The sequence below is a fragment of the Camellia sinensis genome, chromosome 7, assembly GCF_055761805.1.
Source record: "Camellia sinensis isolate YWXY chromosome 7, ASM5576180v1, whole genome shotgun sequence".
In the NCBI taxonomy this organism is placed as follows: Eukaryota; Viridiplantae; Streptophyta; class Magnoliopsida; order Ericales; family Theaceae; genus Camellia; species Camellia sinensis.
In genome coordinates, this window is record NC_138967.1 from 165,710,302 (window position 1) to 165,782,390 (window position 72,089).

The following is a 72,089-nucleotide window of genomic DNA, read 5'->3' on the forward strand; positions in this document are numbered from 1 at the left end:
GGGTATTGATGTTGCATTTCCTCCTCTCTTTCCCATGTTGCGTCGATTCCGTAATGTTCTTGCCACTCAACTTTTACCATTGGAATCTCACAGGTTCGTAATTGTTTTACTTGTCGGTCCAAAATGCGAATTGGTTTTTCCTCATAAATCAACTTGTCGTTCAACTCAATTTGATGGTAGTCAATAACATGTGACGGATCCGGAAGGTACCCACGAAGCATAGAGACATGAAACACGTTATGCACTTGACTCATATGTGGTGGAAGGGCAACTCGGTAAGCTACCGGACCCACTTTTTCCAGAATTTGAAAAGGACCGACATACCGGGGTGTCAACTTACCTTTCTTTCCGAATCTTGGGTGCCCCTTCATCGGAGTGACTTTCACGAAAACATAGCTATCCTCGTCAAATTCCAAATCTCTCCGTCGGTTATCAGCATAGCTTTTCTGCCTACTTTGAGCAATTTTCAATCTCTCCTGAATAACGTGGACTTTTTCAGTAGTCAACTGAACAATTTCAGGCCCTAATAAGGATTTATCCCCAACTTCAGCCCAGCACACGGGAGAACGGCATGGTCTTCCATACAAAGCTTCATAAGGTGCCATGTCTATGCTCGAATGGTAACTATTATTATACGCAAATTCTATCAACGGGAGATGGGTTTCCCAACTGTCTTGAAAATCTAGTACACACATTCGGAGCATATCCTCAAGAGTCTGTATCGTCCTCTCGGATTGACCGTCGGTCTGAGGATGGAAAGCTGTGCTGAATTTTAATTCTGTACCCATTGCTTCCTGTAAACTTTGCCAGAATCTAGAAACAAACTTAGGATCTCTGTCTGACACAATCGAGACCGGAACACCATGAAGCCTCACAATTTCATTTACATAAATCTCTGCTAATTTATCTGCGTTATACTGAGTTTTTACTGGCAGAAAGTGGGCGGACTTAGTTAATCGGTCCACAATGACCCAAATTGAATTCATACCTCGAGGAGTCCGTGGTAACCCCATAACAAAATCCATAGTCAAATGTTCCCATTTCCATTCTGGGATGGGAAGAGGTTGCAATAATCCGGCAGGTCTTTGATGCTCCGCTTTTACTTGTTGGCATTGCAAGCACTTAGAAACAAACTCCGCAATCTCCTTCTTCATACATGGCCACCAAAAATTCTGCTTTAAATCTCGGTACATTTTAGTACTCCCTGGATGCATTGAGAACCTTAAGGTATGTGCGTCCTCCATCAATTTTTGTTTAAGACTCATCACATTGGGAACGCATAGTCGGTTTTGAAATTTGAGCACTGAATCTACCACCCCGAATCCCGGTTTTGGTTTTGTTTCGAACTCATCATGTATCTTCCTCAAAGTTTCATCTTCCATTTGGTGCACTTTAATCTCTTCCAATAAGGTTGGTTGTGCTACTATCGCTGCTATTAGGGCTTTTTGACCATGTAACACAAGGTTCAATTCTTCCTTATCCAATTCAATTACTAAGTCCTTTTGTCCTGTAACCATACTCGCCATATCTGCTGAAATCCCCATATTTTTCCGACTGAGCGCATCTACAACTGTGTTGGCTTTACCAGGATGCTAATGAATCTGCAGGTCATAATCTTTCAAAAGTTCCAACCACCGTCGTTGCCGCATATTTAATTCTTTCTGAGTGAAAAGGTATTTGAGACTTTTATGATCAGTGTATACCGCACAGGTGCTACCGTACAAATAATGTCTCCATATCTTTAAAGCAAAGACTACTGCTGCTAATTCCAGATCATGTGTGGGATAATTCTGCTCATGGAGTTTCAGCTGTCTAGATGCATAAGCGATGACTCTTCCGTTCTGCATAAGTACGCAACCAAGCCCTTTGTGTGAAGCGTCACTGTAGATCACAAATCCTTCTGTACCGGATGGTAAGGCCAAAACTGGTGCTGTTGTCAACCTTGTCTTCAATTCCTGGAAAGCAGATTCTTGTTCCTCTGACCATTCAAATGCAACTCCTTTTCGTATTAGTTGTGTAAGTGGCACAGCAATTTTAGAAAAATCTTGAACAAATCTCCTGTAATAACCAGCTAACCCCATAAAACTACGCACCTCAGTCACATTAGTGGGAGTTGGCCAATTTACGACTGCCTCAATCTTGTGTGGATCCACAGAAACTCCTTCCTTTGTGATGATATGCCCTAGAAATGCCACCTCTAGTAGCCAGAATTCACATTTCTTCAGCTTTGCGTATAATTTCTTTTCCCGGAGGATTTGAAGGATCAAACGGAGGTGATTCTCGTGAGCATCTGCATTCTTCGAATAGATGAGAATATCGTCAATAAAGACCACTACAAAGTCATCCAAATAGGGCTTGAAAACACGGTTCATCAAATCCATGAAAGCTGCTGGTGCGTTAGTAACTCCGAATGGCATAACCAAAAATTCATAATGACCGTACCGGGTTCAAAAAGCTGTCTTCTCAATATCATCAGCCTTGACCTTTAATTGATGGTACCCAGATCGCAGATCAATCTTGGAAAAGACTTGTGCCCCCTGCAGCTGGTCAAATAGGTCATCAATCCTTGGTAATGGATACTTATTCTTGATTGTAACTTTATTAAGTTCTCTATAGTCAATACAAAGCCGGAGTGTTCCATCCTTCTTCTTTACAAACAGAACCGGTGCACCCCACGGAGACACACTCGGACGAACGAACCCCTTGTCCAATAAATCTTGCAACTGCACTTTCAATTCCTTCATCTCAACTGGCGACATTCTATACGGAGTCCTTGATATGGGTTGAGTTCCCGGTGCTACTTCAATGGTAAACTCAATTTCACGGTCTATCAACTGCCCTGGTAATTCTTCAGGAAAGACGTCCGGAAATTCACACACAATCGGGATCATGTCAACAGTTCCATTCACCACTTGCCCCTCCAAAACACTGCATAAATACCCCTAACCCCCTTTTTGAATTAATTTACATGCCTTTGCTGCCGAGATCAAATAAGGTGGAGAAATTACGCCATGCCCCTGTAAGGTAGACTCTAATTGTCCCGGAGGATGGAAACTGACTCGTTTAGTTAGACAATATATAGTTGCACCATATTTACCCAACCAATCCATTCCCAGAATAATATCAAAATAAGTCATGTCAAGAGGTAACAGGTTGGCATATACCCGGACATCCCCAAGCTCGAGTTCGCAACCACAATAAACAGAAGTACAAAGCACAGAATCTCCCATAGGTGAGGATACACATAACATATAAGACAGTGTTTCTTCAGTTTTGTCTAAGTTTTGTGCAAATAATTTTGACACAAAGGAATGAGTAGAGCCAGAGTCAAATAAGATAGAAGCAGAATGACCGTGAACCATAAATGTACCTGACACCACTGTTGCTGCATTCTGCACATCTCCTGGAACCAATGCAAACACCCTGCCTTGTCTCGCTATGTCTTTATTGTTGTTAGGTTTGACCGGCACCTTGGTATTAGTGGTTGGTGTCGACCCTGCTGAGCTAGTAGCAGTCCTGTTACCATTTCGTTGATTTCTCTGAGGGCAATCCTTTATCAAATGACCTGTTTTTCCGCACTGATAACAGGCTCCAGACTTCCATTGGCATATCCCATGGTGCCTCTTTCCACATTCCAAACAAACAGAAATTGTACCCTGATTAGGGGCAGAAGTATTCGAAGTCCCTGAGTTTTGTTTCTTGTTTGGTGGAGTAGCCACTCCCTTTGACCATTGATTATTTTGCCTCTTTCCTTTCCATTCAGCAATCCGGTTCTGAGCAGCAAGATTTCCCTCAGCTATAACAGCCCTCTCCAGCACATCTACGTAGGTAGGCAACTTTAACATATTGACTCGATCCAAGATGGCACCCCGCAAGCCCCCTTCAAATTTTCGTGCCTTTTTATAATCCGTGTCCACCATATGCGGTGCATACCGGGCTAACTCTGCAAATTGGGCCTCATACTCAGCAACAGTCTTGTTCCCTTGTCTGAGAGTTTCGAATTCTGTCACCTTTTTGTCCCGCATACTTTGGGGGAAATATTTATCATAAAACAGCCCCAAAAATCTATCCCATGTTAACTCTGGATGGATTGTCCTCGTAAGCATCCACCACCTCCGTGCCTCGTCTTCAAGAGTGAAGGCCGCTAATTGTACCTTTTGAGCTTCGGTGCAGGGAAAGACTTCAAATAACTTCTCTATGCCCAATACCCAGGCCTCAGCTTTTATCGGTTCTATCCCTCCTTTGAAGGTTGGCGGTTTCATCTTTTTAAACTCCTTAGTGAGGGTGATAGTTCGGTCTTCAGCATGAAAATCTTGCACTACAGGTGGGGGTACTGGTGGTGGTGGCGGCTGTTGGGGAGGCTGTTGCTGTTGTTGCCGTAAGGTCTCTGCCATTTCCATAAGCATTCTTTCCATCCTATCCAGTCGTGCTGAGGTGGCATCTTCCACATCTTCTGTCCTGGTTCTCACCATGATCTACACAACAATTAATTCAATACTATAGGCATAATGCGACATGGTTAGTATTATCAGAGTACACTTAATGTTGCCATCGAACTTGTCTTATATGTTTAGGATGTCATGCATGAGGCCTAAATCCTTTCTAGACACCCTAAAGCTCAATGGATCCGTGTGTGAGATAGCAACTCGTGCTCTGATACCACTGTCACGCCCTACACCTGCCCCTAAAGGTTTGGGCATGACCTAAGCAAGACCTGTCATAAAAAAAACTGGTGTACACACCGCACGGGGCCTTATCGGAAGCATAAAATATTAATATAACAAAAATACAAGCATACTCCATTGAGCTATTTCTAATATGCCAGGATCTCATGCATTACATACATCAACAAAAGCGGATAAAGTTTAAAACTATATCCTTGGATATCGTGTATAACATATACATTTACAGTCCTAGCCCGATAATTGGGCATAACAAAAGGAATATAAAAGTTAAGTACAACATCCATAGGTGGCTCTCAAAAGCAGACCCATATCTTAGCAGCTTCACAAAAATAAATGGCCTGGTATGGTGCCTAAACATGTAAAGGTTGACAAAAGGGACAGCGTCAAAGTTAGGACTGACCCCCCTGATTGATAACCTACAGAAACAGACATAATAGAGAGTGAGCCGAGCCCAATGAGTAGTAATACATAATGAAAGACGTCTGACTTGAAGCTTAAATACATCAATACATAAAAAGATGTAGCATGCACATGATTTGTCTGATTCTGCATTTAGCTCATAATGGCCCTAGGCCTATTCCCGTGACATAAGCTTGTGGCTATAAGCCCTTGAAACATGATGGCACGAAGCCCTTGAACATATGGCACGAGGCCCTTGAACATATGGCACAAGGCCCTTGTATTACACTTGAAACTTGTGGCACATGGCCCTTGAAAATGTACTTGAAACTTGTGGCACACGGCCCTTGAAAATGTACTTGAAACTTGTGGCACACGGCCCTTGAAAATGGCATATAGCCCTTGTAAATGCTTTTCTTTACGTATAACATTAACATATCTTAAACATGCATAAGAGCATTACATGCTTGAGACATTAACATGATTGCATAACATAACATAAGTACTACTACTCACAGTGTTAAGATGGCGTGTTGCTTCCTTCTGGAATGTGCCCTGCACACAAGTAATACATTAGTCTCTCTTTTTTATAAAGCATTTCCTGAGTCTTACACCTTGCATGCTTACAACCACTTTAAAATCATCTGTAAAACATTCTAAAAATACCAGAGAAACAAGCACTCAAAGCTAAACAAACATTTAATTTTTCCTGAAAATGAGTCCTCCGCTCGAGCGTAACTTTGGCCGCTCGAGCGGACTGTAAATTGCACAAAACTGCTGAGAGGTGGTTTTTCCCGCTCGAGCGGGCTTTCCTACGCTCGAGCGGACCAAGCGAATTTTCTGAAATTCTGGACCTTCATTCGAGTCCCAACCAGGTATTCATTCCATTTTCTGAAATTCTGAAATTCTGAAAGAAGAAAAATTTTGCTAAAGGACAATCGAGTTCCTATCCACAACATTAGGGGCAAATTCAAACCCAATTGGATGGACTCCTACATCATTAGCGAACAATAGCCATTCTCCTAGATTCAGGTGGCTTCGAGATCTCAAAATCGATCAACATGGACAAGTTAAACATTTCCATCCTTGAGAGGCTTGTTGGGTCGAAAACCCAGAAGGGCGACCCAGGCAAAAGTTAGAGGAAGAAAGAAAAATGAAGAAAAAGAAAAAAAGAAAGACAAAAAAGAAAAATAATGAAATGAAAAGAAAAATAGCTCGTGAGATTGAAAACCTGGAAGAGCGAGCTTGGCAAAAGTTAGAGCGTAAAAAGAGAGTGTTAATACCCGAGTGCACCTTAACCCGGAACTATGTACGGCCTGATTCCCATCTATGGGATACGTAGGCAACTTTATCTTGAAGTACAGTCCCAACTATTTTCAGCTTGCTGGTCTCATCCATGTTGATTAGCTTATCCTTGTTCAAACTCGGCTATCTTATCCATGTGCAAATTGGCTCGTCTTTGTTCAAATTCAGTTGTCCTATTCTGTTGGAAGATACAGCTATAAGAGAATTCAAGTTTAGATCTAAGGTTGTGCATCTCCGGAGTTAATTTCTCATTGGTCGGGTAGTGGCCATTTGCAAATAGTTTTGAGGATTTTTAATGAAGTTGACTAATTTTCTCGAAAATTATTCTATTTTTCCAAAACTGGACCATATCTTGGACCCAAAAAAGGGAAAAATTTCAGTGCGCACAACCTGACTTGCATGATTTCAAATCAGGAAGTCAAATATGCATGTTAATCTAACTCTTATATTGGTCAAAATTGTTTTAGTAGAAAGCCAAAACAAAAAAATGATCAAAATGATGAACTAGGGGCACAGTTGAGTCAGGTTTTCTGTCTTTTCCCCATTATCAATGCACTCGCCAGAAAGGGCACAACTAAAGCTAACAACAGAGGGCTGAAAGCTCTCTCATCGTCCAAGCAATGAGGTGTCAAGCCAAGTGCGAAGCACGAAATGAAATGGAGCAGGATATTCCACTCCCTCATCAGGACAAGTCTGATCACATCCAAACTGGCCAAGCTGTAGACATCTCATTTTTGACCGACCTTAAGACTCAGACGTCACCGATTGAGCGCTTGGTGATGTTGCATAATGTGCTCGTTCAGAAGTTTCAGAGTTGCGGCCGTGAGCCCTGCTTCCGGACTTCCGAACCCTCTTTTATACCTTGCCTCGGTTTGCGAACCAGACTCGGTTTTCTCTGTTTCTTTTCCTGAGGGAAGGGAGAGGTCCCGTAGACCATCTCTCAATGTCCGTAGGCTACATTTGGTGGCCGTAGGCCATTTTTCCCATTTCGGAGTCCAGTTTCCGGTTTTCGGAGCCGTCAGGCTGTGTGCCTCGGTTCGGGACCGCTTAACCATCTCCTATTGCTCCGGTTTTTGGCATACTTCCTATTTTCTCCCTTTTGAGGGACACTGGGGTCTGAGAAACCCACTTCGTGGCCGAACGCCACTTTCGGTGCTTAACAGCCCATTTTCGGGACCCCAAACTGCGTGTTTTGGCCCCGGAACTTTCATTTTGCAACGGTTTTCGTTCATTTTTGGCAGGTACCTCTGTTTTATCACCGGGGAGGTCACTGAAGGGTGGGAGGCCAGCAATTGTTGCAGCAACCAGTTATACATCCTCCGACGCCCTCCGGCGCCCGTTTTTCGCACTTCCGGGCTAATGTTGAATACCTTGGACCCATTTTCTCCAACTTTGGACCACATATTTGTGATGTACACACTTGGGAGGCCCCTAAAAGTTGGTGGCCGGCCATTAATGCTTCTTGACCCTTTTGACCCCCTCCTTCCGGGCTAATGTTGAACCCCTTGGACCCATTTTCTCGAACTTTGAACCACATATTTGTGATGTACACACTTGGGAGGACCCTAAAAGTTGGTGGCCGGCCAGTAATTCTACTTGACCCTTTTGACCCCCTCTTTCCGAGCTAATGTTGAACCCCTTGGACCCACTTTTTTGGACTTTTAACCACATGGTTGTGTTGTACACACTTAGGAGAACACCATCAGTTGGTGGCCGGCCAGAAAATCTGATTGAACCTTTTGACCCCTAGCCGGCCGGCTAGGGGGTGTGGCCGGCCGGCCACCTGGAGCAAAAGTAATAGGCCGGCCGTGTTCCTTGCACTGTGCACTTTACAGCTGTGGGGCAATATCCCCCAGAAAAGATATTTATCCGGGGGATATTTTGTGGGGGAAAGTTACTCTCCTTTTCCCCCACCTTTACACCCCTTCTTTGGCCTATATAGCAAGCAAGATATATCCTTTGTTGGAGTTAGAAAACTTCATCTTCAAGCATCCATACACAACTCCATTTTTATCCTTCTCATTTCCTTGAAAAACCCTAAGTCCCTAAGCACCATTTCTTCTACACCACCAAGCTCTACCACCACCACCTCATTTCCAGCAACAAGGAAAGCTTCTCAAAGGCAAAAGTAGCTGCAAATTGATCCAAGAAGCAACCAAAGCCTTAGTCTTCAAGGGTAAGTAGCACTTATTCTCTTTTGACCCTTTTCCTTGATTCATTTGTAAGCCTCACTTGCTTTTTGTTTCAAGCTCCGGCCCTAACTGAGAAGGGCCCTCTTTTGAGCTCATCTTCACTTTTCATTAAGGGCTCAACCCTGTTTGAGCCCTCCATGATACACTTGCTTCATTGATCCTCTTATATGTCATGATTTTGCATGCTATTTTTAGCCCGTGAGTAATCTGTTTTTGAGCATGTTGTAAACTTATATTAGGCTCATTTTGAGCCCCTCTTCAACATTGAAGAAGGGCTCAACACCATTTGGGACTTCCATGTTGTACTTACCTTTATACTCCTCTTTTGGTCCCCATCTTTGCATGCAATGGCAGCCTACCATGCTTTTGTTTTTGGCCATTTTATAGTTCTGAAAAAGTGCTTATTTTGGTCCATACTTCATGTTTCATTTGGGTCCTTTCATGGTTTGGGGTCTCCATATGCCACTTCATGTTATATCTCTCTTTTATTCCCCATTCTTGCATGTTTAGTTAGCCTACCATGCTTTTGTTTTTGGCCATTTTACAGTTCTGGAAATAGTCTTATTTTGGCCCATTCTACATGTTTTATTAAGGGTCTTTGGCTGTTTGGTGATTATTTTGTATACTTCATGTTATAGCCATTTTTGAGCCTCATTTTGCATGGCATTTTTAGCATGTTTGTATATTGATTCGAAGCTTTCCATATACTGTAAATATTCATATTTTTGGTCCCTCTTCAGTGTTGTAGAAGGAAGTTTTTCAGTTTGGGTTTTGCTTATATCACTTGCTTCATTACCCCTCTTTTGGCCCCTATTCTTGCATGCCATTTTTGCCATACCTATGCTTGCTGTTTGGCCATGTTTATAACTGTGAAAGTGCCTTTTTTGGGACTGTATAGCTTTTGTCTTTGCATTGCATGTCCATGTTGTGCATGTTTGGCATAGCTATAGGCCATTTCGGGTGCCTAAATTCACATTTCGGGACAATTCCATGCATTTCATGTCATTTCGCCTCATTTCGGGACTGTTTTCCCCCATATTTTAGTGCTGAAATTCCATTAGAATGATTGCTATCCATTTCATGTCATTTCATCACATTTTATCATCGCCTCGGTTTGCGTGCCCGTGTGCACGCATTTCGAGGCACTTCATTTTTATCCGCCGGCATCCGATGTGAGTGTGGCTGAGGCTCACTCATGTTGGTATAAGCCCATTTGTCATTTCCATGTCATTTCATCACATTTTATCATCGCCTCGGTTTGCGTGCCCGTGTGCACGCATTTCGAGGCACTTCATTTTTATCCGCCAGCATCCGATGTGAGTGTGGCTGAGGCTCACTCATGTTGGTATAAGCCCATTTATCATTTTCATGTCATTTCATCACATTTTATCATCGCCTCGGTTTGCGTGCCCGTGTGCACGCATTTCGAGGCACTTTATTTTTATCCGCCGGCATCCTGTGTGAGTGTGGCTGAGGCTCACTCATGTTGGTATAAGCCCATTTGTCAAGTCCATCATTTCATTGCATTTTATCATCGCCTCGGTTTGCGTGCCCGTATGCACGCATTTCGAGGCACTTCATTTTTATCCGCCGGCATCCTGTGTGAGTGTGGCTGAGGCTCACTCATGTTGGTATAAGTCCATATCATGTTTTCATGTCATTACATTGCATTCTGTCATCGCCTCGGTTTGCGTGCCCGTGTGCACGCATTTCGAGGCACTTCATTTTCGTCCACCGGCATCCTGTGTGAGTGTGGCTGAGGCTCACTCATGTTGGTATAAGCCCATTTGTCATTTCCATGTCATTTCATCACATTTTATCATCGTCTCGGTTTGCGTGCCCGTGTGCACGCATTTCGAGGCACTTCATTTTTATCCGCCGGCATCCTGTGTGAGTGTGGCTGAGGCTCACTCATGTTGGTATAAGTCCATATCATGTTTTCATGTCATTACATTGTATTCTGTCATCGCCTCGGTTTGCGTGCCCGTGTGCACGCATTTCGAGGCATCTCATTTTCATCGTATTCTGTCATTGCCTCGGTTTGCGTGCCCGTGTGCATGCATTTCGAGGCATATCATTTTCACAGCATAGTGCATACTAGGTTGTATCTTACATTGCATTCTGTCATTTTCTCGGTTTGCGTGCCCGCGTGCACACATTTCGAGGCATATCATTTTCATAGCATTGTGTATGTTAGGATTGTATCTTAGTTGCATTTCATGCATATCATGCATATTGCATCGTGTCCGGAATAGGAGTTAGCCCGGGCACGGGGAAACGAGGTACATTTCGTACTCCGAGTGACGGAATGTGTCTCAATTTCCCAGTCACCGACACTCCGGATTATCCATGATGGAGTTAGGTTTTAGTTGTAATTTCATGTGCATTCATCCTATATTGAGTTATGCATTTCGACTCATCGGCCATCATGCCTCGGTATGCATGATTGGTGGCACGAGGGTCGAGACATGCATATATTTGTGCAAATACATTGCTATGCCCCTTTCCTGCTCTCTGTTGCAGCAAAACGAAGAATCAGCAACCTTTTGGGGCTTGGCACGCATTTCAAGAACAGGTGTAAACAGAGGCTAATTGGGACATTCCGGTGGATTTCCGCGCAAGACAACCCGGACATGCATCATCCATCAGAAGCAAGGCAGTCCCTGGCTTGCACGCCAGCTTTATTTGCTTTCTTAGTTAATTCATTAATTAATTAGAATTTTGTAATATTTTGGACTGTAATATTCTTTCATTCGGGACTGTAATATTTGGACTGTATATTTATTTGGACCCTCTGCGCGAGGGCACAACTGTAATAAGCGTGCGTGAGTGTGATGTATGTTTTCCAACCCCACGTCTTTCTCCCTTTTATTTATCCACTTATGATGGTTAGATTAGGGCATATTTCAATTAGCATACAGTATGACGGCATATTTGCATCATTCATCTGTATTGCATGCACCAGGCTCGGCGCATCATACTAAACTGCATTGTATTTTCAATTCCAAAGTTGAATACATGATAGTTGTAGCATTTCATATACCATCTTAGAATAGCCGAGCCTGCTATAATTGCATTTTTGCATGTGTTGCATTAGGCGTTTCTGTATACTTAGGATCATGCATGATTTCTAACGTAGTTTCTATTTTGGCTTGGAGTACTCGGTAAGCTTTATGCTTTAGCATCCTTGCATGCGTGTGAGTGACTGCCATGAATAGCATGCTTACCATGAGGCTATGTGCTTATATGATATAACTGTCTGAATGCCTGTGGGTGAAGGTTGGGTTATCTGAATTGGAATAAATCATCAAATGTTTCAGGCCTACCTGCGGGTAGCAAACTATTTTCAAAAACAAACATGAAATGTTTCGTCCCAATTCAGGCGACCCGGTCTATATTTGTATGCTGCGCGCATCACATAGTAACCTAGGCTAATAACCGGAATAAGGACTCATAATGTTTTCAAAAATTGATATCATGGTTAGTAGAGGCCGGTCTATGACTGGGCGAGCGGGGGTGCTCACGAAGTGACCTTCCCCAATCGTACCCAAGTTCCCGAGCCGAAGCAGCTTTGGTGATGACGGACGCGTGGCCTTTTGGCACCGAGTCAGGGTTTCCTAAATTTCCCAAAATAAAATATTTAGGTGGCGACTCTGTATCTGGCAAAGCAGTCCATGTTTGGCACTTCTTTCAAAAATCAGTTTTCTCAAAACGATTTGCCGGATTTGGACTCTTTGGTTCAGACTTAGAACCGTGACAATTTTAAGAGTCCTGAGCTGTAGTGACCCCAAATATGAACGGAACGGGACTCACCCTCCCGGGGCGTTCCGGGGACGTCTACACAAGCGCATCGTCAACCGATGTCAAGAAGAAGAATCTAGTAGAATACTAGGGGCAAGAGCCCACAACTTCCTGCGTATCCATCAACCACCCAGGGGTGAGATAAAAAAATAAGAGAGATTAAATAATAGAGAGATGTGTGCTGAGAGAAAAAGTGCGAAAAGGATTTTTCAGAGAAAAAGAGATTGAGTGCCAAAGTGATGTGCGAATCACAAATGAGAAAGGCTAGGAAACATTACCTGGAGAAGCAGTAGGCTCCTCGTGAACTGAGAGGTCTCCCGCCGATGGAAAGTAAATTTCCAGTGTTGTGTTTGTCATTTTGTTTGTTTTGATTCTTGTTTTAAGTCGTTTCAAATGTTAATAGATGTGTTTAGGTTGTTTTACCTTTGTTTTATCTTTGTTGAGTCATGTGTTCAGTCGTAGGCTCAATACCCGGTTAACAACTCATTTCTCAATTTCAATTTTAAATCGTTTTGCGCTTAGAGTGCTGTGTCATTCTCCACATTTGTGCAAAACAAGATTCTTTCTTTTATAAACTGCAGGATTTAACCCAGGTTGTGAGGCCCCTGAAAAATGTATTCTCTTTAAAAACCCTAATGTTGAATTATTTTCTTAAAGCCCCTCGGATACTTGAATTAATTCGAATCTTGTCGGTTAGCATTATTGTTTTATTTTTATCGAAACAGGAATTTCCCTAGCCAGATTAGGTTCCCTAACCTAATTTAATTCTACCTAAGTTACATGTATTTAACTCCAAGCCCTCACTTTTCTTTAAAATTCAAAACTTACCCAAAACTAGTACTTGTAGCTTGTATCTTGAAGTACCATCAATCTTGTAAGATATATATATATATACACACCTTGAGGGTTGTGCCTAGGACCAAAATAAATAAAATAATAACTCCATCACACTCCCCAAGGCTAGCCACCCTAGGAAGAAGAGAGAGGAGCCAATTTTCAAGAACTATGATTATGAAATTCTAGAAAAACACAACCTAGTACCCTAGACCTAGGAAGCTAACTCCATAACTAGTTCCATTTTAACTAAATATGGCCTAATCCTTGAGTAAGCCTCCCACACCATCCCTATTCCATTTAAAATTCCAAACAAATCCCAACTTTTTCGTCCATTTCCAACTAGTGGGCTTTTAGGACATTTTACATCAAAATTTGCCTATATATACCAACCTCCCCTAGCTTGGCAAAGCACAAACACCACACCCACACACACACATTCAGCTAGAGAGAGGGATGAGAGCAAGAAAGAGAAGTCTAGAAGAAGAAGAGGAAGAAAGAAGAGAGCTTTCTTGTACAAAGCTTAGTAGGTAAGCCACAAACACAACCTTCTCTTTCATTTTCCCTTTTTTTTCAATACATGTTTCAAAGGGTTCTAAATAATGTTTTCAGATCTGTTATCAATGAGTTCTTATGTTAAAAATGATAAGGGTTGTGTATTGATTCCATCTCTCTTGTATTTTCTCCATTTTGGCACAAAACCATCTTTTTTTATACCAATCTCTCAACTTTCCAAGGGCACTCTTTCAAGAAAATTTTTTGAGTTAAATATATGTTAGTTAGCATGTTTTCTTCACCAAAGAAATGAAAACTTTCCCTTGGTGGAACCCTTTCCTCATAAAACTTCATGTTTTGGGCATAGTACCTTAAAATCTATTTTTGCAGCCCACTTCCAGAAATTCTAGAAAAATGTATAAAATTATTCTGGACCTCAATTTCATGTCAAAATCTTCCTTGAGGAGTTAGATTTCAACTAAAATTGGTTTCATCAAAAAACATTAAGCGATTTGCACGAAAATAAAATTTTCGTAACGGTCGACGGATCTGGATAGAATCTAGACAGCGCTGGAATATTTTCTAAATAACTTAAAATCTGAAAAAGCAATCCCATTTCCGAAAAATGTTCTAGAAACTAGATCAAATTTCCTACGAACCATAGGAAGGCCAAGTCCAGTAAAGGATCTAAAATAGACCTTTCATTTTAATCTTTTTGCGACGCTAAATCTGGAAATTTTATTATGTGTGGATGTTTTATACCCTTGAGTTCATGAGATTGCTTATTGGCTTATGATCATATCTTGGCATCATATTATATGTATTGTGGTTATGTTATTTACCTTTCTCATCTTAAGAATGCATGCTTATATGGATATTGTTGACTTATAAGTTGGACTAACCTTGTTGTAAAATATTTAATTCAACGGGAAACCTAATGGGGGAGGGTATTGGGTTTTCGAGCACTTGGATAATAAAAAGATGAGAAATGTGATATATGGATCATGGGATGCGTTCCCTATTTGAAAGTTAAAGTCTTGCGCAAGTGGTTTTCGGAACCCTTGAACGGAGCGGTTGTATTCAGACCCTAGGTGGTTTGGTGTAAGAAGGGATTTCGCGCAAGGCCCTATTTTACCGTCTCTTTTGAGGCCCTGCGGTTGGCGCTACACGGTACATAACCGTTGGTAGGCATCCGAGGTTAGGTCTGCAACAAAGCAGCAAAGGAGGGGGCATACCGAATAATCTGCGTCCGATTCTTGTGGTTGAGAGGATGAAATCTCTTTGGGGGATTTCTAGATGCTAGCAATCTAACTCAACCCTTTATTTATTTATTTGAGTATCATGCTTTATTACTTGAGGTTATATTTGTGATTGTGTATTGGACTGGGAAAAAATGGTGGGGTGTGTGTGTGTTTACTGGGCATTCAAAGCTCACGGCATATCATGCTAGGTGACGAAGGAACTTATAGCGGGAGACAACGAGCCGGAAACCTTCGAAGACTTTTGGCTATCTTAGGAAGGCTAGAAATTTCCTTTTGCTATTTTGTAAGACTCGTGTGAAGATTTAAGCTTCTTTTGGGATGTAATGTAATAGAACAAGCTTTTGAAATTACGGATATTCGTGGTTGTTATGTACTTATACTTTAATATTTACATGTATAAACGTTATCGTTGCTTATGAGACCTTGTGTCAATACCTTTTAAGATTTGTCAAAAGGGTAGTGCGCTGCCTAAGAAAGCTGGACTTAGAAGGGAGGCTAATCTGACTCCTCCGGCGATCTGGGATCTTACTAGTTATTGACCATAGGACTCATTAGTGACTCTCCCTTGACTACAACCAATGGTGTAGAATCGGGGCATCACACAGGTCATGTAAGAACAACAGAACAAGGACATATCTGAAGGTAGATAGGTTCCGGACTGCAAAGTAAAAGAAAAGAGAGAAAATTGGAGCATCTGAGTTTGTCTCACCTTCAGAAAATTTCGAGATTGTATTCCAGATGTACCTCCTCAGGCCTTGTGAATGCTCTGAAGTATGAGTGTACCTCTACCTCAAGCTCAAGATCAAGCCTGCTTCAAGCCAGAATGGCGATCAAAGTGCTATTCCCAAAAACCAGTCCCTTCCGGAGGCATTTTGGTTGTGTTTGCAATGAGTTCCTAGGAGACCAATTGCGATGGTAGAAACTAGAGTTCGAATGGCAATGCCTAGAACACAAAGGTTTAGAATTTCTGAGACTAAAGTCTGGTTTAAATACCCAGGGGTGTCTCCTCAACTTGAAATCTGTATGGCAGCCCCATAGATTGAGATAGCATGTGTGCGCCTCAATTCTGGATACTGAACCAACCTAGTCTGTCACCCCGTTGGAGAATAGGGAAAGTTGTGAATATGATCAGCGGCATCCGTCACTTCTACGTGCAGATATTACCCCATGTCAACATGTCAGGACCTTTGTACTGTGAGTTAAAGGTAAGAGTTCGAAGAACACAAGGTAAGAGTTCGAAGAACACAAAGGGGAGATCCCTGTCAGATTAGAGCGATTCATCGCCACTCACCCCATGAGGTGCTTGCTAAAGCGCCGCTTTATTTGTTTATTGCATTTCTCTAAACATCATGCACTACATTGCTTATAACATGTATCATATCATCACACTTATTGCATTTATTTGCATCTTGTGTTATCTTGTATCATTTATCCTTTTACGCTAAGCAGCGTTTAGGATTGTTGTCCCCCGAGGCTATCTCAGGACACGTGGAACGTGCTCCTGACGGCTTTTCTTAGGACCTCTTCTCACGATTTCAGCATGGTTAGAGTGTTCCTTTCCTCACACGATTTTAGCGTGTTTGGAATTTATCTCAGGTTGCGTGGAACGCGCCCTTGAGTGGTTGTTTTCGGACCTCTTCTCACGATTTCAGCGTGGTTAGAGTGTTCCTTTCCTCACATGATTTCAGCGTGTTTGGAATTTATCTCATGTTGCGTGGAACACGCCCCTGAGTCGTTGTTTTCGAACCTCTTCTTACAATTTCAGCGTGGTTAGAGAGTGTTCCTTTCCTCACACGATTTCAGCGTGTTTAGAGTTTATCTCAGGACGCATGGAACGCGCCCCTAAGTGGCTGTTTTCGGACCTCTTCTCATGATTTTAGCGTGGTTAGAGTGTTCTTTTCCTCACACGATTTCAGCATGTTTGGTGTTTATCTTAGGTTGCGTGGAACGCGCCGCTAAGTCGTTGTTTTCAGACCTCTTCTCACGATTTCAGCGTGGTTAGAATGTTCCTTTCCTCATATGATTTCAATGTGTTTGGAGTTTATCTCAGGTCGTGGGATGCGCCCTTGAGTAGTTGTTTTCGGACCTCTTCTCATGGTTTCAGCATGGTTAGAGTGTTCTTTTCCTCACATGATATCAGCGTGTTTGGAATTTATCTTAGGTTGCGTGGAACGCGTCCCTGAGTAGTTGCTTTCGAACCTCTTCTCATGATTTTAGCGTGGTTAGAGTGTTCCTTTCCTCACACGATTTCGACGTGATTGGAATTTATTCTTCCTCCTCTCACATTTCCAGTGTGGTTGGAGTATGTCACCCTTTGCATCTACTACACTATCTGTTACATCCATTACATCATACCATTTTATTGCCTGCATCCTTTCCATGTTAAGCTTAGTTTGGCATGTGCTCATACATTTCCTTTGTTGAAGCATAGCTCTGCATGTGTACGCACCTATTCCACTACAAGAATTGTGGTTTGAGGGTTTCGGCACCTTTTCTATGTTAGACGTGGTCTGTTTTGTGTCCATACCTTTTCCAGGTAAAATGTGGTTTGGTCGCGTGCCTTATTCACTACATTGTACATTGTTTTGTTGCATTCAGCATTTAGGATCACGATCTTTCCTCAGCAGATCATTCCTCACTTATATCATACAACCTAATTACTTGTATTCTTTTTGCGAAACACATAGTTCTGCATGTGCACACGCCTATTCCACTAAGAGAATTGTGGTTTGAGGGTTCTGGCACCTTTTCTGTGTTAAATGTAGTTTGATGTTGCATCTCCATCCCTTTATGGTATTTGTGTGATTTTGCACAGCTTGTGGTTTGATGATTCAATTACATTGTATATCATTTGCATTGTTTCATTGCATTGCATATCATTTACATTGTTTTGTTGCATTGTGTATCATTTTGCATCCTGCCCTATGAACTACGTTGGTTTGATTCCTTTCAATTGGATACGTAGGCAGCCTGCGGGCACAACGAATTATTTCTGCATCTTCATTTTATTTGTTTGCCCAAGTCTTACAGCCTTGTCAAGATGGGTCGTCTTCAGGCTTTGACATTCACTCACGTCATTTCATGACTTCAAGCTTTGTCAAAGAGGGGCAACTGTAGGCACCCCATTTTTTACCGCTCTTAAGACTTGGGCGTCTTAGGTTGATTACCCGATGGTGAAAGCTGTGTTATTCAAAAGTCCGATTTCTTCAGCAAAAAGAGCTCCAAATCCTAACCTTACACCCCTTTTTGGACCAAAATTATTTTAGACCTCAAAACCCTTTTTTTCAAAATATTTTTCCCAAAAAGTTTCTATGATTTTCCGAGGCTCGCATTTCGTTAAAAATTGCACTTTTCTATAAACCGAGCAAGGACAAAGTGGAAATAAATGAAAGAGAGGTAAACTCTTTGGAAAAATCTTTAAAACATCTTGTTTAAAGGTTTGTAGTTGAAAAAAATTGAAGGGGAGGGAAGAAACCTAGTTGGGGGAGAAGTTGGGCTTGAACTGTTAAGAGAGAACCAAGCAGCCTCACTAAATCAGGCCTATCCGTTTGTATACTTGGACTTTAATTATGAGGCCACCACCATTGGAATTTTGGGGATTCAATTTACACTCAAAAATCTCCTAAAGCCGAGTCCGGATGAGGGAGATATGGCTAGTTGAAGTTGGGCATCAATCCAGTTAGGACCGAAACTGAGCAGTCTTCACTAAAATAAGGATATCCTTTTTCACACTTGGAATTTCGATGTTAGGCTGCCATCATTGGAAAGAAAGACTTCTGGGACTTAAATTTAGACTCAAGAATAACCTATAAAGAAGTCCGGATGAAGGAGATATACTTGTTTGAAGTCGGGGCCAGAAACCAGTTTTTGCTTTCCGGCCACTAGTAAGGCTTGACAGCCATGTGTCGGCCAAGGGTGACTCTTGTTAGCCACCAATGATGGCCGACCAGCCATTGGTGCAAAGAAGGCAATTTTTGTGCATATATTTTCCCTCCAACTATTCTACACTGCTCCAGCTGTCCCATTTTGAGATATTTTCGACCTGAGCTCTTATATTTCTATGTATAGAGGACCTTCTCTACTGTTTTCAAGGTTGGAAAAATTTTGGGAGCCTCTCTCTCTACAATCCTTTCTCTCTACAATTCTCTCTCTCTAGATTTCTCTCTTTCTTGAACTTTTGTGTATACAAGTAGAGATATACTTCTAGTTTTCCTATCAACCCTTAGCCAAACTTGATCACCTTTGAGCTGAGGTCCCTTGGAGTCTTGTTTGAGCTCTAAAAGGAGGTTTGAGCTTGGATTGTTGCCCAATTTGTACCTTAGCTTCAAGAGGTATAACACTTGCTATTTAAGCTTGCTCTGAACACTTGTTTTGCCATCTTTTTCAACTATTTTTGGCCTGGTTTTAAACTACAAAAAACTTTGTTTTTGTGGTCTAAAAATGGTGGTTTGAGGCCATCTACAGTTAAGGGGTGGTTCACCATTCTTGCTTCTTTGCTTGTTAAGCTTTTGTACCATTTTTCATCACTTTCAAATCAAACTTTTTGGGCCTTTTAACCACTGAATTTCAGAGGTTCTTCAGTGGCAAAAATCTTATTTTGAAGTCCAAAATTGGAGGGTTTACCTCCCCTCCTTGTGCCTTGTTTGCATGCCTAGTTAGCTTCATATGTTAGCATGTTTTCTTAGCTTAAGTCCAGCATGTTTTAGCCTCTAAAATAACCTGCTTTGCCTCTATTTTGGGCTGGTTGTTTCATTTGAGCCTTGTATGGCAGGGTTGTAGTGTTAGTTCCTTCACTAGCTTAGTGTTTTAAGGCTCTAAACACCATTGGTTTGAGTTGATAGCATGTTTTAGTGTTATTTTGCACCTCATTTTAGCACTATAATCTCTACCATCTCCCTCATTTCTTCACTCTTTTGTTTTGTTCTGGAAGTGGTTTAAACCATTTGCTTGTTCACAACATTAAAAAAAAAAAAGATGTTTGTGCTTAATGGTTTAATCCCTTTGGGGGTTCATTACCAAACGGCACAAGGTCTCTTTCATGCCTAAAACAATCTTTGGTTTGTGCCATCTTTCCATTAGAGGACACTCACCAATGCACAAATCGATTAAGGAATGAATTGGTAATTTAAAATGAGTAAACAAAATAAACAAGTAAAAGAAGCAAGATAAGCATCTTTTGTGTTGCATTGCATGTGTTCAAATCGGACGTTAATTTGAATACAAGGAAAATGAGACATTTCATACTCAAAAGTGATGAAATGTGTCATTTTCCTTGGTCACCATTGCCCTTGATCATACATGATAGGGTGGTGGTTATTTTGGTCTTGTTTGTGCATTTATTAAACTTGTACAAACTTGGTTCTTTGGTCATCACGCATGGAAATTGCTTGATTGATGGTTTGAGGGCCAAGAGTTTCACTCATTTGAGCTTGCTTGATGATGAGGAGTGTAAACAGTACAGACAAACTTGCAAAAGTACATTATTTTGCTCTCTGTTGCAGAAGGAAAGTCCAAATCAGTAGTACTTGACAGCCACCACCAGTGGTCGATCGTCCATCAGTAGTGGCCGACCGGCCCTCCTGTTGGCCACAATTGAAAATTCAGCAAAATGCTCCTGAGCCAAAACAGATTTGATCTAGAGAAGAGGAAAATGTAAGTGTTTCTGTGCAACAGAGACTTGCAGCAGCCAAACAGTGGCCTTTCGGGTGGAAAACCGAGCATGCATGCATCCCTCAGTTACCGAGGCCATTTAGTTGCTTTGCTTAGTTAATTAGTTGTAGCTAATTCTTGCAAGTGATGTAATTATTTAAGTAAATTAGTTAATTAATTCATGTTGTAATTAATTAGCTTAATTGTTTTGTAATTAGATAGTAAAGGTGCCGTTTGGTAACACTTACGTTTTCAGTTTTCTGTTTATATTTACAAAAATTTAAAAAACTCAAATAAAAACTTGTTTGGTAAAATTTTTAATTTATAAATCAGTGGTCTCAGTTTATAAATTTGGCAAAAAAATGAAAACACAAAAAATGTGTTTCCATTTTGAATTTTCAGTTTTTTTTTTTTTACCACCCAACACTAGCCATCACCCGCTACCATTTTCCACCACCATCTTCGGCCACCACCACCACCCACCACCCACCACCTGTCACCACCACTCACCACCTACCTGCCACCACCACCCACCTGCCATCGCCCACCACCCGCCACTACCATCCACCGCCCGCCACTACCACCCGCCACCTACTTGCCACCACCACTCACTACCCACCTGCCACCACCATCCACCACCTGCCACCCGTCACCACCACCCACCACCCGTCACCACCCACTCGCTACCACCTACCACCCGCCACCGTCACCCACCCACTACCACCACCACCCACTCGCTACCACCCGCCACCGTCACCCACCCACCCACCATCACCACCCATCCGCCACCCGCCATCCGCCACCCACCTGCCACCACCATCCACCACCCATCACCACCACCCACTCGCTACCACCCGCCACCGTCACCCACCCACCCACCCACCACCACCTACTCGACACCACCACGCACCCGCCATCACCACTGGCCATGTGCCACCCACTTGCCACCACCACCCACCACCACTACCACCACCACCCACTCGCTACTACCCACCACCCGCCACCGTCACCCACCCACCCACCACCACCACCACCACCACCACCCACCACCACCAGCTATCCACCACCCACCATCACCACTTTTCACCACCGTCTTCCGCCGCCACTTGCCATTTCTCACTCTTTTTTATATTTTTAAATTTTTTTAAACATTTTGTCAATTACCAAACGCGTTTGTAGTTTATATTTTTCTAAAAATAAATAAAAACCAGTTTATAAAATTTTTGTAAATATAAACTGAAAACGTAAACGTTACCAAACAAGTGTTTAGCTAATTAATTTATTTTGTAATGATTAATTAGCTTAGAATAAGTTAGTTAGTTCATTTTGTGTTTTGTAATAATTAGTTAGCTTAATTAGCGTAGCTAGTTGGTTAGCTTATTCATTCGGGCCCTCCTTCGTGAGAGCGTAATGTTGTAATAAGTGTGTGTGCGTGTGTGTGTCTTTCAACCCCACATCTTTCTCCTTTTTATTTAATCGTTTTCGATGGTTAGATTAGGGACATGTTTTAATTAGCATACTTTATGCTTGCATCCATTCATTTGTCTTGCATGCATAGAGGCTCAGCACATCATACAAACTGCATTGTCATTTCAATACTTATTTGAATACGTGTTTAACCGCATGTTGTTTAAATTGCTTCACATGCCAAATTAGTAGCCGAGCCTATTAATTGCATTCTTCGCATGTGTTGCATTAGGCATTTTGTATAGTTAGGAATCATGCATATCTTTCTAACTCATGTTTTCCTAGCTTAGAGTACTAGGTGAGTTTTTACGCTTTAGCATGCTTACATAAGTGTGAATGTTGCCATGATTAACATGCTCACCATGAGGCTATGTGCTTAAATGCTAAACTGCTTGAATACCTGTGGATGAAGGCTTGTTGTTTGAATTGGAATGATTCAACGAATGTAAGTTTTAAGCTCACTTTGTTGAGTGGCAAATCATGTTTTAAGCTCACTTTGTTGAGTGGCAAATCATGTTTTAAGCCCACTATGTTTGGTGGAAAATTCGCAAACTTTAAGCTCACTTGATGTGGCAAATTCAAACCATTTTTGCAAAACAAACATGAGTTGAATTGTTCCAAATTGAGCAAACTAGTCTATATTTGCTTGTGCGCATCACATAGTAAAGCTAGCTTAATAATCGGAACAAGAGCACATAATGTTTATAAAAAATTATATCATGATTAGTACAGGCCAATCTTTGATCGGGCGAGCGGGGGTGCTCAATTCATGACCTTCCCCCCTCGTACCTAAGTTCCCGAGCCGAGGCAACTTTGGTGATGACGGACACGTGGCCTTTGGCACGAGTTAGGGTTTCCTAAATTTTTTCAAAATAAAAATATTTAAGTGGCGACTCTGTATCTAGCAAAACAGCCCAATTTTGGCATTATTTGATTTAAAATCGATTTTTCAAAACGATTTGCCGGATTTTGACTCTTTGGTGTTTATTAGTTTCACATTGCACTTGTGACACTAGATTCAGAATCGTGAGAGTGCGAACTGTGAGGCCTTTCTTTTAAACCTTTCCGAAAGATAAGGCACGAAAAAGGCGAGTCCACACTTAGAACTAGCAGTTGTGATCTTTGTTTTGAAAATTTGGAGGCATTATCTTTGTGGTGAGAAGTTTTAGGTGTTTTCTAATCATAAGAGTTTGAAGTATCTATTCTCTTAGAAAGATCTGAATTTGGAGCAAAGGAGGTGGATGGAGTTTATGGAAAACTTTGACTTTGAGTTGCACTATCACTCGGGGAAGGCCAACGTAATAGCCGATGCTTTGAGTAGGAAATCCTTTAGCAGTGTTGCTAATATTGCCATCTGGAAATGGGAGATATTGGACGCTATTGGTGAGTTCGACTTGCACTTTGGCCAGTCCGTTGAGTCAGCTACCTTGTTTATAGTAATTACCCAACCTACACTTGTGAGCCGAGCTATAGAAGCCCAGAGGGGCGATCTTGAGGTAAAAACCCTCCAAGAGAAGATCTTTAGCAGAAAGGTAGAAAGAGGCTTGAACGTGTATTCTGACTTGAGTGTTGGATATCTTGATCGTCTTTTTGTGCCTGAGTCTTATCGAGAGGAGGTACATCGAGAGTTTTACCATTCACACCTTGCGGTGCATCCGGGAGGCACAAAAGATGTATCATGACCTTAGTCGCCAATTTTGGTGGAACGGAATGATGAAAGATGTAGCTGTGTTCGTGTCGAGGTGTCTTACTTGTCAACAAGTAAAGACCGAACATCAGAGGCCAGTGGGTTTGTTGCAATCCTTGCCTATAGCAGAATGGAAGTGGAAACATGTCACAATGGATTTTGTCGTGGGTCTTCCGAGGACACAACGGGGTAATGACGCCATTTGGGCGATGGTTGACCGATTGACCAAGTTGGCGCACTTTGTACCTACGCGCATGAGTGACGCAGTAGATTATCTAGCCAACCTTTACATTAGGGACATTGTTTGACTTCATGGGGTCTCTGTGGCTATGGTTTCGGATAGAGATCCGCATTTTACGACTCGGTTATAGCAGAGCTTGCAGAATGCCTTGGGCACTAGACTGACTTTTAGTACCGCCTATCATCCTTAAACTGACGGACAGTTCGAGTGTACTATTCAGATCCTTAAGGATATGGTTCAAGGTTGTGTCCTTGACTTTAAGGAGTCGTAGGAAAGACACTTTCCTTTAGTGGAGTTTGCCTATAATAATAGCTTCCATTCGAGTATTGGCATGGCATCATTTGAGGCCTTGTATGGCCGACCGTGTAGATCACTTGTGTGTTAGGCTGAGGTGAGTGATGCATCTTTGTTGGGTCCAGAGTTGGTTCGGCAAACGACAGAGAAAGTTACATTTATCCGTAAGAGGTTGGTCACGGCTCAGAGTCATCAGAAGAGCTATGCCAACTGTAGAAAGAGACTGTTATCCTTTAAGGTAGGAGATCACGTCTTCTTAAAGATATCACCTAGACGGTTTGATGAGATTTAGAAGGAGTGAGAAATTTTCTCCTAAGTTTATTGGGCCTTTTGAGATCCTAGAGCGAATTGGGGAGGTAGCTTATCGTTTGTCCTTGCCATCATAAGTTTCTGGGATTCATGATGTGTTTCATATTTGTATGCTCTGGAAGTATGAGCCGGATCCTTCACATGTATTGGATTAGACTGAGTTAGAGGTGGATAACGATGCCTTGTATGAGGAGAGACCCATTAGAGTGTTGGATACTCGAGACCAAGTCTTGCGAGGCAAGATGATCCATATAGTGAAGGTATTGTAGTGACACCACGGGGTTGAGGAGGCCACTTGGAAGCATGAGACGGAAGTCCGTGAGAAGTATCCAGACCTATTTATTGATGTTTGAACATGTATTGAAAACTTTGTTATGTTAATGAAATATAAACATTGCATATGTTTTAGAAATGTGAATTGTATATTCAGTATTGAAAACTCATTTATCATATTGATGAGAATGGATGACCGGTGGATAGGTCATGGTGATGAATTTGAATGACTATTATTGTTGTAATTGGTTTAAACTTGGTTTTAATGTTTGGTTTAAATTTCGGGGATGAAATTCCTTAAGCAGGGAGGTTATAGCGTTTTTGGTTTAAGACCCGACCCATTGTATGTTTTGGATCTGGGTTTCATTGCCTTATACAGTTGGCTATGTCTTGGTTCCCCTTATCTTTCTTTGAGTTTGGCTTTTGGGATGTGTTGGTGGCTTTTGAAATAGGTTGGTAGCTTGTTTTTTAAGTTATTGATGCCTAGAATTTTGTTCCTACGCTCGAGCTACACTTCTTGCGCTTGAGCGGTCTTTATGAGTACTTTTGCAGGTCTGCAAAAATACTAAGAGTTTGTATTCTTCACTCGAGTGATGGTCTTCTGTCTGTCTATAAAACTACTGGGAGATTGTATTATATGCTCGAGCGAAAATTTTTACGCTCGAGCGAAATAACTTATTGTGTTTGGTTACTCAAACGACACTTCTTGCGCTCAAGCGATTGGTGCGTATATCAATTTGTAAACAGCCACTTTTGATTCACTTTCTCACCTCTCTCCCTAAACATTTCAAAACCCTAATTTCTCTTACTCTCTCTCTCAAACTCACTGTTTCCCTTGAATACACATAGATCTGTCGATCTTTTCACCAATGTCCCTTTGTTAAAAAGGTAGAGCTTGGCGAGAGTTTCGTTCTAATCGGAGCAAAGTTGATTTTTGGCATCTTTGAGTTTCCATCCCTCCTTCAATCATCTTCTAAGCTTGTGGTAGAGATATCTTCACCATTTTTATGAGTTTTAACATAGTTATTTGTTATTTCTAAACAATATTGAGATTTTTGGAAGATTTGGAACAATCTAGGGTTTTGGGTAAAAATCTAAAGAAGGGTTTTTCAAATGGACCCTTGAAAATGATTTTGATATGGAAAAAAATGTTCAGTTGGGAGTAAATTGTTGATTTAGAATATTTGGATTGATTTTGGAAAGGAAAGGGATTTTGTTCTAAATGCCTCAAATGTTGATTTTATATAAATTATGAGATTGATATTGAAATTGTGAAATTAGATTGATGTTGATGAGGATGGTGGAGTTAGATATGTATTATCACTCACCTCTTGAAAATTTGGAGAGTTTATCTTAATTGATAATTGTTTATCTATTTAGAAATATCTGTTTTGGGCTATCGGTAAATGATAGTTAAGAGTGTTATAGAAATTGCATGTGAATTAGGAGAATTGAAACTATTTTCTTATTCATTTGTATTGAGCATTATCTCATGCTTCTACATTGGAAATGTTTATTACTTTGAGAAAAATTAGTGAATTTGAGAAACATGTATTGTAATGTTAAAATAAGTTCACCTGAGTGTCCATGGTAAAAGTCTTAAAAACCACACGTGTACATAGGTGCCGATTCCGCGGATGAAATTTCTGTGAAATGGCAATAGTAGTACTTCTATAGCCTACGTTTACATGGTCTCGGTTTACGGTTTCCTCCGGACAAAATTTCCAAGAAATGTTGTATTATTTTGAAATTCTCCAAGTGTCTTTAACAATCTAAACAAGTGATTAGGATATGCTATATTTTCAGAATTTTACTCAAAATTATTAATCTATGAATTAAATTCATTCAACAAATGAAATTGGATAAGTTATAGTTTGCCTCTTTATGTTTGACAATTTTCTCACATTGGTCCTTAAATTTTTTTTTTTTTTTTACTTTGACTCTTCATGTTTTAATGTTTTGAAGTTTTTTTTTTTTTTTTAGTTTATTCCCAAAACGAATTTTTATTCAAAATTAGATAAAAAATATCACATTGACAGTCGCTTGGTATAAAAATATTTTATTATATATAACTCATACATCTCACATAAATCTAAATCTCAATATAATAATATATTTTTTATATTATATGACCGTTAACGTAACATTTTATATTTAAACAAAAATTAACTTTAAAAGTAAATTTTTTTAAAAAAATTAAAACATGAAGAGCCAAAATTTAAAAAAAAAAAAAAATTTAAGAATTGAAACAAAAATATAATTTACCCAGTGAAAATTCACAATACATAATCAAATCTCCACCCCATATTTTATATCCTGATAGATTTCTAAACCACATTTTATAATTTTTACTGGAAAAAAAATAAAAATAAAAATAATCAACATCAGTTGTGTTTTTTTTTTCCTTTTTGAAATCACTCAATCCAAACGGAGCACTAAACTAACTTTCTTTCACTTTAAATCGCCTGACTTCCATTTTCTCATCTCATTCGTGATTCTAAACCACACTGATATTATACCAGGTCTGCATTTCCTTTTCTTGCATATTTGCTTTTACTATTTTCTTACCCTCCGTTTGTTTCCTGAGAAAACGAACAAAATTGAAAGAACCCAAATCTGTGATTCTGTTGAACTAACTCTCTCAATTTAATTTCAATTAACTTGATTGAATACAAGTTTTTTGTTTTGTTTTGTTTTGTTTTCTGAATTCCAAAATTGATTTTGGATTCGACTTGTAGAACTTGAAGATTTGTTAAAAAAGCAGTTACTGTTAATAATGCTAGTTCATAAGGGGAAAATAATTACTAGCCCATGGGGCTGCAAGTGACACTTGCACCCCCACACCCCCATGTGTCAGTAATTTTTTTTCTCTTCTTCACGTTTCCCCTATATGATATAGTAGGTACATAAAATCATATATTTTGCACGTGTCCCTTACGTGTCGTGCCTGAATTTTTTTAAATTGTAGTGTTGCCCGTGCTTCTTAAGTTTTCAGCCAAACATAGTTAAGTGATTCTATAGAATGCAGTTAGCTCCGCACCATTGGGAGGTTTTCTATTGATGACATTCTTGGCTGGTATATTTTTCGCAAAGAATTTGTGAAGAGTATCCCTCAGAATAGGGGGAGTGTATTAACCGAAAGTAATTCTTGCAAATTGCAAATCATATAGGAGAACTATGTGCCTTGACAAAAAATAACCCTTATGTTTCATCTTCATCAACAAGGATTAGTCACATTGGAAGACTGCATGGTATGAATGGTCCTATAAAATTGACAACTAATAATAAAACAAATAGTGATTCGACGGGATATGTGTCTTTCATATACCAGAAATAAGGCATTGGAAATTATTTTTCCTTCTGATATCATTATTCTAAAATATATTGTATGATATTACCAATATATGATCATGTCACCAATACTGATACATATATTATTATTTAATGCGCTTTTGTTTTTTCTTCCATGTTTTATAAGGCAAAAACAAGTTAAAAAACACCTGTTGTGTTCATAGCGTTCCCATTTTTGTGCAAAAATAGTTTTCAAAAATTTGAATACAACTTTTTTGGTGTTTCCTAATAAGTACTTTTTTTAAATATATTTATTTATTATGATCTCACATTAGAACAAAAGAGGCTTGACCTTGTGAATATAAGCCTCTTAGGCTCTCTCTCCTTGCAAGCCAGTTTTCAAGGGTGAGTTCTACCCAAGGGTTCATTTCATTTGGTATTAGAGCCAACTATCATGTCAAGTATGGGGATTAGACACAATTGTGAGTATTGGATGGGTGTGACTTTGCAGTTCAAGCTATGGAGGGGTGACCTATAGGCTGGATCTAAGAAGCATGGACACACGAACATGCAAATTTTTAAAAAAATGCAGGACATGACACATTGGGGGGACACATTCAAAACATATATTTTTATATTTTTATTATATGTATGTTTTTAAATATTTAATATGTATTCTATGTCAAATATTTAATTTTACCAAATTTATCAACCTTAGATATGCTATTTTAGTAAAAAAAATTAAAAAATATAATTTTTTTTGAAAAAAATAATACGCAGCTTGTCCTCAACGTGTCCCTTGTGTGTCCTCAGCATGTCCCAACGTATCCTCAGCATGTCTAAAGTGTCCCAACGTGTCTAACACGTGTCCGTGTCCGATTGTATGTGACTTCCGGAGAGGTGTCCGCGCTTCATAGGGCTGGATTAAGATACCTATCGAGGTGTTGAATACTGATAAGTGAAACCACTGGAAGGAAAAGGGTTACCATTGGATCAGTGTTGATAGAGTGGACCACAGTGGACGTCACCTGTGGGGTGTGGTGGAATGTTACGATCCCACATTGGAACAAACGAGGCTTGGCCTTGTGAATATAAAGCCTCTTGGGCTCCCTCCCTTTGCAAGCCAGTGTTCAAGAGTGGGAACCTAGGGGTTTGTGTTTGTTTCAAAAAAAAAAAAAAAAATCCCACGATAATTTTCAGAAACAATTCGCCAAACAAGTTTACTATATATTTTTCAGAAAATTAGAAGACAACCAAACATATAATTTTTACTTTATTTTGCCCCTTCAATTAATGTAGGATTACATCAAGGATTAATTTTAAGTCCTTGTCTTTTTGTTTTAGCTATGGATGAATTGACGAGAAATATTCAAGATGATGTGTCATGGTGTATGCTTTTTGCAGATGATATTGTGTTAGTGGATGAGACAAGAGAAGGAGTTAACACTGAGTTGGAGTTTTGGAGAGAAGCATTTGAATCTAAAGGATTTAGAATAAGCAGGACTAAGACCGAATATATGAAGTGTAATTTTAGTAACAACAAAAATGGAAATAGAGAAGCGAAGATTGAAAATCAAGAACTACTTAAGAGTGAATATTTTTATCATTTAGGCTTGATTATCACAATGGATGGGGAGATTGGAAAAGATGTGGTCCATAGAATTACGGCGGGTTTGCTTAAGTGGAAGAGTACGTCTAGGATACTATATGATAAACGGATATCAACTAGACTAAAAGAAAAGTTTTATAGAACGACTATTAGACCAGCAATGTTATATCAGACGGAATGTTGGGTAACTAAGAAATAATATAAAAATAAGAAGAGTGTTCCCAAGATGAGGATGTGAAGGTAGATGTGTGGCAAGACTAGGAAAGACAAAGTTATGAATGGATATATTCGTGAATGGGTAGGAGTAACACCGATAGAAGCTAAGTTGAGAGAAAATAGATTGAGATGGTTTAGTCATATATAACGGAAACCAACAAAGGCAATAGTGAGGAGATGCGACATAGTTACGGGAGATGAAAATGCTAGGGGAATGGGTAGACCTAGATTAGTGTAGTGAATAGAGATATGAACCTTTTTAATATGACTAACCAAATAGCCCTTCATAGAGCTAAATGGAGAAGAATATTCATGTAGCCAACACCATTTAATGGAACTTAAGGTTTGGTTTAGTTTGGTACCTCCACAAATTCAAGCATCCAAACACAACCATAAAGATTATTGTGCAACACTACTTTCAGTTATGCCTTTTCTTTATATGGGAGAATTTGAGTGTTTGCTTACATTTGGTTTATCTTGGTCCCTGCATTTGCCTCATCTTCACGAGGAATTACAATTGAGTACAGATGGGTGGCAGAAAACTGGGGCAATTTCATCTTGTTTTGCTTTTTGGCATCTCACATGTGTAATCCACTTGTAATATTGCAAATTGCGTGCTATATGTGTTTCATATGAATAAGTATTGTTGTATATTGGTTAGTTAATCTTATGCATTCATAACCATTCTGACATAGATTGTTGATCAATATTCACCTATGAAATGAGAACTGTGTCAGTGTGAAATTGGTATTGCCCATGGCATGTTTCCAGCATCCTTGGAAGCTGAAAGGATTCTATGTGGACTTTACCTAAAGGGTTTGATTTTGTTGTAGGGATATATAAGAAAATTCATTATGAGGCTTATTATGCATCCATTAGGTGAGATGTTTCATTTTGTATGGGCATTGAGTAAAATAGTCATTCCAGTGCAAAAGAGTTTTAAATGATTTATCTTGTAATGGAACCTCTTAAGTTCTTGTTTGAGGTGTTGTAAGTACCAAGTAACATTAACATGCACGAAGTGAGTGCTGGTATGTTTTTTAATGATTCTAAGTCGGACTTTGATAAATGTTATTTAACTTTTGGCATCGAGATCTTTTCAGTGGCATAGTTGATAATTGATATATCTCACGCTTTTATTTTAATTTATTTTATTTTATTGGGGTGGTTGTCACTCTCATCATTGGTTTTACACCATTTTTTTTGGTTATGCAAATTTCATGAGTAGACATGATCCTCAATTGTTCAAATGCTCCATGAGGGATGAACTGGCTATTTGCCCCAGCCAGACACTCTTTAGTAGGTTAGTTGACTCTTTTTGGCAAGACATAGAGTGGATATTGGTGTGCAGGCTTTATGATATGGATGGTGCCTTAAATCCTTTAATTTTTCCTACTCATTGGAGTATTTTTTGTTAAGGACATGGCAATCATTTTTTCTTATACCGTCTCTTGCTTTGGGCATATTGTGTTAATAAATGAAAATGTTTTTGCTCAGTTGTTGCAGGGGCTTAGCTGGACATTAGGCTGGTTCTTCACAAGCAGATCATGGAGATAAGTAAGTCTTTATGTACACACTAACACAGAAATGCATGCTAGATGACAAGCATTCATTTTGATAAGCGCTCTTCTTTTCTCTCTCTGAACGCAGGTAGGAAATTCTTTAAAGCATGGTTAGTTTTTGAATCTATGTTGAGTTGGTCTTTAAATCTTCTCATTTGGGATACATGTAAACTAAATTTGTTTCTCATTGTGCATGGCTGGCAGGTGATACTTCTAGATGTGATATCTGCCATGTTAGGCTCTAGGTTTTAACTTTTATAAGGTGCAAAATAAGCGGCAGAATTCTCTTTCTTTATCCTTATTATAACATCTGCCTTGCATTATTGTTAGTTTTTTATTTTTTGGATTATTATTGTCTTACTTCATATAACTTACATGACAGCATACTTGTATCTAGTGTTTGAGATGCCACATGGAAGCTTCATATTAACATTTTTTTTTAACAAACTCATGTCTTTCTAACCCATTAGTGTTTGTTTTGAAAACACGTCTTCGCATTGACGTCGTCATTTTTAAAACATGGCTTCAAATTGGATGCTGTGTTTTTAAAACTCCACTTTAAACTTGAAGTCATATTTTTAAAACTTAACTTCATTAAACAACCTCGATTTTATAAAATAAGTTTGAAAGTACTTGTAATTATGGGAAATATTTTTTTAAAAAGCTGGAGTTCGATAAATAAATCCTTTATATTACCTACTTAGCCTGGTCATATGATTGACCATATAGATACATACATAGATGTGCTTCTTTTTTTTTAATTTTTTATTTTATTTTAACCCTGGAAGAAACAAGACATGGAGGCACAATAAGCACTTTTTTGTTTACTTGCAACCTCTTCTGTTATTTTATCTGCAGGGCTGATGATGTAAAAAATTCATTTTCTTCCTTCTTTTTTTCTTTTCGTTTCTTCAATTTGTTTTTGGATTGTGAATTTGGCAGATGAGGCATGGGATGATGTCAGTTCTATGGCAGGGTTGATCCTATTGGTAGATATGGATGTGAATCGATCAATAGGAGCATGACACATAGCAACCCTCTGAAAGGTACCCAAAACGTCCCTAGTTGTATATTCCATTCCATGTGACAATTGGTTCATGGGGACCTCTTTGTCTCTTCTTGACACATTGCCTTCATGGTTTATTCCATTATTCTCGTCCAGCAGTTTTGAAAAGTTTTGGTTGTCATGTAGTTTCATTTTGATCAACTTTGCCCCTTTCAGTCCAACTCACGTTATCTTTTCTTTCAACCATTTTGAGGGTCAAAGAATATTTGTATTTTGGGGACCATTTTAGAATCTGTAATTTGTGGGTATGAGAGGCAAAGAACGAATATCTTGTTTCTGGTATCACTCTCAGAAAGATGGTTGCTCAAGCCACTCAACACCTCCACCTGATTAAGTTATGTCTGTTACTTTCTGCCTCGTGTCCATGTTCCCATAAATTGCCAAATCTTGATAAGGTCCTAAACTGGTTGAACTTTATTTTTATCCACCATCTTTCACTATTTGCAAAGCAAAGGAAATATGCTTGGGGGTAGAAAATGAAGTGGTAGTATCAACTTTAAGAGTAGTCAAGGTGACCTAGTGGATGAGGGTCCCTCTTCAGCGGGATCTCCTGCCCAATTTATGTTGAGGTTGTTTTCTTGATTTGAACCCGTGTCACCAAGATATCCGCAAATCTTTACACAACCCCTCCCGGATCTCGAAAGGCTAAGCTTGTTTCATCTAAAGAGGTTGTTAAATGAGAATAGTCTCTGATTTACATAAAACATTGGCTGAAAAAGATGTGGTTGTAACAAATCTTAAAAGACACAGTTGTTGAATATTTCCATGTTCTCTGGGATTCTGGTTGTGGGTGTAATTTAGCTGAAATTTTGGGGCCTTTCTGAGCCCGCCTTGTATGTATATTTGTTATATGTATGAGTCAAACATTACTAATTAGTTGTTGATATATTTTTGTGTTGATGCATGTTTGGTGCTCAGATTCTCCAATTGTCTTTTTTATAGACCAAATCCCAGCAATTAGGAAGTACATTTAAGTGCCTGACAGTGGATTCTCTGTCCGGAGCTCTCCTGTTCTTTTGCCCTAGAGCATGTATCCATCACACGATCAGGTTAGAGAGACTCATCTTGTGGTAGAGAGGTGCTTGGGACCAAGGGGATACGGGAGATCTAGACCGAGAATCCAGACTCGAAGTCTCATATGTAGTTTTATTTTTACATTAAATCTTGCATTTAGTAGAAGAAAGAGCATGTTCAGTGTGTTCTGATTCATAGTTCTCATTAAAGTAGCAGATGTGATTAGTATCTGCTTAATCTTCCCATATTGGACTAGAACTTATATGGAGTTCAGAGTAAAACCCAATTGCAAAAGTGACTTCCTTGTATATTAGCAAGCAAATTTCTAGTTACAATGCAAATAGGTTTATAAAACTCAGGCATAGCACATCCACACACAAAAACCAAGAAAGAAAAAGAGGTACAATTTAAAAGGGTTCATAGCAAAACCACATGGGGAAAGGGCAAAAAAAAAAAAACACTAGAGATTGCATGCAATATGAGGAGAATTCGTTGGGATAAGGAAAATTGAATCTTTTGATCCTTAAATGAGCATGCATACAAGACTGCAAATGAGCCGAGTCAAGCTAAACAGTAGGTTATTCAAGCTTGACTTTAAAACTTAACAAACTTCAAAATGTGTTCAAGTTTGATTTGTCTACATAACGAGTCAATTTTAAACGAGCTGAACTCGAGTCGAATTCCAACAGCTTAGGTGCCGTTTGGTAACATTTACGTTTTTAATTTTCAGTTTATATTTACAAAAATTTTAAAAACTCAAATAAAAACTTGTTTGGTAAATTTTTGATTTATAAATCAATGGTCTCAGTTTATAAATTTGGCCAAAAAATGAAAACACAAAAAATGAGTTTACGTTTTGAGTTTTTTTTTTTTACCACCTAACACTAGCCACCACCCGCCACCATTTTCCACCACCGTCTTCCGTCACCACCACCCACTCCCCACCACCACCTGTCACCACTACTCACCTGCCACCACCACACACCACCACCCACTTGTCACCCACTCGCCACCACCATCCATCCCTTGCCGCCACCACCGCCGCCACCACCCGCCACTACCATCCACCGCCCGCCACCACCGCCCGCCACCTACCTGCCACCAGTACTCACCACCCAGCTGCCACCACCATCCGCCACCACCAGCCACCAACCACCTGCCACCTACCCACCCGCAACCATCACCCACCACCCACCCGTCACCACCACTCGCCACCCACCTGCCACCCACTACCATCCACCACTCGCCACCACCACCCACAACCCACCTGCCACTCACTCACCACCACCACCCACCCCTCGCCGCCACTACCGCCACCACCACCCACCCGCCACCATCCACCACCCGCCACTACCATCCACCGCCTGCCACCAACACTCACCACCCACCTGCAGCCACCACCAGCCACCTGCCACCTGCCACCCACCGCCCGCCCCCGCCGCAGCCACCACCACCACCATCACCCATTACCCGCCTGCCACCACCACCCGCCACCACCACCACCACCCACTCGTTACCACCCTCCACTTGCCACCACCACTCACCTACCACCACCACCCACCATCCGCTACCACCACCACCACCCACTCCCTACCACCTGCCACCGTCACCCACCCACCCACCACCACCACCACCACCACCCACTTGCTACCATTTTCCACCATGGTCTTCTGCCACCACCACTCGCCATCATTTTCCACCATCGTCTTCCGCTGTCACCACCCGCCACCACTTGTCATTTCTCACTCTTTTTTATATTTTTAAATTTTTTTAAACATTTTGTCTAAACCAAACGCGTTTGTAGTTTATGTTTTTCTAAAAATAAACAAAAATCAGTTTATAAAATTTTTGTAAATATAAACTGAAAACGTAAACGTTACCAAACAGGCAGCTTTTTATTTTTATTTTTATAGTGCATAGATGCTTATTGAGCCAAGCCAAGTAGTAAATTGTTCAAACTTGGCTTGAAAAATTAATGAGCTTTAAAATATGTTCAAACTTGACTTACTCATATAACAAGCAGATCTTAAATAAGCTTCTAATAAGTCAAACAGGAGTCGAGCTTGAATAGCTTGATTCATTATGCACATTGAGATGGAAAACAATGGACATGAAAAAATTTCCAAAAAAGTCCACAAAATGCAGTGTTGATACTAACCCATTCCTTCTCAATGGGCCCACACTCTACCAAACAATTGTAGTGCTAGCGTCTTACTATTTTCTACTTAGCATTACTGTTTTCCACTCGATGAGTGTGTGCACATTGTGCTCGTGTTTTGTTTATTGTTCAACGATTGCAGAAGCTATAAATAAAAAGGGTAGGCAGATTGTGTGGCTACGTGTGTTGATTTTTATTTTTATTATTATTATTATTATTATTTTTTAAAGTGGTGTTTGTTGAATTAGAACTTCTGTGTATCTCAATAATACATCACTTGGTTCATCATGCTTCAGGTATTGTTGTGCTCTGTTTGCTCTTATTTTACCCACTCTGCACACTCACAGGTATGGACAATCGACGACGACGCGTGGCATGGCCGGGCCAACGACACACTAAAGCTCCCTACCTTTAGGCATTTACTCGGGATCGACAGACACGTGCCAGCTACATAGCCAGCATTGGAGGTCAGATTGAGCCAACAATTCAATTTCAAAATCTTGTTTTCATTTTCCTCAGCTGTTCTGCCATTTTCTTGGACTTCAAGAGAAACCTGAAATCCTCTGTTAATGGAGCTCTGATTTCCGCACATAGTTCAAATCCTTTCACGTGGCGCTGAACATGAGGTTCATCTGTGCACTGAACTTGGGCGTGCATGGGCGAGAAACTTGCGAGAAAGTTTCTTGTTTTGGGTTAATAAATTGACTGTATATATGTTCATGTGATTTTGTTGTTGCAGGAGTTCAAACATACGTAGTTGTGTCACATATTTGTGTCTTCTTTAGGCGATGACTTCATTGCTTTGCTCATTTTGTATATAGATTTGAATTTCTTCTCATTATGGTGAAGTTAGTTGAATCGAATTTGGAATGGATATGCCCAAATTGTATTGAGTATCTCTTGAGGATTTAAGCTCGATAATTATTTGATATTTATGGTACTACATGTATTGGGAAGTAGTCAGGTCAACATCATGGATACCAAAAAAACAATCAAAATGAATATTCTATCGAAAATGTCTCGTAGCTCGAAAGGGTCGAGCTCGAAACGGCTCGAAAATGGAAGAAGAGGGGAGAAAGAGAGGGAAGAGGAGGAGAGAGGGAGAAAGAGAGAGGAGAGGGCTCGTCGCCGTGGGTCGTCGCCGATCGTCGCAGCAGACCGTCGCCTCGCCCAGCCCCGGTCGTCTGCCCAGCCCCGCCGACGTCGCAGCACCACCGTCATCTGCCCAGCCTCCCCTCCTCCTCCAACCGGTTTTTATAGCCCCCTCCCCTCCCTCCTCCTCCTCCCCTCCCTCCTCCTCCTCCTCCTCCTCCCTTCTCTTCTTCTCCCTTCTTCTTCTTCTTCTTCTTCTTCTTCTTCTTCGTTCTGTAACAAAACCAGGGAAGAAAAAAAAAAAAAAAAAAAAAAAAAAACGACACCAAAACGACGTCGTATTGGTGTCGAGTCGCGATTTCGAGCCGCAGTTTCGAGTTACGTAGCATGGTCGATATTCTATTTTTGGAATTGGGAAGGAGTAATACCATACAAATAAAAAATTTATTGTAAACATTTCATTCCAAAACAAAACACTATAGATTTATTTATGAATTATAATAATGACAATGTTACATCATTCTTATTAAATTTTTTGTATAAATTTATATATGAATGAAATTTCCAATAGAAAGTTTTGGAGGTTTGGCCATTTCCAATTTTCTTTTTTGGTTTAGCTTAACATCTTGGATAGAAGATTAAGACCTCGTTTGGGAACAGGCTAATTTAGTAACTTTTTGGCTATTTGGCTAAAATATGAGCTAAAAAAAACTAGTATATTTGGGATAATTTTTTGACTTTTTACGAAAAGATGTGCAAAAAATAGAGAGAAAAGAGAATCTTTAACTTTTTGGTATGAGTTGTTGGCTTTTTGACTTTTTTAGTAATTTTTTGACTAAACTGGCTAGTCTCTAAACGAGACCTAAATGAAAAGCATATTTCTGAAATTTCACTAAATTAATCATGAAGTTTAGGGTTATTAAAATGTGGTCAAAAATTCAAGTCTAGAGGTAAAGTGTTTCAAACATAATAATAAAAGAATATAGTTTACCACTATCATGATTCAAAAGCCATGTTCAATGAATATAAATGTGTGTATATATATTATATATGGGAATCGCTTCATATTATATATAGGAATGGCTTCTGTGCTGTTGGGCCTGTGGAGGCTCACCACGGGTCCCGTTTTGATAATCTGAACCGTTCAATGTGTAGAACTCGTCGAGTACTATATGCCTTCAAAAAATCATATTGATCAGATATCGATAGCTATGTGATCAAAATAGACTTTTGTCAACCGTTAATTTATTCACCGTCTATTTTTTTTATACAAAACTGATTTGATCACATAGCTATCAATATCCGATTAACGTGATTTTTTACTAATATCTAGTACTCGATGAGTTCTACACATTGAATGGTTCAGATTATCAAAACGGGACCCGTGGTCGGCCCCCACGAGTCCAACAGCACGGTCCAGTCCGATTGAGGACTGGACAGAAGCCATGCCCATTATATATAATTTAAACATCATTATCATCATGCAAACCTAATCTGCCTCCTCTTTCAACATTCTTTTTCATCATGAATTGAAATACATTAAACAATTCCTCCATTAATGTAAGGGATGTCATACACACATAATGCAAACTAGTTTTTCATTTTTGCTTTTTTTTTTTTTATACATATATATGTTTCCTTTTGTCTCCTAAATGGTGGAACATTTTTCCTTCTCTCGTGTTAAAAAGACATTTATAGGAAGTCTTATATATTTTTCCTCCTCTTGTGTTGGAACTGGTGTGGCTGCTGTGCGGGGGTGCACAGCGCTGTGCAGCCATTCGGGCCCATTTTGATAATCCGAACCGTTCACATTTTAGAATATATCAAGTAGAACATATCTGTAAAAAATCAAGTTAATCGGATAGCGTTTACCCATTCATCCACTCATATTTGTATTCATTTTAATACTTTAAATTACAATTGTTATTTATTTTTGTAAATACAAATGTTAGTGAATGAATGGGTAAACGATATTTGATTAACTTGATTTTTTACAGGTATGTTCTACTTGATATATTCTAAAATGTAAACGGTTCGGATTATTAAAATGGGCCCCGAAAAGGGCCCAAATGGCTACACAGCAGTGGCTGCTGTGCACCCCACACAGCAGCCACCCCAATTCCTCTTGTGTTTGTCCTTCCGAATAAATGGGGACAACGGGCTGGAGGTGGGGTCCCTGTTGTGGATAACTCCCTACCATGCTTGCTGTGAATTGAAACGACACAGTTTTATTTATTTATTTTCTAAAAAAATTTTATATTTAAGGGTTTCATTAATTCTTCTTCTATTATAACAAAGACAGTGGCTTTGGTCCAGTCCAAGATCGGACTGGACCGTGTTGTTGGATCTGTGGGGGTTCATCACGGGCCCCGTTTTGATAATCCGAACCGTTCAATGTGTAGAACTCGTCGAGTACTATAAGCATGTAAAAAATTACATTGATCGGATATCGATAGCTATGTGAACAAAATAGTTTTTTATCAACCGTTAATTTTTTCACCGTCTAATTTTTTTTTTACAAAATTGATTTGATCATATAGCTATTGATATCCAATCAACGTGATTTTTTATAGACATGTAGCACTCGACGAGTTCTACACATTGAAAGATTCGGATTATCAAAACGGGTCCAAAAAATGGACCTCATGAACCGAACTGGACGGGTCCAGTCTTGATCTCAATTTGAGACAAGCTAGACCCTATAACAAAACAATCAACCTAGCTGGACGCCACTTTTGGTCCCTGCAATCCTGTAAAGTGAAAGGGTGAGTTTGTGCTAAAAAAATTTATTTTATAAATAGAAAATATAATAAAATAAAAATAATTCATCAAGCAAATCATTTTATCAAACAAACCATACATGTTTTGACTTTTTCAAAACTAGCTTAAATGCATCAAAAGTGAAATTGAAAGGAAAAAAATTGTAATTGAACAAATCAAATTATCAAACCATAAGCCAAATAAATGTAACTTCCAAAAAAAAAAAAATAGTTGTATAAAAAAAATTAAAAAAATTAAAAAAAACCAACTTAAGGCCAAAATATATTCAATTCACATCCAACATCTGTATATAATATATATATATATATATATATAACAAAATTCTGAGACATTCAACTTTAGAATCTCCTGCCAAATATCCCAAAATCTGTCTCAACCATTCTAAATCATCCAAACAAAATTCTAAAAATCTTCAATTTCAATTCTCAAAACAAAAATTACAAAGTGAATCCCCATGTTAATTTTGTGGAGGCGGTTGGGAATAAATAGAAAAATCAAAAGAACTTTCATTTCTAAATTCAGTCTCCATTGGATTGTGCTCCGTTGGATTAAGTGATATTCCCTATAAAAAAAAAAAGAAAAGAAAAGAAAAGAAAATTCATTAGAATAAATTTTATGGACTAAGTTACATTACAAACATATATATATTACTTACTTGAGAACTTTGTGGACTATATGATGTTTGGAAAGACAGAGGTTGTGATTGTGGATACCTTGGTGAGTATGAATTAGTATCACGTGTGAGAAGATTATACCCATAATTTATCAATTGTGGCTAATAGAGACTGTCAACATCCTACTTCATAAAACACCGTGAAAAATAAATACACTAGTACAACGTAGTCTAAAAAATAAACAAATAACATAAAACAAGAGCTAACCTGTGGTTGGCTTAAAGATGAATTTTGAACATTTGTGATATTGCTTGATTGACCAATAGTCTAAATAAGTTGTAAAATTTATCAATACATTACACAATTTATAAATAATAATAATAAATAACATAAAACAATAGCTAACCTGTGGTTGGCTTGAAGATGAATTTCGAACATTTGTAGTATTGCTTAATTGACCAATAGTCTAAAGAAGTTTAAACAGTTATCAATACTTTACACAATTTATAAAAATAAATGCAGGTCATTTATAATTTCAAAAGTACGTAGGTAATACCTTACTAAGGCAGGAAGGTTGTGAAATAACTTTTGTCTTCTTATTCATCATCTCATGCCAAGGTTTTAATCTACCCCTCCTTTTGTGTCCAACATCTTTTTTGTTTACGCCCTTAACTTGTGCAAAGTTGTAGTCATCCACATCTAATTCTTTGGTACCAAAATTTCCAACTCTTTTTATTATATTATTTACTTTTACACACAATTCCTTAATTCCCTCATCAACCAATTGATTGGCAGATTTGTGCATAGATGCTTGAGTTGCTAGTTTCACCATTCTTGGACAAAGATCTCTATAACATGCTAATATTAACAACTTCGGATCATCCTCTTCGACTATAATATTTTTCCCTTCAACTTCACAATCTTTTGCATCCAATCTCCATTGGCCTAATATATACCTTTCGGAAATTTCTATAACATTCATTCTATCAAGTGCTTTGATTGCATGACTACATAAAACTCCAAAGTTCTCAAATTTCTTACAAATACAATGTATTTCTCGACAGATTTTTTCTCTTCTTAGCCCAGTAACTTCCACCCTACCCTCCACATTATACTCTTCATCATTACCATACGAGCCAATCACACACTTAACTTCTCCTTCTAACTCATGGAATTGCTGCACTTGACAATAAAGGGACATATCCAACTCATAATGAAATAAATCAAAGATAGGAGGAGTGTACAAACTTAAAACCTGGATGAAAATGGGAGACTTTTTCAATTTCATTATTGGCAATTTTTGTCTAGAATCATATATTGCAGAAATTTCCTCATATCACTTATCTACAACAATCCAATTGAAGTGAATAAAGAATTGAACAATGTTATGATCACCTTTCAAATATTCCCTTAATGTTCCGTTTAGACTTTTACTAAGTTATGTGCTTCGCATTCCTCCAGTAAATACCCACTTCATATACACATGCACCCACTGCTCTCTTTTTCTCCAAGTTCATTTCATCCACTCATTTTTTTGCAAGTTGTATTTATTAATCAAAGAATTCCAAGCTTCAATTAATTCATGCTCATTCTCGTAGTCATAAATGCAAGCTTTTGAATTGCTACTAAATTTTGAACCACTCTTGAACAAGTAACCTAAATGCTTCAAAGCATTTTGCATTAGGTGAAAAGTGTATAACCTATGAAAACCTCAGGCATGATTTGTGAAATTGCCTTAGCCATTGCTTGATCTTGGTCTGTGAATGTCACGACCCAAACCCGGCCCTATGGGTTTAGCACCGTAACCGGCCAGTAATCCGAGATCACCGAAGGCCTGCTGAGCAGTAATACAGTGAAACAGAGTACAGGGCCTGGCGGAAGCCAATACAGTAAATAAATAGTGTCCATTGAGCTGTGACAGCCTGTATGCAAAAAGGCTTTTCATGCATTCATACATAAACAGTACAGAACAGTATGCACAATATTCACATCCATTTGACTAGGGACTCAACCCCACACAACAGTACAGAAAACATTCCGTCTGTACAACACAGTATACAAAATTAACAGTCACACAGTACAGGGACCTACTCCCTGTACAACAGTACAGTAAACGGTCAGTCTATACAAAACAGTGAAACAGTACAAAAAAGGGGGAAATTCTAAAACACCCCTAAGCCTTAACAGTAGGCTCGGAACCTCGCAGTGAGGCACAAAGGCTGGCTTGACAAAACTGGAGTTACCCTGACGCTCCTAGCTCCGTTCTGGTGCCTGTACACCTACATATATATATGAGCAGTGAGCTAAAGCCCAGTGAATAACACAATATGTAAAGAGGTTAAGAATGAATGTCCTTACAGTATGAAAACAGTTCATTTCAATCAGTCATTCAGTTGTTCAGTACAGTAAACAGTCATATGTGGTACATCCATTAGCATAACAGTAACAGTAGGTCTTAAAAGACCGAACAGTAATGATGGCCATCAGTCAGTAAACAGTAGTGGTTCCACAAGGAAACCGACAGAGATCTCTGTGACAGTAACAGTAACAGTAAACCGTAGATACTAAGGATGCCACAATACAGTTCAGAAATAAAGGACATACATTCATTCAGTAAATAATACCAGTTCAGTAAACAGTTCAGTTCAGTATTCAGAAGATAATCAGTTGAACATATCTTTACACCATTGTTACTCACAGAGTTCTGGGCTACAGTATGCTAGAGCGTGTCTCCCCAGTTGCCAACCCTACACAGTTCACAGGTTGAACACACTAAGCTACACAGTTGGGAAATTTCATAACTTAATCCCTAATTTGCCTTGGTGTGTTCTACAATGATATCCTCATCAAGATGCCTTAAACTAGGCCTAAGAATGCCTAGGATGGGATGAGGATGCAGAAATACACTTAGAAAATATTTTGCAAGGTTTGCTGAAAATAAGAGCCTCGCTCGAGCGAGACTTTCTACGCTCGAGCGTAAGTCCAAAATCAAAGGCTTCGCTCGAGCGAGGAATCCTTCGCTCGAGCGGTCTGCAAAACAGTAAAAGTACTGGATGCTGAAATTTTACGCGCGATCGTCGCTCGATGGTCGCTCGAGCGGAGCCCTGGACAAAGGTGCTCGCTCGAGCGTGGAATCCTTCGCTCGAGCGAGGAAGCCAAATCTGGAATTTCCAGATTTGCCTCCCAAGCTCAAACCAAGCATTCAACCACTCCAAACTCGACCTCTTGGGCCCAAATTCTGGAAAACATCAATAAATTCAATGTATAACAAGTTTCAAAGCTCAATTTATGAATTCAAGCCCCAAGGGTGAGTCAATTAAAACCATATTCAAACCCATTTTCAAGAACAATCATTCAAACATGCATGCATGAGTTTTAAACCAAATTGAAGCTCCAAAGCTTGCTCAAATGAGCTCATTTCTTTCCAAAACCAGATGAAAACATGGTCTACTCTTACAACAAGGACATGCATGTAACCATTTACCATGAATTCAACCCAAAACTCATTAATTCAACCATGCATGCAAGAAATGAGCTTCAATTCACCATTAATGACCCAAATCATGACTTAGCTCTACAAATTAACATGAGTCATGCAAGATTGAACTCAAGAACAGCCACAAGAAGATGAATGTCCTACCTTAGTCTTGTATTCAAGGTTTAGGAGCTCAAAGTAGCACTCAACACTTCAATTCCAAGCAAGATCAAGCAAATTTTCAAGGTAGAACTCAATTTCTCTCCCTCTCTCTCTCTTGGTCGGTTAAGGACAAGAAAATGGCTGAGCAAATGTGTTTTGATTCAAGTATAAGGCTCAAGTGTGTGTATATGAGATAGTGGCAAAATGGTAAATATGGCAAACTCTTTAATTAGCTTAATTTAATCTAATTTAATCATACCTAATCAATTTTCAGATAAATATACCATAAAATCACATTAATTATGAGGGTCACGGAACATCAATCAGTTTCTAATTCGGCCGCCGATAAGGCCTTCAATTAGCAGTTTAAACATATAAACATGAACAGATAATCAGACAATCAAACAGATAGAATGCAATTAACTAACATATACTCAGTCAATTCAGTTTCAATTTCAGTCAGTCGGTTCGGTATTTCATTCAGTTCGATTATCAGTCAGTTATCAGTCATTATCAGTTTTCGTTTAACAGTGATCGGTGATTAACGGTAATCAATCGGTCATAAATCAGTAAACAGTACGAGGGTTGTTACAGTGAAAAATCTAACAGGCTTTTTTCCCGACATTGCATCCAAAAAAGTTTCAAATAACCATTCAAATGACTTTGCAGTTTCATCATAAAATAATGCTGCACCAAAAATTACTGTCATTCTAAAGTGGTTAAAGCCAAAAAATAAAGCAAGTGGACAGTACTCCTTATTTGTTCGAAAAGTTGTGTTGAATGGCACCACATCACCGAAAAGCCCATAATCTGTTATCATTTGATGATCAGTCCAAAAAATATTAGTAATCATTTCATCTACATCCAATTGAATGGCATAGTAAAAATATGGATTTTCTGCCACTTGCTGCTGGAAATATCTTAACAAACTCCTTACTTCACCATACTACAAGTTTCGCTGTCTTGTTGCACGTAAGTAGGTTTTCTGATCCTCCTGCGTAAACCTTACAAATTCCTTCCCTCCTGCTATAGCACTAATAAGATCATGTGAAGTCTTAAGAGATATTATTTATACAAAAATTATATAATATTTATACAAAAATACATAACATGTACAAAACAAATTACATAATAAAGAAATTTTCTTATAACATACAATTGTGTTTCTCAATCTATTAACAGAAAACAAACCAAACCATTATACTTGTTGAACCCATTAACACACTGTACAAAATAAAATACAAAACATATATACATATATATATATATATATATACACATACCAATTTGTTGAACAATAATGGTCTATTTATTCGGCAGAAGAACGGTGAAGCAAAGACAAAGAACACTTTTCAATCTTTTTAAGAGAAGACAAAAATGTTTTTAAAAAAAAAAAGCTAACTTTTCTACTCCATGTAAAGCAGAGATGTTTTGCTTGAGGGGGGTAGAGAAGACAGCGACGTCCAACTAGGTTGATTGTTTTGTTGTAATAAAAGAAGAATTAATGAAACCCTTACATAATAAAAATAAATAAATAAATAAATAAAAAGATAAAAAGGTGATATTTCAATTCACAGCAGGCACGGCAGGGAGTTATCCACAGCAGGGACCCTGCATCCCAAATTAATTTGTCAAGAAGCTAGGTTTGAAAGACATTGTCTCAAATAAATCTCAATCATTTATTTGTATAAATCTTATTTTAATAAATTATCAAAATTCATTTAGAGTATGACCACGTAAATGAATGCCATGTGTAGCCCCGGATAACTTATCGACCAAATGGCATATTCATAAGAGTAAAAAAATTTTGAAATAGCTTTTTCAAGCACTCTATCATGACTAGGGCTACAAATGAACCGAGCTGTTCATGAACAAGCTCGGCTCCATTTGTTAAGGGCTCGACTTGGGTCGGTTCGTTTAGTAAACGAGCCGAGCTCGAGCTCGTGTAAGCTCATCTCGTTTATCTTTATTTAAATTATGTAATAAATATATTATTTATATATTGAATAATATAAATAATATTTTTTATTTAAATAATATAAATAATATTAAAAAAAATTATTGAGTCGAACCGAGCTAGAGCTTCATTTATGTTAACGAGCCGAGCCGAGCTCGAGCCCAGTTTCTTATCAAGGTGAGCTTGAGCTCAATAAACGAGCTCAATAAGTAAACGAGCCGAGCTCGAGCTCAGCAAAGCTCGGCTCGGCTCGGTTCGGCTCGGTTGTAGCCTTAAGCATGACCAAATGTGTTAACAAGCTTTTAATACCCCTATTTTATCTCTAGAAAATTTATTTTCCAATTGATTTTTAATTTTTTTTTCAATTTAAAATCCAAGTTTTTCTTCTTCTTCTACTATTTTTTTTTTTTCAATCATCACCACTATGATAGTGAGACAGGATTTTACATTGAATAAAAATTTTCAATTTTCACGAATCAGAATATGATGCAATGTAATTAAATGCATGCTATGTAAGTCCAGTTGATAATACTACTTTAGTGCCATTAAGACAATTATGATTATGAAAATATTTTATAACTCACAATATAATTCTAACATTGTTTCTTGTAATTTCTACTTGATTTGTCATTATCTATATGTAGCTAACAAATCATAATTTTATTTATTTATTTTAATTAATTAATTTTTTTAAATTTTTTTGAAGTGTTGGCATGTAGCCATGTCTAGATCAAAGAAATAAAATAGCATTTTTATTCCTCAAATAAATACTCTTTTAGAGTAAAGAAGAAAGAAATTGCCAACCACTTAGATTGAGTGGAGATTCTAATTTACGAAGATAATACTAGTTTTTAGTAAAGAAACGATTTGATTAGTGCATGACTTCTTACTTGTTGTATACTGAGTCCGGATCCTCTACCATAGTTCCTGCAATGCCCCAAAACGACGTCGTTTTGGGGCAAAATTTACAAGAAAAAAAAAAAAAGAAGACACACACAGAGAGAGAGAGAGAGAAGAAGAAACTTCTCTGATACACTCTCCGGCGACTCACACCACCGCGACCCTTACTCTTCGACGCCACTCTCTGACCCCCACAACAGCACTGTCGCAAACGCACTCATCCTCCTCCTCATTGTTCTTCTTTCTCTTCTCATTGAGGATGTTGGTTGTGGTGGCAGTCGCTAAAAAAGAGAAGCACACAAACACTATTTTCTTTTCAAGATCTTAGAAAAGCATCACTGTGTGTACAAATCCCACTTTTTCCCACCCTATTTTCATAGATTTTAACCATTATTGACTCCAGAAATCTTTTTCAAACTTCAAATCTTCGATCCTCAAACCTTTTTTTGTTAATTATAATTATATTCCAATACTTCACTTATCAAATACATAGTGAATATAACCTTATTTGTTGGACTCTTTCTGAAATCTTATCCATTCTAAGGGCTATCAGAAGTGTGCAAATGGGTCTCTATTTTTGGGTTTTGAATATGGGTTTGGATTTGGCAGGTGGAGAGGCAGTGATGGCTTGGGTTCTTGTGATCTGAGTCTGTAGAGGTTGAATGATCTGAGACGATAGAGAATAAAAGAAAAAGAAAAAAGAAAGACTCAGATCGCAAACCCATATTCAAAACCATCTAGGTTTGGGTCTGAGTCTGTTGAGGAAAGGGTTGAGTTTATGGAGGAAGACTGCAGATAAGGGTGGGTAGAGTTGGGTTGCGGTGGCAAGGTGGTGGCGCGTCAGTGGATGTATGAAAGGAGGGGGTGGAAAAGGGTTTGGGATTGAGAGATCGCCGGAGAGGAGGTGTCGGCGAGATCGTATAGCCTTTCAGTTTATTTTTTCTCTCTGTCTTCTTCTTTTTCTTTTTCTTTTATTTATTTATTTGTAAATTTTGCTCCAAAACGACGTCATTTTGGGGGCACTGTAGGGAACCATGGTAGAGGATCCGAACTCGTTGTGTACTACTTTCTAGTGCACTTGACGGTGTTCAATATATTGGGGAAATTTTTTTTTTTTTCTTCCTTTAGAACGAAACAAACATCCATATATCAAAACCCTAAGTATTAGTAGTTACATTTTTAGCTAGATTATGCATTGGCTGAATTACATTTCTTGCTACCTTACTAATACAAACATAGTTCAAACACTTAGCATAAACTAGAATATCATTGATAATAGTAGTAATCTATCAATCCTCCTGGCTTCCTTTCTGCTAAAGCATCTTGACCATTACCTGGCCGTCTGTGTGCACAACTATGTTTTTCAAACCATGTTGTGCAGCCCATCGGATTGCATCCAAGCATGCATGCGCTTCAGCTAGTAATGGATGTTGTAATGATGTCTTCACCACAGCCCGCCTTGTGATCTGCTGCTTCTTGTTGTCCAAACAAATCCATGCAATTCTAGCATTATTTGTTGATGATTTCCATGATCCATCTATGATGAAATTCCAAGAATCTATTACACTACTGCTATCCATAACATTTTGCACAATGCATGAGTTAGATGTGTTATTATCTATATATTAATTGCATAAGTAGAGCATTTTCCATTTCCATTTCCATTTTCATTTTTATTAACACTTGAAGTCATAGCAAAGAGTTTCCTAGCTTCCTCTAATGTACTCTCAATATTTGGGAAATTCTGATGAAAGACCACTTGATTCTTTTGTAACCATATGGTCCAAAGAATGGCAACCAATTGGACTACAAGTTGGGTGTCTTTGACTTGTTCAATCCAACCCGTAAACCATTGAAAAAATGACACATGCACTCCAATGCTAAGATTCAAATCCAAAGTAGATCCCCTCCATACCCTTTGTGCCCATTCACACTCAAAAAACCCGTGTTCAATTGTTTCATCATCATTATTACATCTAGCACATCTAGTGTTAAAATGCACCACCACGTTTTTTTTAATTCCTATTGGACTGGAAGTATTTGATGAAGACATTTCCAAATGAGGACAATCCGTTTTGGAGGTAAGCTTATATTCCATAACTTTTTCTATACCCCTTGTGTAGAGGTAGTCTTGTAAAGTAGAGGATAAGTACGAATCAAGGCTTGTTTATACCCAAATTTTACGGAGTAAACTACATTTTTTACTGGGCTCCAAACTTTCCCTTCCTTCCTTTGGCCCAAAAAAAATAAAAATATATTCAAAAAATAAAAATTATTAAATAAATATAAGGAGAAAGTCCTACACATAAGAGAAAAATATAATTTACTCTTACAAATATTAAGAAAGATGAAGGGATTGACTTGATGGTTGAGGTGTTTGTAGTGTGATGCATAGATTTGAATCGTATTATTACTGTGAATTTAGCTGTCATTCCAGAAAAATAAAAATATAAAAAAATTATTAAATAAATATAAGGAGGAAGACCAATACATAAGTGAGTAAAGCTAAGAACTACGAACTTTTTTCAAAAAAAATAAAAATAAAAATAAAAAACTATGATCTTATGGCGCCAGTGCACACCCGTAAGATGCAATGAAAATTTTGAAACATAAAATTTCAAAATCTAATCTAATGGTTAAAAATGTATCAAGATGTTAGAAACATGATTTCATTATTATCTTTTGGATTATTCACACAGAGACCTTCTAAAATATTGAAAAATATCACTGTAATCTTAAATTATAAAAGTATACAAATGATTTCCTAAACTATTGAGAAGTGTCTCTTTACCTCATAAATTATAGAAGTATACAAATAGATCCCTTAAATTATTGATATATTTTATTTTGAACCCTTCCGTTAAGGGGTCCAATTTGTACGCTTTTATAGTTTAAATGGTCTATTAGTACAAATTGATACTTTCAATAATTTAGGAGGTCTTTGTGTAAATAATCCTTATCCTTTTTTGAAAAAATTAAAAATAAAAATCAAATGCTCCGTTTGGTTCAATTTTGAAATTCATTTTGGAAGAAAAGTTTTTAAAAAGAATTTTGAAAATTTAAAACTTGTTTGGTTATGAATTTTAAAATTAGTTTTTGAATTGTATATTTTAAAAATAATATTTAGAAATTTGCAAATTGAAAACTTGTTTGGTTAAGAATTTTCAAAATTAATTTTTAATTAGAGTTTTTTTTTTTTTTTTGGGGTATTGTGTTTTTTTTATCTTGTAATCAAAATTTTTTACAATATTATAGTCAATTTTATTTACTTATTTTGCATACATAGTTAAAACTTTTTATAATATTATTGTCAATTTTATTTTTATTTTAAATTTTTTATCATTATATATTTGAACGCCCTGGCGATAAATTTAATTTTCAATTTTCTTTGTACAGTACAGGTCTTAAAAATACTTTGTCACGCGTTTTATCTCACATTCATCTCATATCTCTCCTCTCTCTCTCACACACACACATCAAGCCCATTTCTTCAAACTCACTTTCTCTCACTCTGATCTCTCTCTCTCTCTCTCTCTCTCTCTCATCAATGTGCTGAAGGCTGGTTGAGGAAGAGGCTTTGGGGTGGTGTATGTAGGGAAGTGTATAAAAGGTGAACAACTTAATTTTGTGCTGTTGAGGGATAATTGTGGCTTCTAATAACTTAATTTGATGTTGAAATTGCTTGAAAAATAGTATAGTTAGTGAATTCCTTTTGTGCAGTGGTGAGTAGGGATGAGCATGGTCCGGATTAGATTGGATTAAAGTAAAATCAGGACTAATCCGTTATTTACGATTTCTGAAAAATTAAAACCAATCTAATCCGTTTAAATTGTAGAACCCATTCGAGCCAATCCATTTAAACACGGATTGGATCGGTTTAGGACCATGGATTTACACAATTAAATAACAAAAAAATATATATAACACTTTAATTTCATAAAAAATATGAACATAGCACTAGTTCCACAATAGCAACATGTCTTTCTATAATAGCGACATACTATTAGATTTTAAGCAACCATAATAAAACTAATTCCATCATAAGGGGTGGTTTGGGATATTCTAAATAAGTGCACTTTTTGACTTTTTATAAAAAGATGTGTAAAAAAATAGAGAGGAGATATTGATTGATGTGACCCAAAAAAGATAAAAAGATGGACTAAAATAGATTATGCCAAACAAGGCCTAAGTATTTAGACCATTACTAATTAAAACTAAAAAATAATAAACAAAAATAATAAAAGAAGATATTATGTGGATTTAGGTTTGAGTTTAGTTTTATATAGAATAAGAGAAGATATTATACGGGAGGGTGTATAATAAAAATATAGACTATTTGTATACGGTTCAGATCGGTTCTAATCCGGAACCATGGGGTTCAATCTGGAACCAATCCGTGGACTACGAATTTTTAATTCCTCAATCCAGAACCGAACCACGGATTCAAAAAACCAATTCAAACCTACCGGATTGGATTGGACTGGATCGGATTATGGATTTTACGAATTCCTTACTTAGCCTTACTGATGAATATATTTTGTGAACTAGAGTTTCTGATCTGGGTTTGGATCTCAGAATCTGAGAAAAGAGAAGAGTAGAGAGAGTTGAGAGAGAAGTTGCAAAGACGGGAGAGAGAGATAAGAGACCGTTTTGAGGTCTATGATGAGGCTTTGCAGATAGACAAGACCAAATATTTATGGCAATGGAAGCACAAATGTTAGGAGAGAAGAGAGATATGGTCTAGGGTTTGATCCTTCTAAAGATTTCCATCAATATAGTATTCTCTGGACGGATGATCAGATCATTTAAGTGAACCAAACAACTCATAAAAAAACTGTGCTTTCTCTCGAACTTCAGCTTTCCTTCTTTTTTTTTTTTTCTTTGTATCTCTCACTCTCTCTCTCTCTCTCTCTCTCTCTCTCTCTCTCTCTCTTTCTGAATTTTAACAGATAAATTTGACTTTTGTATGGTGTTTTTATTGGGATTTAAACAGGAGTTGATTTGTTTGTGTTTGATAAAAAAAAAAAAAAGTAAATTTGGATAGATAAAATTTTAACAGATAGGAAAAAAAAAACTAACAGTAAGGAAATTGGGAGGGGGGGATTGAATAGATAGGGGAAAAAATTCAATAGATAGATATAACCTTGAATAGATAGTCAAAAATTTGAATAGATAGATATAAATTTGAATAGATAATTAAAAAAGTCAACATATAAATTAAGGGAGAAAATTGGAAACAAAATGTCATTTATAATAAACAAAAAAACTTAGCACCAAAGATAGACCTTTCACTAATAAAAAATATCCACCAAAACTAATGTCTTAAATACTCTTCAAATTAGATTTATCACGATTTTTTTTTTTTTAAATTTTGTTTACTTCTTTTACATACGTATTCTAAATGTACTTTGTAAATATATCTCATATAATTTATATGGTAGAGTTTCATATATATATATATATATTAGTTGATAAGAACGCTTACATACATTTAATTCATATCAACTCAATTTTTCTGATTCATATCAACTCAATTTACATACATTTAAAATGTTTCATATTTATTACATTTATTTTTCATTTCTTCACATTTTGTTTACTATTTATGTATATTTTTTGAATCGCCCATATATATATCTAAAACATAACAGATTATTTTGTCAATACTTAGAAAAAAAAAGTATCAAAATTACTTTTCTTTCAACTACATATCAATTAATTATTTTTTTTTTCTCCTCTCTCTTTCTCAATCACATTTTCTCTCACACTTATCTATTCAAAAAAAAAAAATCAAATTATTCCAAATTCTAAAACTATTTTCAAAATATAAAATGGTGAAATACTAATAAATCTCAAATAATGATCTTATGAATTGTTTGGTCCTTCATTCTTTTTTATGAACTCAAAGGTCTCATTCTAGTATAAATTACACAGAGAGTTAAACATAAATGCGCGCGTGTTATGTGTTGAGTGATAAATATGAATTTTCTCATAATATTAAAATTACTAAACATAACACTTAAAATAAAAAATAAAAAATAAAAAAAAACTATTTAGTGTATTTTTTTCAAATGTAATAGCGTAACATTAAAAAAAAGCTTATTAGTGTATTTTTCTTAAACGTTATACTCCAATCAAGTATTTTTTTTCCAAACATAATATTCTAATCAATGTAACACACAAAAATTCCTTAGTGTACATTTCAGAACTCAGCACTCTAATATAACACTTCAATGAAACATTAGAAAACCACACTAACAGGAATGTAGATTTTCACGCTCGAAAACTAACACGTCAGCTATCAATCCCCTCAAAAAGAATCTTTCACGCCTCACCTTTCCATTTACATCCTAAAAATAAATCAGAAAATTAAAAAAATGAATTACAAAAGGGTATTCACTTAAACTCAAATGATACCAAATCAAATAAATACCACTTTTCAAAACAAAAATGACTAATTTATTCATAAGAAAAATGTTAGAATTAAATGGATCAACATTTTTCATATGAGATTTATGGATAAAATTTCCAATATAAAATCAAACAATTTTTAAATTTTCTAAACTCCCTTCAAAAAAATCATTTTCAAAATAATATCTCTTTTTTTTTTTTTTTTTGGTACAGCAGAGAAGAAAACAAAAACTAGGCCCTTTCACTTATAATATCTCAAAACACAAACTAAATAAGATCAAATTTAAAATTTGTTTGGTTATAAATTTAGAAAAGAGTTTAAAAACTTAAAACTTATTTGGTTATGAATTTTGAAAAGAATTTTCAAATGATTGAGTTGAGTATTAATTTGAAAATCTAAATCCAAATAGATTTTTGAATTTTAATATGTCAAATTGTGATTTAAAAAGTAAACCAAATAGAGTGGTGATGACTTATTTTAAAAAGTCTGTTAAAAGTTGATATTTTAATTTTTTTTTTTTATAAAAATAATAATACAACTTAAAAAAAATTAAAAAATTAATTTTTAAACCATATGCCAAAAAAAGCAGATATATCCTTCTATTATTGGGAGAGGGGTTATTGGTGGAATTTAATACAGAATTTCACAATTTATTTATTTATTTATTACTATTAATTTGATAAAACGATGGGTCTTCTTGGTGGGTCCCACGAAAGAACGTGGCAGATTATGAATGGAGCCAGCGCCACAAGAGGACGTAACAGCGACAACAGCAAAAACCGCGCCCCAATTGGTGGGTGGCATGTGACTCATGACGTGGAGCATGACACGTGTTGGTGGTCTACGACTGACGTGATTGGTCTGTCTGCTAACAATCAAAATCAAAATCATCTTCAAATCTTAATAAAAAGGTTGGGAATCTTAAAAAGTTTAAGGATTTGTTTGGTTTGTTTTTCAGAAAAAATTTGGAAAAAAATTCTTTACAAATAAATTTTTAATAATAATTAAATCAAATAAATTTTTTCAAAAATAATTTCAAAATTTTGTTTGGTTACCTACTTTTTAAAATCACACTCTCTCTCATACACATCAAATCAATCACTTTTTTTTAAAACTCTCTCCTCAAAATAATTTTCTAAAATCATTTCTGAAAAAAGGCAAACCAAACAAATTTTTATACTTTTTATCTCAAAATTACTCTATAAAAACAAACCAAACAAGGCCTAAGTTGTTATTAAACGTCTTATATAAAGGTGTAATTCACATAAGATTTATATTGCTTGGATTTCACACTCATGTAAAATATTTAGTAAAAATTTTAATAAGAATTTTGAGATTTTTAACATTACTCAATCATAATATTTAAGATTTTTTTTAAAAAAATGTTCTAAAATCTCATTTAAAAATAAATTATTTTAATAATTTTTGACTTTTTATAAAAAGATGTGCAGAAAAATAGTGGGCTTGTTTGGTTTGTTTTTCAGAAAAATTTTTAAGAAAAATTTTCTACAAACAAATTTTCAAGAATAATCAAACCAAACAAACTTTTCCAAAAAAAATCTCAAAATTTTGTTTGATTACATACTTTCCAAAATCGTTCACTCTCTCATACACATCAAATTAATCACTTTTTTTAAAACTCTCTCCTCAAAATAATTTTTCAAAATCATTTCTGAAAAAAAGCAAACCAAACAAGTTTTCGTACTTTTTATCTAAAAAACTACTCTACAAACACAAACTAAACACACCCAGAAAGATTGATATGATAATTATAGTGACTTTTTAATTTTTTATATAGTTAACAAATAAGACTTAAATAAGTATATAATATTTTATTTTATATAAAATGATGTAAAATATTATAGAGATGTGATGTCATTTAAATAAAAAGTAATATGATTTTAATATGATACTAAACAGTACATTCCAAACAAAATCTTATGTCATTTTCGCTCATTAATCTTTGGGTAAATTACACTGACACTCCCTGAGATTTATGTGTATTACAGTTCTCCTCCCTCACCTTTTGAAGATTATATCTCCCTCCCTAAAGTTTAAAGTTTCATTACAAATTCACCCTTTGTAATTTAATTTTTTTAAATATCAATTTTGCCTTCACTAGGTAAATTACATTGACACCCCTCACATTTTAAAAATTACAATCTCCTCCCTAAGGTTTAAAGTAGAATTATCAATTGCCCCATCGGTTAATATTAGTTGGAAAAAAAATTCACTGAAAAAAAAATTAATTGAAAAAAAAATTAATTGAAAAAAAAATTTGTTAGTAAAATTTTTAAATTTCTGTTTAAAAGCCAACGTAAACTCATTTTTTGAATTTACGTTTTTTCCTCAAATTTACAAGCTGAGACAATAATTTATAAACCAAAAAAATTATCAAACAAGTTTTTATAACAATTTTTTAAATTTTTGTAAATATAAATTGAAAACTGAAAACGAAATGCTTAGGGTGTGTTTGGTAACATTTACGTTTTCAGTTTATATTTACAAAAATTTTATAAACTGATTTTTGTTTATTTTTTGTTTGTATTTAGAAAAACATAAACTACAAACGCGTTTGGTAATTGACAAAATGTTTAAAAAAATTTAAAAATACAAAAAAGAGTAAGAAATGGCAACTGGTGGCAAGTGGCAGCGGAAGACGGTGGTGGAAAGTGGTGACGATGGGTGGTGGGTAGCAGGTGGTGGCAGGTGGGTGGTGGTGGTGAGTGGGTGGGTGACGGTGGCGGGTGGTAACGAGTGGGTGGTGGTGGTGGTGGTGGTGGTGGTGGTGGTGGCAGCAGGTGGGTGGCGGATGGCGGGTGGTGGTGGGTGATGGCAGGTAGGTAACGGGTGGTGGTGGTGGTGGTGGTGGTGGTGGTGGTAGTGGGTGGGTGGGTGACGGTGGTAGGTGGTCGCGAATGGGTGGTGGTGGTGGGTGGTGGTGGCAAGCGGGTAGCGGTGGCAAGTGGGTGATGGTAGTGGTGGTGGTAGTGGCGGGTGGGTGGCAGGTGGGTGGTAGCGAGTGGGCGGCAGGTGGGTGGTGGGTGGTGGTGGTGGTGGTGGTGGTGGTGGCAAGGGGTGGGTGGTGGTGGCGAGTGGGTGGCTGGTGGGTGGTGGTGGCAGGTGGGTGGTGAGTGGTGGTGGAAGGTGGTGGGGGGTGGGTGGTGGGTGGTGGGTGGTGGTAGCGGAAGACGGTAGTGGAAAATGGTGGCGGATTGTGGCTAGTGTTGGGTAGTAAAAAAAAAAAAAAAACTAAAAACTCAAAACGGAAACACATTTTTTGTGTTTTCATTTTTTGGCCAAATTTATAAACTGAGACTACTGATTTATAAATCAAAAATTTTACCAAACAAGTTTTTATTTGAGTTTTTTAAATTTTTATAAATATAAACAAAAAATTGAAAACGTAAGTGTTACCAAACGACACCTTACCAAACAAATTTCTGATGGTAAAAATGTCGTAAAATTAAAAAATAATTAAATAAATTACCAACATAAGAAATGACTTATCAAAAGATTCTTAGGCTATGAATGGTTTAATTTTTAGAATTTTTTTAAAAAATTAAAAATTAATTTGGTTAAGAAATAAAAAATAAAAAATAATTATTATTTTTATATAATTTTTATCTTTCGAGTGGTTAGAAATAATTTTTTACAAATTAAATTGAAACAGTCATACGTATGTATATAACCTGCTCAAAAGTTAAAATGATAATTATTTTTTACCCTTAAATGATAATTATTTTTAATTTTTTATTTCTTAACCAAATTAATTTTTAATTTTTTAAAAAAAATTCTAAAAATCAAACTATACATAGCTTAAGAATCTTTTGATAAATCATTTTTTACGTTGGTAACTTATTTAATTATTTGTTAATTTTACGACATTTTTACCATCTAAGGCTTGTTTGAAAACTATTTCGTTTTCAATTTTCAATTTATATTTACAAAAATTTTAAAAACTGTCATAAAGCCTTGTTTGATAATTTTTTTGGTTTATAAATTGTTGTATCAGTTTGTAAATTTGAGAAAAAAACGTAAATTCAAAAAATGAGTTTGCGTTGGTTTTTAAACAGAAATTTAAAAATTTTACTAACAAAATTTCTTTTCAATTAATTTTTTTTTCAAATATTATTTTTTTTCAAATAATTTTTTTTCTAATTAATTTTTTTTAATGAATTTTTTTTCCAACTAATACTAACCGAGGGGGCAATTGGTAATGCTACTTTAAACCTTAGGAAGGAGATTGTATTTTCTAAAATGTGAGGAGTGTGAATGTAATTTACCCAGTGAAGACAAAATTGATATTTAAAAAAATTAAATTGCTAAGGGAGGGAATCTGTAATGAAACTTTAAATCTCAATGAGGGAGATGTAATTTGCAAAAGGTGAGGGAGGAACTGTAATAAACATAAATCTCAAGAAGTGTCAGTGTAATTTACCCTTGGGTGTACAGAGGATTTGAGATATTTTCTCATTAATTTCATAACAATTTCGACACATTTAAAATATATATATATATATATATATTTCTAACATTTTTCATGTTTTTTTCTCTATTTTTAAAATATTTTTCAAATTAAGATTTTATAGACAAATTTAAGTACTTTTTAAGGATCAAATATTTTAATTGTCAAAAATATTATTATTATATTTTTAATTACAAAATTAAATACTTAATAAATATAAATTTGGGGACCTAATTGTTTGCTTAAAAAAAGTAAATATGTTAACACAATTGTTTTGTTTCATATATATTTTTTACTTTTCTGAATCATTTTTTCTTTACGATTCACATGCCAACTAAAATTGATTAGCTAATATTTTTTTTAAATTTTTTTACTTTTGGAAACAAAAAAATTTGATCCTTAAAATTTTTATATGCTATAATGTGAGGTGTTGGGAGTGGCGGCAGCGTAGTGGCGGAGGCGACAGACTAGTGGTTGTGGAGGTGGCGGTGATAAAGGTGTGGGAACAGTGCAAGTGCTGGTGTGCGGGTGTTGATAGTGATTGTAAGATGATAGTAGTAGTGATAGTGTAGTGATATTGGCGCTATTTGGAAAGAAAGAGTTGAGGCTATTATAGCCTCATTTGTGAAATAAGCCAAAAAGCCTCTAAATCAAAGTTTTTCAAAAAAAAAAAAAAATAGCTGCAGCTATCGAACAGTGTAGGCTGTGCCTACACTGTCACGTTGACAAAATGTTCCATCACTTGGTTATTTACGATTTTGCTCCTTTATATCAATTTAAAAAATTGTAATCTTAGGGACAAATTTGTCATTTTAACTTCAAATATCATTTCAACACATTTTTCAATACAACAACTCAAATAAAAATTCATCTCATCTTCCCAAACACAAAAACTAAAATAGTCTACTAAAATAACCAAAAAGTCAAAAAGCCTCTAAAATAGCCACTTCTCAAACGAGGCCATTGATAAGAATTTTAATCTAAAAAACATTTTTCACTATTAAAAAGTAAAAAAAAAAAAAAAAATTTATTCAAATAAATTCATTTTTCGTTAACCACAAAAAAAATTCTTAATTGACTTTCCTTTTTATAAAAAAAAAAAAATACAAATTTCCAAACAAATGGATAACTTTGTTCAAAATTTATTTTTCTTTAACCACGAAAAACTCTCCAAAATCTTTCAAAATTTCAACCTCCATCTTTTTTTCTTTTCTTTTTTTTCTCTCTTTTTTTTTTTTTCATAACCAGGTGTCCAAAGTAATTTGTTTGTATTTCAACTAATCCCAAAACCTTAAAATTAATAATCGGGCAAACTTCCAATACTCAGCTCAATAGGTTTATATATCTTAAAAAAAAATCAAACTACTCGAACTTGACTTGTTAAAAAACTCGTTCAAGATTAACTTGTTATATACACAAAGGTAGGTAAAAAGGTAGGTAAAAAAAACTTGTGTGTTTGGGATGACTTTTTGGCTAATTACGAAAAGATGTGCAAAAAGTAGAGAGAAAAGAGAATCTTTGACTTTTTGGTATGGGTTGTTGGCTTTTTGGCTAATTTAGTAACTTTTTGGCTAATTGTCTAAAATAGCCTCTTGCCAAACGGGGCCTAAACACATTTTGAAAGTAGTTAAGTTTTCAAACCAAACTTAAACAACCTAATACTTGACTTAAATTGACTCATTTACCATCCTAAATAAGAATAAATCAAGTAATTATTTATTAAAGTTTTAATCATCCATCTGTTTGTGTGTATAATTGGAGCTACATTCAACAAACAAACTCATTGGACATTTGGAGTTCAAGCTCCATTTATTTGAAGACTTTATTTTAAATAAACTCTTCTCCATCACAACAGGAGGAAACTTTCATAGTACATGCTGAGCAACAATTCGAAAAACTCAATGCCAAAATCAATCTTTAATTTCCAATTTTTATTCTTTTCCAAGAAAACAAAGAAAAAAGAAGGAAAAAATCGCACATATTCGAATCCTATGCACCTAACAAAGTTATTCCACAAATCAAAACACTTAAATTTGAAGTGATCTCTTCCCCAGCCATTGACATAATGTGTCGGAATTGGGCATAATTTTGTGTTACAATTTTCACACAATGCATTGCTTTAATTCGGAATTAATGATCACTTAATTAAGAGATAATAATATTTAAGTTGAAAAATCTCCATCAACCGATAAAAAGAGTTCCGCATGTTGCATCTCATATCACTTTTTTTTTTCTTTTTTTTTTTTATCTTCAATCTCATTAGTAATGTGACTAATAAATATAATTAATTTGAATTTCATGAGATCTATGGTGTGTCCAAAGATGTCCTATTCTTTAATAAACATTTTCAAAATAATCAAATAATTAATATTTGTTTACTCAGTATTCAGTGCTGTTTTAAAATTTGTAGCCATGTTTGAAATATCTTGTTTAGCTTGAAATCACCGGTTACGCAGTCAAATCACACTTTTTGCAATCCCGCTCATTGATTTGGTTTGGTGCCAAGGGATATTTTTTGGGTTGGGCATATGAAGAGTACCACATGGTGCACTTACATGATTATAATTGGTTAAGTCCTTAGTTGGTGGGTCTGTCATTACATGTTACTATCAATTTGTCCAAATATTCACCAATTAATCTGTTGTTAGATCGCTAATTAGCTTTGGTCTTGGACCACCCAATGAAGCTTGACAATAGACAACACTTGATATTGATTCATTGAGAAGGGTGACCATTTTTTTTTAATTTTTTTTTAGGGTTGTTACAAGATAATCTTATTGAGAAGAGTAACAATCAAGCTGGTCGTTCTTGAAACCCTATTTAGATGGCGCTGTTTGGGAAAGAGGTTTTTTGGTTTTTTTTTTTTTTTTTCACTAAAAGACAAATTAGTTACAAAATAAAAAAAAAAAAACAAATCCAAATAAAATATCACATCAAACCCCATAATCATTTCATTTTTTTCTCTTACAAACATTACATCCAACCACAAAAAAATTCAACTATCTTTCCAAACACAAAAAAAATTTCTCCAATAATATCCTACAACTAAAAAAACTTACAAAAAAACCCACTTTTCAAACACTCACAGGATAAGGGTGACAATCTTTGAATTGTTTGATCTCGTATTTTTGTTATACAATTTTTTTTGAACTCTTAAAATTAGACTGTCAATTGAGTGTTTGTTAAAAATAGACTAAATTATCGCATTTATACATAACTACAACTCGAAAATTTTAGAAAATAATAAAAACACATAAAATTTTCTGCCAACATTTCGTTTTGAGCATTTTTGTAAAAATCTCACTCATTGCTTCAACCTTGCATAATTATGGCCTATTTTGGCAACATAGTTTGTAGTCATTTTTTTTTGGTTAGTAGCAAAAGTCAAAAGTTGGCTTTTTTGTCTTTTTTTTTCATTTGGGATGTTGATTTTTAGCCAACGGTGAAATTACAATTTTACCCCTCATGGGTCAAAATGTGTAACATAGGTAAAGTTGTAAATATTTTAAATAAATGGGGATAGTTTGGTCATTTTATTATGATTTGACATCATAAACAAACATTAATCAAAAAAGTCAAAAAGTCACTTTTTACCAACTTCCCAAATCATTTGTCTAAAAAAGCCAAAAGTTTAGTTAAAAGCCAAAAAGCCACTTTTTACCATCTTCAATTCGTTTATATAATGACTCATTATTATGAAAATTGAAGGTTTGGTTATTCATAACTTTTATTGACAATGAAGATGGGCATGATCTTCAATTTGTTTAATCTATGTCTTATTTTTGCTTAGATTTTTTCCCCTAAACTCCAGAAAATAGATCGCCTATTGGGTATTTGCTAAAAATAAACCAAATTGTTGTGTATATAGATATTTATAACTTGAAAACTATAGAAAATAATACAAAATATAAATTTTACTGCTAGCAGTTCATTCTATGCCCCTTTTTTGTTTAAGTTTTGTTTTGGTTTGTGTGTTTATGTTTATAATATGACTCTTAATATAATTCTCACTCAAATTCAAATTTGTAAAATTATAAGCAATTGAATACCCGATCTTTTATATGACCACCCAAATGTTCTGTACTGATTCATAAATCTTCTTTTTACCTATACTTTTTTAAACTCTAAAAAATAGATTGCGTGTCGGGTATTTGTTAAAAATAGATCAAATTGTTGCACATACACATAATTGCAACTAGAAAACTACATAAAACAATAAAAGCACATAAATTTTACTGCAAGCAATACATCATGTGCGTTTTTTGTGAAAATTTTCATATTTGTAGCAGTATTCTTAATATAAACTTCACTCCTTGATTCAACTTTGCAAAATTATGAGTATTTACACAAGCTTTTATATGATGACCCATTATTATGAAAATTGAATGTTAACTGTGGATGACATTGGAGGGGATGATGATCTCCGATTTATTTGATCCTGTATATTTTATACTTTGATTTTTATAAATTTTAAAAAATAGATTACTTGTCAGATATTTATTAAAAATATATCAAATGTTTGTGTATACACAACTTGAAAACTTCATACAACAATACAAACAAAAAAAAAATTTCTTCCAGCATTACTTTCTGCGAAATTTCTTTTATGTATGTAACATTACTCTTAATAAAAATCTCAATCCTTAATTCAATTTTACATAAGTTGTTTGTGTCAAATATCTTATATGACAACTTACCACAATGAAAATTGACAATGACAAGGCTTGATACTGATCCATAACTTTCGATAACAATGTAGGGATAACAATATCTGATTCGTTTGATCTCGTATCTTCTTTATACTTCAATTTTATTTTATTTTTAACTCTAGAAAATAGACCATTTGTTGGGTATTTGCTAAAAATAAACCAAATTGTGGCCCTTACACATAATTGAATCTTAGAAACTTTGGAAAATAGTAAAAATATATAAATTTTTCTGCCAGTATTGCATTTCATGTATTCTCCGTGTTTTTTTTTTTTTTTTTTTGGGTTTTTTTTTTAATAATTGTAGCATTACTAAAGATAAAAAATAAAATAAATAACTAGTTACTTTATATCAAGAACTAAATGACCCATTAATCCCATATAAGAGAGTCTATAAACAAATAGATAACCATAATAAGAAAATAATTGAAAGTAAGTTTAGTGGCCAAGATGGTGAAAGTAATATACAAGTCATTATTCACAAGAGAAACAGACATATATAGAACACAACACACAACACATTCTATAACTATATACCATCTGATGCACAAATATATAAGTAAAAGTAAAAAAGAATGAGCAGAAACCAGCTGAGCTCCAATTCTACCTACACCCAAAAGCTACAAGCTGGTCCCCTCAAAACATCTCACAGACAATCAACTCCAAAAAAACAAGAACAAAAAAAAATTACAAACCCATCATCTAAAGAGGGTTGTTAATCTTATCAGCTAGGAGACTCCGGGGACCTCTCTCCAGCCATCCCTCTGGTAAGTCTCTGCTGTAACAATACGGCACGAAATTCTCTGTTCCCAAATCGTCTGTCCCAATATCCAATGCAGACTGAGAGTGAATTGAGACAGAGAGAGAAATTTGGGGACGGAGAATTATTGGCTCCAAAAGACAATCTAAAAACACAAATCATATAGGTAAACAACTAGGAAGACTCCGGGGACCTCTCTGCAGCCATCCCTCTGGTAAATCTTCGCTGTAATGACGGCACGAAATTCTCTGTACTCAAATCCTGAGACACAGAATTTGAGAATAGAGAAAAAAAGAACAATCTACAAACACTGCCAACCATAGGTGATCACAATTAGGCCTGCTTGGCTAAATCTTTGGCGCTCATGAAAGTACCATGAAAACCATAAGGAACTCTAGATGGAAGCTTGATCGAAGCTTCCAACTCCAAAGTCGTGGCGTTTACAATTTGAAGCTCCGATTTCCACGCCTTCTCATCGTGCACGAAAGCAAGAATGTACCCATCATCTTCATTTTCTGAATTGGGGTCTCTTGGAAGAAACAGAGGCTCACCACCATACTTGTCATCACCATACATGAACTTGTTCACTTCACCAGAAAACAAGTCGACCTTAGCGAAACCAGAGACTTTAGGCCACGGCTCAGCGATCGCGAGGTAAGCGAACTGGGTTTTGCGTCCGAGTTTGTTCCGATTCACCATCCCAGCTTCTAAATTGACTTGATTAGACTCGCTCATGATGGGTCTGCGAGTGGACTTGCCAGTCTTCAAATTGAGCCTGATTTCTGATAAAACAGACTGTAAACCCTCGTCGCATTCGTTGAAAATCGAGTCCGGTGGGGTCATACAGGACCCGATCACCACCACTTCGTCGGTCTCGGGCTCTTCCCAAGCATTCCAAAGATGGAAACAAAAGCAATCCGGAGCTTCAACCCATTTGATTCCAGAAGAATCAGTAGCATACTTATCCAAAATCCCAAACCTGGACACTTTGTTCTTGTCATACACCACAGGAGACCCACCACGGATCATTTCCGGGAGCTTGAAAACTACTTGTTGATCAGGAATCACCACGAACCTCTCGGTGATTGCGAAGTCATGCATCATTGTTGATTCAGATAGTGGGATTTCAATGTCCGGCGATTTCTCACCTGATGGTGAGAATCGGAAGTACTTGAGGTACGGCTTTTGAATGACATTGTAGCTTAGAGCGAAGAGCTCACCAGAAATTGGGTCGAGCTTGGGGTGAGCAATCATGGTGGTTTCGAGCTGATCATCGAAATTGTACCGACCAACTGTTTCGAGATCACCGGAGGGAGTGACTCTGATGTGGTACGGTAAATCGTCTTCGGACATGGCGAGTAATCGGCCGTTGAAGTAAACGAGTCCGGCGTTGGCTACGCCGGTGCCGTGGCAGTGATCGACTAGCCCGAATAGCCCGCGAGCATAGAATAGCAATAGCCGAGCAATACCGGAGTGGCCGTGGAGTTCGCCGATAGCTTTGGGGAATACTGGACGGCCTAAATCTCGTTCCTGAACGAATCGCTGTGTCTCAGTGAACCGGCAAGCATAGCTGGCCGCGCCACCACGTAACTCGACGGCGTGGACCATGCCGTCGCCGTCGAAGAAGTGGTGGCCGGCGACCGGCTCGAACAATGGGTTTGCTCCGTTCCGGACGTAGACTCCTTCAATGCATTCCGGTATTTTCCCGGTGACCGGAAGGTGATGCCGGACGGGTTGTTCCGGTACCGGAGCGAAATTGCCGGAGATTTGGACTCCCGGGTCGGCTGTTTTCGGAAGAGGATGCTCCTTCTCACGTGCCACCAACCCGGTCTCCACCGCGTCCAAAGCCGCCGCCGCGGCTCTCTGTAAGAAATTCCATTTCGGAGACAACGATGACGGATTTAATGTATTCTCGTTTGGGCAAGTCGGGATAGTAACGGTGGTAGTGATGGTAGCGGCAGCGATAATGGCAATAACAGGAGTTGGAGTTGGTGTTTGATATGTTGATAGCTTTGGATTGTGTTGGTGGTGTGGTCTATTGGGCTTAGCTAAAGAAATTGAGGTAGAGAGAGAGCCCAATTCAAGTGATGGAGTAGAGGGTTTGGGCTTAGCCCATGTACTTGAAGCTGTTGCAGTAGCTGAAGAAGCCATGGAATCCCTATTTTGTTTGAGTGGTTTTTGTAGTGTGTTGTAGTGAGATGTAATGTGAGAGTTGGCAGTGATGACAGAGAGAGAGAGAGAGTAGTTTGAGTTTTGGGGGGAGAAGGATAGCGAGAGAGGGAGGTATATATAGAGAGAGAAGTTGGGGTGGAGGCCCAGCTCCAACGTGTAGGAGAAGCCACGTGTTGATTTGTGGAAGGGAGGGGGGACTCAGAAAGATTGACGAGGAAATCGAAATATGGAGGCTGCGGGACATAGATGCTTCAAATATTGACACGACCTCCTCCTTTCTCTCTCACTCACCTTTTATATATGTGCATTTATAATGTGCTAAACCTACTATTATCAAATTTTATACTATTGGTCCAATAATTAGGTTAAAAGTTAAAATGTTAGTTTTTTTAATCATATTTATTTTTTTATTTTTTATTTTTTTTTTGAAAAATAATCAAACAAAAAGTTAAAAACTATCTTTTAACTTATTTTCTAAAATAGGTCTTAAAAATGTAATTATAGCCTATTTTGAAAAGTTTAAAAAAAAATTAATTTTTTGACTTTTTTTGATATTTTTTAAAATGTGTAAAAAAAAAATGATGTGACCAAATGAATTTCTTATAGTTGCCAAAATAGGCATATTTTTAAGAAAAATTATATATCAATATATTTTTTAAAAACTAATTAGAAATCTGTATAAAAAAAAAAAAAAAAAACTTGATCAACATTAATAATTAAAAACATAATTTTTTTAATAATTTTATAAATACTTTTTTAAAAGTACACTAAAATTTACCCGTGAGATTGTTCAACACTCACAAAAAGGAGGAGAAATTATTACATCTCAATCATAATTATTTTATTTTTTCTCTAATAAAAGTCAAAAAAATTAAAAAATCTTCACAAATTAAACTTTTTAGCCCAGATTAAAATAGTCAAAAAAATCAAAAAACTAACACACGTCCCAAACGAACCCTTAGTTTAGCACATGGACTTCAGGGATTTATTTTAATGGTTGAATTCGTTTATTTTAGGACAAATTATGCCAATAGTTTCTGTATGTTCATTTTTATATTATATTGTTTTATATAATTTTAATTGACTTGATTTTGATCATAAATTGGTAACATTGTCTCAATTTACTCTAAGAAAAATAATATATAAATCCACTTTTTAGATTTACTTTCTAGATTCAGTAATGTGTCAAAAAAAAAAATGATTGGGTCTAACTTTTGGGTCTAATAGTGCTCTTTATTAATTATAATTGTTAGCATTTTTTAATTAAAAAATATGTATATAAATGGCACATGTCATTATTTTAGGGGCAAAATTATAAGTTTTCTTAACTTTAGTGAGTTAATCTCAATCAATTCAGTGTTCATTTTGCATCAAAAACACTAATCAATATGTTTGGTTTCAATTTTCTAAAAATTGAGCTTTTTGTTTTTCGTATTTTTTTTGTTTTTATTGAATTTTTTAAAATTTTAAGTAATTTTTTTACTTTTTTAAATGTACCATACTTAGATGTATCTAAATAGTAAAATATTTGTGAAAAAATATTTTTAAAAATTAATAAATATACAAAAATACAAAAAAAAATGTAATGAATTTTCATATATATATATTTTATATTTTTGGTATTTAGTAAATTTTTTAAAGATTTTTTTCACAAATATTATACTTTTTGAGTATATTTATGTCAGGTGTGTCTAAAAATTAAAAAAAAATTACTTAAAATATTTAAAAAATTCAGTGAAACCATAAAAATACAAAAAACAAAAAAATAAAATTTTCTAAAAACTGAATTCTGAAAACTGAAACCAAACAGAATGAGTGGCGTTATCAGTTGGACTAAACTAATACAAAATCTAAAAATAAATACTAAAATTGAGCTAATTAAAAGTTTATGGACCAAAAAGATATAAGAGGCAAGATATAAAGACTATTGTATAATTTGCCCTTTATTTTATAGGCATTTTTGCATGCAAGTTATTATTAAAATAAAAAATCTAGTGTTCATTTTGCATCAAAAACACTAATGGCGTTATCAGTTGGACTAAACTGATACAAAATCTAAAAATAAATATTAAAATTGAGCATATTAAAAGTTTATGGACCAAAAAGATATAAGAGACAAAATATAAAGACGGTATAATTTGCCCTTTATTTTATAGGCGTTTTTGCATGTAAGTTATTATTAAAATAAAAAAATAAATTTATCTATTAATTGTAGTTACATAATTTTATCATATTCTTCTTCAAGATTTAGACAGCCTATTTTAAAAATGACTCTCTTTTTTACTCTTTAAAATCCATATTTATACGTTTAATTTTTTTAATACTAATATAATAAAATCATACTATTATGATTATTGAATGAATAAAAGTTTTATGGATAATCTATATACACGACAACCATTAAAAATTAACAAATTAAATCATGCCCATCATGTGTTTATAGACCTAAATTGGACTATCTAGTCCATAAGATGATTGGAGAGAAATCCAACCTTTTCTAATTATAATTATAAGATGACGCGAGAATTTCTCACCAAAAAATTATACTCTCTTTGTTCCAAAATATTAGTCTCTTATTTCATTTTTTATTATCCCAAAATATTAGTTCATTTTCAAAAATTAAGTATAAAAATAATATAAATTTCTTATTTTGCCCTTCTTTTAAATTCATTAACAACATAAAAAGTATAATTACGACATTGATATTCTCCAAAAAATATACTATCAAAGGGTAATTTTGAAAAATTATTTTTTAAAAGTACAATAATTGTACTACTAAAAAAATTTAAATTTCCCAAAAAGTACCGTTATTTTGGGACGGTGGGAATAAAATTTTAAGATGTAAAAGATTTTATAATTAAAACTATATTAAAGAAGAAAAAATTATAAATGAAAATTTCACATCTCATGTCACGAGGGAAAGTGTTTAAAAAATAAAATATATATTAAAAAATAATGGACCATTAGATTGAGGTAGTTAAAGCTTTGGAAAGTGATTTACAAATAGAAATTGTATTAAAAGAAAATATATAATAATGTTTTAATAACATTTGTTAAATTGTTAGAACAATGATTTGTGTTTTGATTGGAAAGAAGACCTCATTCTATTAGGATTGACATTTTTTTTTTTTTAATCGACAAAAGTAAATTTTATTAATGAATATAGAGAAAATACATTAATAATATTTATTGCCTTGTTCTGTCTCTAAATCCCTTAGGATGGGTTTTTTCCTGCCCTAATAATCGTTATTCATAATATACTATATGATAATTAATTTTGTTAATACTTATATTTTTAAAATTTTAAAATTAACTCATTCCTCTCTGGCCACCACGTAATTTACCCACCTTTAATATGATACAGGACAAGAGGATGGCACTATAAACTAGTCTCAAATTTACTCAGTTGCCGTTCCTACATTCTGTGCCAAATAAAATAAAATGTATAAATTTGTGTTTCTATATATCTTTCAAAAAGTGTGCATAATATGCACTTTACAATCAAAAGAAAAACAAATATAATTTTAATTTTATGAATCATAACTAAATATATATATATATATATATATTTATTTTTAATTATATTATTTTAGTTACAAAAATGCTTCATATCACTAATTTAACACCACTAAGTAAACGACTAATGACATGACGAGATGTGGACCCTACACTGATATGATAGTTTGGCCTTCATTTTTTTTTTTCTTACACTGTCGCATAATTAGTGTACGTGCTGCTTTTAGTGATGGTGTATTAGTGATCTGAATCAGAACTCAACTCATGAACTCTTTAATTATATCTCAAGTTAAAAATATAACTAAAATAATATAATTAAAAGTATATATGACATACTCTTTTTAAAATATATATATATATATATATATGGGAAAAGTTAGGGATCATGAATTTTTTTTTCATGAAAAATTGATGATCTTTGGATTACCTTGATTAGTGTGTGATGCTTTATTCTAAGTATAATCCAAGAATCACAAAACTTTCATGATTATTTTCATGAAAGATTTTTCATGATTCCTAACATTACTGTATATATATATATATATTAGAATTTTCCGTTTCTATATTGTTATTTTTAAATTTTTTGTTATTGGCCCATTTGAGCATCCACAATGGACATAGTAAGGAGAGTGTTAGGGTTGGTTTGGAGTGTCCTAAAAAAGTGTATTTTTTGTCTTTTTATGAAAAGATGTGCAGAAAAGTAGAGAGGTGATGTGATGGAAAAAGATAAAAAAATAAAAAAAATGAATTATATAGTAGATGCCAAACCAACCCTTAGTGTCAGTTGGTAAGTTTTAGCTAGCAAGGTGTGTTGTTTGGTGCTGCAGTGGATCAGTTAGTGGTGTGTTTTAGCAAGGTGTGTTAAAACGTTTGTTAACTGCAGCGATGGTTTTAGCTAGGGGAGGGAGTGTGTTTGTGATTTTACGGGTTGACCGGCCGGTTGACCAGTTGGACGTCCGGCCGGTTGACCCGGTCAACGGAATTTTTTTTTTTTTTTTTTTACTTGTTAGGATTTTTTTTTTGGACTTAAAATTTAATTTTGGGCTTGAATTTTTTAATTAAACTAAATTATTTATTTATTTTATTTATTATATACACATATATGTATATATTTAACACGCACCTTAATACACCCCTTAACATATTCATTACACAACTACTCACTCTTTAAAATTAACAAACTCTTAACATATCTTAATAAATATTTTTGAATCTCACTTTTATTACTTTTTATTTTATAACACATATTTTAATAAATAATTTTGACTATGTCATTATGAATGCCTTTTTATGGAGAAGTATATTATTGGCCCATTACATGGAGTATGTGCGAGAGAGGTGCGTGGCGTTTTGGGGAGTGGGGTGGGCGATAATTGGTCCAATCCGCACCGTCTTTTTTGCCCTCCGCGTTCGGCCCTCTAAAAGGGTCACTATCACCCCCCCAAACCCCCCATATACCCATGGCAATGGCATCTCATTGGTGCCCTAAAACCCCGAAAATCTATGTCAAAATCAAAACTACCCCACACGCTTCTTACTCAAACTCCCAACATCTCTCTCTCTCTCTCTCTCTCTCTCCTTTGACCGTTTTCCATTCGTAAGTCATTTTGCCACTCCTTCACCAATCAAATGGATGTGTATTGTCACCATTTTCGAAAATGCATGTTGAAACACAATTGGTCAAAGTATTACCATTATTTTAAAATAAAAATTCATTAATATCACCACAATCATCACATATTAGCATGTTTGGTAGATCTATAGAAAAGTAATTATAACTTATATTTTAACAGTTTATAATATATAATTATAAATATAAGTTGATTTTTAATTTATAAATTAAGTTTTTCCTCCCTCATTCAAAGAATAAGTTAATTTTTGACTTATAAAAAGTTATAAGCTATATTGTTAAGCTGAACCAAACACATCAAAATAGCTTAAATTAAACTATAAGCTGAAAATAAGCCCTACCAAACAGGGCCATTATAAAAAAAATATATATATTTTGACGAAGTTTCAAGTCGACATAATTTCTTGTAGTTTACTTATTATCTTTAATTATTTGTTTATTGCCATGTGTCATTTGTGAGTAGTGGTGGGCAACAATTTATTCAATCCGTAAAAATTGTCCAACTCGGCCAAATCGCATTCAAATGGAAAGTTTTGCAAACACTATGTGGACAGATGAGATTTCAAATATGACATGTTTGCGGGTTGTGGGTTAACCCGCACCTGCAAGAATCCGCCCATACTTTCTTTTTATTTACTTATTTATTTTTTTATCTTAACCGTTGATTTCATTCCTATATCCTACTTAAATATTTTTGCCCAGAACGAAACACCATTTATTCTTTGAATTTACTCTAGTATTACATTTGTTAATAATATTATTTCAACTGAAACTGAATAAATACTGATCATATTATTATTGTTACATAACTGAACTTGTCCCGGATGAAATGTAATTTGAAATTTTAAATTCTTTAATGAATATGGAGTTCTAGTTTAGAATTTTAAAATATGTGCTTGTATTAGTTTATGATTTGATTTAAGATTTTAAATGATTTGTTTGTATTATAAATTGATTTTGTTGTGTTTTTAATTTTATAAGTTTTAATTAATTAATTATTAATATTGGAGCATTTTAGAAAATGGAGAGAAAATGGCTCAAAATAAATATTTACAAAATAGGAAAAAAATAAGGCTCAAAAATAAATTGTTGAATAAAAAAGTTCAATCCGCAAACCGCCCGCACATCCGCGAACTTTATCCGTACAAATCGCAAACCGCACTGCGAGCAGTTGTTCGTTGTCTTTTTCCCAAACTACATAGATGCGGACGGGTCCAAACCGATCTACAAATTGTCCAAATTCGAACCGCGAACACTTCTATTTGTGAGTATGAGATCATGCTATATGACTCAAACTCGTCTCGAAGAGTTCTTAAAATTTCTTATGTTTTATATTTTTCATCATATTATCGTCACATCAAAAAAGAGTTATTTTATAATAAATGCTCCTTATACTTTTCTTATCGAAAGAAAAATAGAAAAAGAAAAAATAATCATGGTGTAATGAGTGAATGCATGAGGAAGCTTATGAATAATTGTTAGAAATTTAATTCGTCTTTTTTTTAGAACAAGAAAAAAGAAAAAAAAAATCTATTATAATTTTGTAACCACAGATATTATCACTCTAAAAGGAGAAGCTATTAGGCATTATGAAAGGATGCCCTAATGCTCATGTGATTGGTATATAATAATGGA

General features: G+C 36.0%; 2 protein-coding genes and 1 long non-coding RNA gene across 6 annotated transcripts; 1 reads left to right on the forward strand and 2 right to left on the reverse strand.

Moving 5' to 3' along the window:
- Nucleotides 1-1,592: 1,592 nt before the first annotated feature.
- LOC114309421 (uncharacterized) lies at nucleotides 1,593-4,472 on the reverse strand. The gene is made up of 3 exons (XM_082881334.1): nucleotides 3,098-4,472; nucleotides 2,094-2,332; nucleotides 1,593-1,955 (listed from the first exon to the last, which is right to left on the reverse strand). The coding sequence occupies exons 1-3, from the start codon at nucleotides 4,470-4,472 to the stop codon at nucleotides 1,593-1,595; spliced, it is 1,977 nt and encodes a 658-aa protein (XP_082737460.1).
- Nucleotides 4,473-27,289: 22,817 nt separating this feature from the next.
- LOC114282857 (uncharacterized) lies at nucleotides 27,290-34,277 on the forward strand. 4 transcript variants are annotated; one of them, XR_003636424.2, is made up of 4 exons: nucleotides 27,290-27,415; nucleotides 31,507-31,833; nucleotides 32,514-32,617; nucleotides 33,556-34,277. It is a non-coding gene; the product is annotated as an uncharacterized LOC114282857 (long non-coding RNA). The 4 variants fall into 4 exon arrangements; XR_003636422.2 differs by having other exon boundaries at nucleotides 33,580-34,276; XR_003636421.2 differs by having other exon boundaries at nucleotides 31,507-31,566; nucleotides 33,556-34,274.
- A 28,599-nt stretch (nucleotides 34,278-62,876) lies between these two features.
- Nucleotides 62,877-65,456, reverse strand: LOC114282858 (9-cis-epoxycarotenoid dioxygenase NCED2, chloroplastic). The gene is made up of 2 exons (XM_082879706.1): nucleotides 63,330-65,456; nucleotides 62,877-63,122 (listed from the first exon to the last, which is right to left on the reverse strand). The coding sequence occupies exon 1, from the start codon at nucleotides 65,285-65,287 to the stop codon at nucleotides 63,470-63,472; it is 1,818 nt and encodes a 605-aa protein (XP_082735832.1). The 5' UTR covers nucleotides 65,288-65,456; the 3' UTR covers nucleotides 62,877-63,122; nucleotides 63,330-63,469.
- Between the last annotated feature and the right edge of the window lie 6,633 nt (nucleotides 65,457-72,089).

Coding starts and splice junctions, on each gene's coding strand:
- LOC114309421 (XM_082881334.1), bottom strand. CDS start 4,472: ATGGTGAGAACCAGGACAGAAGATGTGGAAGATGCCACCTCAGCACGA. Junction 2,333..3,097: donor TCTGGGAATGGATTGGTTGG/GTAAATATGGTG, acceptor ATGACTTTGTAG/TGGTCTTTATTGACGATATT. Junction 1,956..2,093: donor CTCCCACTAATGTGACTGAG/GTGCGTAGTTTT, acceptor TCTGCTTTCCAG/GAATTGAAGACAAGGTTGAC.
- LOC114282858 (XM_082879706.1), bottom strand. CDS start 65,287: ATGGCTTCTTCAGCTACTGCAACAGCTTCAAGTACATGGGCTAAGCCC.